Source organism: Oryza brachyantha, chromosome 1 (genome assembly GCF_000231095.2).
Source record: "Oryza brachyantha chromosome 1, ObraRS2, whole genome shotgun sequence".
NCBI classification, from domain to species: domain Eukaryota; kingdom Viridiplantae; phylum Streptophyta; class Magnoliopsida; order Poales; family Poaceae; genus Oryza; species Oryza brachyantha.
This window is the reverse complement of record NC_023163.2, coordinates 12,879,955-12,941,684: the sequence shown is the minus strand read 5'-3', so window position 1 is coordinate 12,941,684 and position 61,730 is coordinate 12,879,955. Positions and strand designations below refer to the sequence as shown.

The window sequence follows — 61,730 nt, the reverse complement described above, 5'->3', positions numbered from 1 at the left end:
AAAACTGGAGCTTTAGGGGTGGCTGGGTTTATACCTTCAGTTCCCCTAGTAATGGGGGTAACAGATTGGGCCACCCCAGGGGAGAAAGGGGAGTCCTTTTGATCCTGTCCCATGCAACTCGGACTGGAAGTGAGCAAGCACTGTATCTGTTTAATATGCTGCATCAATTCATCTTTGTGACTTTGAGCTTGCACTGCCTGATTCTGAACTTGCTCGTGAAGGTCATGTGCTTCGTTCTGCATCTGAATTTGCCACTGAATCATCTCGTTTCTTAGTGCTTCCAAATCACTGGTCCATGCTGCTTCCAACACGGGTTCTTCCCCGGTACCATCTCCAAGATGTCCCCTGCCCATTCTTTTGAACTAGGATTTTACAGAGAAAGCATGAATTTCCTCCAACCAAGCTTGATCGATGAAATATCTGTCCAAAAAATTTTTTCCCTCAGATCTGGACCCTAGCCAAGGACCGTGCTGCTCTGATACCAAAACTGTTAGGCCCCAAACGAAATAAACACGAATTGACAGCAAGAAATCCAGCAAAACTAATTGCTTGAATAGAAAAACGAAATAGCAGCGCAAATCAGTGGAATTAAACGGGATAAAGTAGCTGAAGATTACAAGCAGCAGGCGCCGCAATGCGAAAGCTAGGGCAAGTAAAGTTTAGGGTTTGATTCATCGATGCCAATTCTGTCTCAGCGGCGGCTTATATAGAGTACGCCACCGGTACAGGACAAAACTAAAACGAGCTACAGTATGGCTGAAACTAGAGGTGAACAGCGTGTTCTGAGCTCCCTGAACCGTGCGATCTTCGTAATAGCTTGAGCGAAATGGTAACTTGTAATCTGGATAGTCCGTGCTTCTTCTTCTACCTCTCACACAGCTAAGTCTAGGAGGCGCTGACAAGCTGGCGGCCGGTGGGGTGGGGCTGGGGAAAGGGGAAACACTAAATTGGTTATATATATTATATATATATATATATATATATATTAAAAGCTGGTCCACTTGTCAGTCTCCTATAAACGGGTAAACGGGTGAAACAGGTATGGGTAGGCCCGTACCCGTTTACCCGGTGGGTAATGTTTTTGACCCAATTAAAAACCGCGGGTATAAAATGGAGAACAAACCCAATCCTATTAGGGTTTTTACCCACGGGTAAACGTGTACAATTGCCATCCCTATGAGTGACCCAGATTTTACCTAAAGCCAGAGGCCTTCAATGTCGGTGTCCTGGTCCCGAATGGCCGCCTGCAGCACCGAGATAGAGTCGCCCTCCGCGACTGCCCCCTTGCACTCCCGTAGGCTTGCCGCCAACCGACGGAGGATGCTCTCCCAGTGCTGCACGACAGCTTCCACCACCACCATGGCATGACCCCACTCGGTGTTGGCCTCTCGTGGCTTCCCAGTAGATAACTTTCATTAGAGGATGCTCTTTGCGCGAGAATCACAAATTTTTCAAGGGGCTAACTAAACAATTGCACCGCCAGAGCCGGCTAACAATCTTACTGAAGCTACATATCGAAGGCCTTCGATAATGTCTCCTGGGCCTTTTTGCTTGATCTCTCCTTTTCCATCGGGGCTTCAACACAAGATGGCGACGTTGGATCACCACATTGCTATGCACCGCAAAGACGGCTGTCCTAGTGAACGGTCGGGTGGGTGCGACATTCAAACCGGCATGAGGTCTATGGCAGGGCAACCCCCTATCTCCGCTCCTGTTTGTCATTGCCATGGATGTATTCTGGGCCATGTTTGAGGCAGCGGAGACGGGGGGTTACTGCAACCGACCTCGAGGTGGAAACACATCCTAAACATCTCCCTTTATGTAGACAGCGCGGTATGCTTCTTTCGGCCAACGATAGCAGAGGCAACTGCGGTCCACACGATTCTGCTAGTGTTCGAACAAGTTTCAGGTTTGCTCAGATGCAGAGACTACCCAAATGTCTGGAATTCTAGGGTACACATTACAAAAGCTTCCAATCACCTACCTTGGGCTGCTTTTTTCCACGAGGAAGCCGACGCAGCAAGAGGTCCAACCTATGCTTGATAGGCTCTCAAAAAAGGTTGCAGGTTGGAAGCTAGCACTTCTTTGCCTAGACGAAAGACTCTGACTAGTAAAATCAATCCTTATGGCACTGTCGCCGCATTTTCGATTGGTATTGCCAGTGCGCAAGTGGGTGATCACAGAGGTAGAACAAAAATGCAGAGGATTCTTATGGAAAGGGTGGGAGGAGGTGAACGGAGGACATTGGCTGGTGGCCTGGAAAGAGGTCTGTCTACTGAAGGAACTGGGAGGGCTAGGGATCAAGGAGTTGCGTCTATGGTGGTCGGCACAAAAGACAAAGCATTAAGATCGCTAATGGATGCAAGTCAACCAGCCCAACGAGGCCGAGCTCGACAACATGGCTAGATCATTGATGTATATCCATGTCGGTGACGATGCCTTAATGGACTTCTGGGAAGACCCTTGGCTAACAGGAATTCCGCTCAAGATGAAGTGGCCAGAGCTACTCTTTCACAGCCAAGAAACACCTGACAGTGAAGCAAGATTTACACAACCGCACATGGATCAAACACTTCAGGGGACTCCCTTTCGACGCTAGCCCAACATTGGGAGGCAATTCAAGGCCTCCATTTGTCAGAAGGTGCATAGGATACTAGATGGTGTAAGCTCACAACAAATGGAGATTTTTCAGTGGCCTGAGCTTATAGCTCCTTCTATTTAGCTATAGATATCTCCCTTGGGGGAGCCCTAGTGGGACATGCCAAGGGCCCTTCGAGGATCAAAATTTTCATATAGTTGGCAGTCAAAGAGAGATGCTTGATAGTAGACAACTTGTAGAAGAGAGGGTGGCCAAATCAACGAACTTGCCTACTCAGTACCCGGGTAGAGGAAATATGCCGACACCTGCTACTACACTACACCTTCACTCAAACAGTTTGGGCAAGCCTGAGAGTTTGGATTGGCGTCGACTTCTAGAGACCATACGGGGACACAAAGGAGCTAGCTGAGTGGTGGATGCAATCTAGAGGCGTGTTTCGGACGTGCTACAAGGTGGCCTTTGACTCGCTATGCCTGATGCCCACTTGGCTAGTCTAGAAGGAGCGCAACGCGAGCATTTTCAACCACTGATCTTCCACGGCGGCCCAGATTGTCAATGACATAAGAGCTAAGGTTATCATTTGGAAGGAAGTAGGAATTTTCAAGGAGGGCGAAGGGTGACCTTTTGTTTTATTTCGCTTGTGTCTGAAGGGGTGTTGATCGGCAACATCCCATTCTCGACAGCTTCCTTTCGTTCCATAAAACTTCTATAAAATCTCTCTTTCAGTCTTAATGAATCTGGGTTGACCTTTTTGGCTACCTGGCAATAAAAGGATGACATCATATTTTTTAGGCGCAGTGTTACTAGATTGAACATAGGACATATTTGAATATAACAAACAACTACTGAGAATATATCAAGCATGCACTAAAACTGTTATTATACAAAGTGTTTATTCAAATATGTCAACAAAGGCCAAATACTCCCTTATTCAAAGCAACTAGAAAAAAAAGATGAAGTAAAATAATATTTGGAGTCGGTACATCTGTCATGAACATATGGACCAATCGTACGTGAGAAGACAGGAGTTGATATATTTTGTGGACAACGTTTTTAAACTCTAGAAGTTGGTTTATTTCATTAAACAAATTTTAGATACTAGAGATGGACAAATAACAGCTTTCGAAAACAAAAATAAATTAGAAGTACCATGGATAAAGATTCCAGAAAATATATGAAGAAAAAAATACATGCATTTGTTAATACAATGTATCCAGATTTCAACTTAATTATTATGATAGGCTACCAACATATTCAGATCTTTTTATGATCAGCTTAAAATGATAGTACTGATTTACCCTTGTAATCCCTGAAATATCATCAAGAAAATAGTATAAAAAGGTGGTGCTGGTACCTAAAGCCTGATTATGTGAAATTGAGGTTGCTGAGCACTAAATATAAAAGAAGCCCCAATACGAAATGGCATACAATACCTTATTAGATGGCGTAACACAACCATGACTAAACATATTTTAATACATTAAATTAAAGGTAGAGAATAGAAGAACTATGAGTAAACATTCTTGGTAGACAAAATACTCTGAAATGCCCTATCCTAATTAATCACAAACATTGTGAAAACAAGAGAACATTAAAGTGAGATGTTATTGAATTTCAAAATTATAATTCTATTATCATATAACATATCCAAATAAATTACATGCATAAAGGAACAGTGGTGTAGAGCTTCTAGCAACCTTAAGAGAAGAGAACCAAAGTTGATTATAAACTATTCGTGATACCTTTTTTCAAATCTTAATGTAGAGCATCTACCCTTCTCTTTGTATCATAATTCCCATGAGGTGAGTTGCTCAAAGTAATAAGTCTCATCAAACTCTCACGAAAAATAGTACATGCTGAATAACAAGAGTGATTTGACTAATTCACAAAGTCACAAACATAGTCTAAATACGTCGTTTGCTTCTTCCAACATCAACCCATCACCTATCACTACTAAATTTTCATTCATGCTTTCAAAATAATAGATCTCAACAAAACATAAATTTATAAGACTAATAGGTAGTTTGGACAGGTTAGAATTGTTACTAACTTTAGGGATTTGAGAAGGCAATCACTCCATTAGTGGGGACAACAATAAATAGAGAGGCTCATGGGCCATGTGGGATAGGAGATGTGCCTTTATACACTTAACACCCCCCTTCAAACTCAAGGTGGAAGCGGTGGATCTATAGCTCCGAGTTTGAGCAAATGAAACCGATACTGCTCTCGAGTTTGTGCTTTAGTGAAAAAAATCTACCAACTGCAGCTCTGAGGGCACATACTTAAGAGCAATAGTTTTCTGATGACAATGAGCCCGAGTAAAGAAAGCATCAACACCAATATGCTTGGTAAGCTCAAGCTTCACAGGATCAGTAGCTATTTGTATGGATCCAGTGTTATCACATGGAAGAGGTATGAAGGCATCATAGGAAACATCGGAGTCAGCCAGCAACCATCGAAGCCAGACAATCTCTGATGTGGTAGTGGCAAGTGCTCGAAGTTCAGCCTCTGTACTAGGCCGATATATAGTTGCCTGCTTCTTGGACGTCCCACGTAATAGGTGAAGAACCAAGAAGAATACAGTGACCTGTGACAGAACGATGGTCCGTTGGATCACTTGCCCAAGTGGAGTTTGAGTAAGCATGGAGCTGAAACCGACTGTTAGTAGCATAGAATAAGGACTGGGGAGATGATGTTCCCCCACAAGTACGTCAGTACACGAAGTGTTCAAAATGAATAGAAGTTGGAGCACTCAAATTGTTTCAAAATATAATCTGCATGAGCAATATCCGGTCTTGCAACAGTGAGATAAACAAGACTGCCCACAATATGGCAATACTGAGAGGGATCTTCGAGAAGTACACCATCAGTAGGACGAAGCTGCTATCCTATTGTCAGCAAGTCTAGAACAAGCAATACGATCTTGTATGTATTTAGATTGAGAAATATAGTACCCCTTTCGAGAGTGCAGGACCTCAATTTCTAAGAAATAACTGAGAGGATCCAGTTCAGACATTTGAAATTGCTCACCAAGATGCTTTTTCACATGAGAAATGTGATCTGCCATCTCCTGTAATCAACATATCATCAACATATAAAAGCAGCAAAGTACATCCACATAGAGAGATGAATAAACAAAGCAGGATCATGGTCACTAGGTGTGAAAATGCTCAAATCAGGCACGTGGGGCTTGCTTAAGACCATATAAAGCATGTCGAAGTCGACAAACATGTCCTGAAGGGACATCAACACCTTGAGGTGGCTGCATATAAACTTCCTCATGCAAATCCCCATGAAGGAAAGCATTTTTAGCATCCATTTGAGATATAGTCCAAGAAGATGTAGCAGCCACTGTAGTCAGAGAACACACGGTAGTCATATGAGCAACTAGAGCAAAAGTTTTATCATAATCGCATCCCTGAGTTTGCTAAAAAATCTCTCTAGCTACAAGACGAGCTTTATATCTCTTAATGGGTCCATCTGACTTGGTCTTAGTTTTGAATACCCAATTGCATGTATAGGTATTGAATGTGGTGGTAATGGAACATTATCCCAAGTGCATGTATGATCAAGAGCAGCAAGTTCCTCAGACATAGAAAGCTAAATATGTTATGTCAAACAATATCAACTAACGTTAATAGATTTTCCAAAACTTACATGCATGCCAAGCTACAACAGGTATAGGAATGACAAGAGTCTTGCCATCATATATGGAGCAGAGCACGAGTACGACACGAGTGATGTAGTTTTCGGAAATAAGAATTATCACTGTTCTATAATACAATAATGTCAGGTAGTTGTTTATCCATCTTGCTCCCACATTAACCATGTAAAATATGACCATTATAACCTCTTGAGTGGTCATTTCAATTGGAACTTTATTGCATTTACTCAAAAGTTTATATAGGGCAGGGTAAAAAGATTGATGGATCTCTATTGTAAGAAACTACGATTAAAATGTAGAATTTATTAAATCTGACCTAGACAAACTGAATTCACATTTGGATCAGTAAACACAACTACATACCTCAGAAAAGATGTGTTTTGACTAGCAAACATAAGACATTAGCGAAGGGAATGCACCGGCAAATAGTAATTGAAAGCTCAAAATAAGGTGACCTACACAATTTTCCTAAAGAATAAGAATTTCATCAAAAGAGAATGATTGTATGCCATACTAATTTCTAAGTTGCCAAGAGACACGACAAATCGTAAAGATATGGAATGAAAGTGTATTGAGAGGATAAAGGCTGAAAGAGTGGCTTTGCAATTCACAACCTGCAAAAATATCGGTTGATTAATAGTTCAGAGAATGGGATGAAACTGTGTATACAACATACAAAGAATCAGAACAAACATAACGGTATTCCTCATGGCAACAAAAGAGTTCTTGATTACTATAATACTTGACAAATAATTGGAAATAAGGATAATTCTACCTACCTTCCATCATATTTCTTTAGTATCATACTCCTAGTGCCAAGATAAAGGGGCCATTTTTAGAAAAGCGCAGTTGCCACTGATGATTCGGTAACAGCTCTAAATGACAGTGAGTAAAAGTTAGCTTAGCACTCGAGAAAGAAAGCATATTGTGTTGATTTTTTTTATCATACCTTGTCCACATTATTCATTGAGAAAGCCACACCAAGCCCTTCAATAATCATAAACATTTAACTCCACTGGTTAAGCTCCATCTGTGACTGATTTAGTACTATTGCTAGTTGAATGCACAGAAATATTTGCTCCCTCTATGTTTAGGGGGTACAGTAAAATTAAAGAGAGAGAGAGAGAGATGTGCTGAAAAGGGAAAAGAATCAGATAGGTGCCATTCCTTTTTGTTCAAAATGGAATGAGCATATGTGCAGTAAGGGCATCATTCATCATACAGTATGAGACCTTTGGTGGTATTTGATATTTCCTGAGACAACCAACATAATCTGTAACAACGCTTGAGCTCCGGCTTGATGCTTCCTGCAACATGAATACAAGGTTGGTAATGATATCTGAATTATTCTGCAGTCAATCATACATATAGAGCTCCTCCAACAACTGAAAGGTACCATGGGGGCCTCTCAGATTAACCCAATCGACATTTCATTTAAAAAACCTATGAACAAAATAACACATGAACCAATTAACAGAACTAATGACAGGCAGTCAATTGGTATGTCAAAAATATTACCTTGTGCTAAAATACCACATAACATATTTCAGTCACACAAATGTAACGTATTGGTTTATGGACTGGAAGGAACAAATGTTACCTTTGGAAACAAAGGAAAAACAAGGGAACTAAAGTTAGATGTTTTTTGAAATTGAAAATTAAAATTCTACTTTCATACATGAAATTAACCAAATAAATTATTTGTGCAGAAAAAAACGGTGGATTGCACCTTCTGGCAATCTCAAGAGTCCAATCAAAATAGATGATAAACTAGATAGTAATACATTTTGCATATAAAAAAGTAGAGCATCTACCATCCTCTATGTATCATAATTACCATCGGAAGACATGCTAAAAATAGCGTAGGCTGAATAAGCTAAGCATGTTACGGCTCCTGAAATAGTCATTTTTAGCAAAAACAGATTTCATAGATGTCAAGGGCGTCGGCGCCCAAGACGGCAGGCCCTCAACTATAGAGATCATAGCTCGAGGAGGTAGGGGCACCAAGGACTTTTCCTGAGCGTGCAATGGTGAAAGAGGTGAGATTCAGAACAAAAGAGAGATTAGGAATAGGCTATTATTGCTTGATCCGTAAAGTGCCTAGTACAGTTATTATATAGGCATTTAGCCTGCTACTAAAAGGAAACAAACCCCTTAATTCTAGCTTTCCTTAGTATGCTGATTTCCTAGATTGTATTCTAGCCACTAGGAAACACAGGCGGCTACTGTTGCGCATCTTTTGATGCGCCATGGGTGCGGGCTCACTGTTGGTAGTGTAGGCCCCACATGACATCTCCCCCCTCGACGAGCAGCTCGTCCTTGAATTGGAAGGTTGGATAGTGGTCGATGAAGCTATCGACGTCTTCTCATGTAGCAGATACTATGGATCCACCCTTCCATTGGACTAGGATTTGGTGGACTCCTTGGGCGAGACGCAAACGCACATCTCGCTCTGGCTCGGGATACAGCCCCATGGTGAGTGTTCGGTAAAGGAGACGGTGCAGAAGGTGGTGTGCCGACGAACTTCTTGAGGCTGACATGAAACACGTCGTGAAGACGCACGCGTGGAGGAAGCTCGAGGAGATAGGCGACATCGTTGATGATGATGAGGATGCGGTAAGTCCCGTAGAATTGTGGTTTCAACTTGCCTGCCATTATGACGTTGAGGGAGGCCAAGGCACGATGGCGAAGATGCGATACCCAGTCATCGGCCTTGAAGTTGATGTCACGGTGATTCTTGTCATAATGCTGCTTGTAGATGGCCTGAGCTTGTTGAAGACAATAGTGGACGTCTGCGAGAAACTCGTCCCATTCTGCCATACTCTTGGTGACAGCTGCCACCCGAGTGTCGCCTAGCTCATATGAGAGGACGGTGGGGGGTCGTGGCTGTAGATGACCCGGAACAATGTGTCCTTGAGTGATGATTGGAACACCGTGTTGTAGACGTATTTCGCCCTTGGCAGCCAAGGAATCCACTGATGGGCACGGTCTCCGGTGAGGCAATGGAGGAACATGACGATGACCTTGTTGGCGGCTTTGATCCTCCCGTTGAACTGTGGGTGGAAGGCCAACATCATGTGTAACTTGGCGCTGATGAGACACATGAGCTCCCTCCAAAACATGGAGGTGAACACCGGGTCCCTGTCCGAGACCATGGACTACAGCACGCCATGGAGGCGAACAATTTCGATGAAGAATTGGGCCACCGATTATGCTGAGTATGGGTGCGCCGATGGTATGAAGTGGAAATACTCGCTGAAGCAATCCACCACCGTGAGGATTACTGACTTGCCACCAATGCGGGGCAACACTTTAATGAAATCAAGGTCGATGTCCACCCAAACCACTGTGGGTACTAGGAGTGAAAGTAGGAGACCAGCCGGGTATAGATGTTCAGACTTGTAGAATTGGCAAGTGATGCACGTGTGGACATGGTCCTGGATGACGAGCAAAGGTTCGATGAGTGGAAGTCGTGCTAGAGTCGATGGAGTGCGCTGGATACCTTCATGGCCATCACCATGTATCGCGGCGATGATTTCCTAGAGAGCGGTGAAGCCGGTGGGAAGTAGAGGTAGCCGCCGTACATCACCATGTCGTCGGTCAAGGCCCACGGGGCCCTGCGCTGGTTGGCTCGCAACTCATCTCAGAGTGCCATCGGTGCTGGATCGGGATCGTGGTCTTGATGCAAACGGTCAATGAAGTCAAACCATGGCCTAGAGATGGCGAGGAGCATGAGCTCATTGGTGTCGCGCCACAAAAGGGCGTCTGCCTTGTACTCCACCGTGAAGTCAAAGCCGAGGAGCTTGCCTACCCAATGATGTTGGGGAATGGTGGCCAAGTGCTAATCAAGCAATAATTTAAGACTGAAATGATCAGTTCATAGCAGAAAACGATGAGCCCATACGTATGGTCTCCAATGGTGAATAGCGAGGACGAGGCCGATTAATTCCCGTTCATATGCTGCCAATGGACTATGGAGAGGTGCCACTGGCTGGCTAAAGAAGGCCACGGGATGGTGGTCTTGGATGAGAACTACACCGAACCCATGGGTGAATGCATCATAGCTCGGTTAAGCAACCCCATGGCGGTGTGCACTCGTCTTGCTAAACTTGGACGAACTACATCTGCGCGCTGTCTTCCAAATTGTAGGAGGCCATCGAGACCTCTGTAATCCGTTGCTAGTGAAGGTAAGATTCACAATGGTTGATGAAAGCGAGAGGATTAGACTTGTTGTATTTGGGGAAATTCATCTTTTGGAATCGCGATGGCCGATTACTTTGGTGCTCGCCTATGGGCTTCCTAGTGGAGGGCGGCACCTGCTGGAGCGTGACGACGGATACCTGGAGCCTATCGACGGTTGCCGATAGCACCTTGATGAGCGCAACGAGCTTGGCTGCAGAAGGCTCGGACATGGCCAAAGAGATGGATGGGGTTGGCGATGGTAGGGTGTCGGTTGGTGGTGACGACGTGTTGGAGTAGACAGAAGAACACCTAGAAGCTGATACCAAGTTGTCAAGGGAGTCGGCGCCCAAGACAGTAGGGCCTCAACTACAGAGTTCGTAGCTCGAGGAGGTAGGGGCGCTAGGGACTTTTCCCGAGCGCGCAATGGTGAAAGAGGTGAGATTCAAAACAACTGAAGAGATTAGGAATAGGTTGTTATTGCTTGATCTGTAAAGTGCCTGGTATAATTATTATATAGGCATTTAGGCTACTACTAAAAGCAAACAAACTATCCTGCACTGAAAGAAAACAAACCCCTTAAGTCTAGCTTTCCTTAATTCTAGCGTTCCTTAGCATGCTGATTTCCTAGATTGAATTCTAGCCACTAGGAAACACTGGCGGCTGCTATTGCGCATGAACTGTTGTGCCATGGGTGCGGGCCCGCCATTGGTAGTGTTAGCCCCACATGACAATAGAACTACCTGGTAGAGTTTGGATAGGTAATATATTGATGATAGGACACTACCCCGGGTCCCAGTCACAGAAAAAACCAATTTCTAAGGATGAGCCTAGAAACACACATGTCCAAATACATCAGAAATTGCTTCTTTTTCTTGGAGTACAATTAAGTGAAAATTGTACCAACTTGAAGAGTCCAACAACCAAAATAGATGATTGGCTAGAGATAGCATTACCTCTCACATCAGAATGTGGAGCATGTACCATCTTCTCTCCATCCTTGGCCAATATAACCATAATTCACGAACATCCATCAGCATGAAAATTTTAGCACAATGTTGATGAGACAAGGTTATCAAAATGCTTGTTTCAAATTATAATAAATCGGACTAGGAGGCACGAAAAAATGGCCACATTTATTTTGTACATTGTAAAATTGTGCTTCCGAGCACTTCATTTATTTTCTTGTAGGTATTAAAACTCTTAGAAAGCTAGCACACCTTCATTTTGCTTTGAACCTCTTCCTACCGGATTAAAAGAACAAAGAAAAGAAATGCATATGTAATTCTAACTGGAAATGGATAACCATGGTTATGCTATGCAATGTGATGACTTCTTTTAGAACTAGTGTTGCTAGCAATACTCAGTCAAGTCAACCAACAAAGCCCAGCAATAAAATGCCATAGGAAGACAACTACTATAGTTATTTATTAAAAAGGAATAAAATACATACCCACTAGTTTGTATTTAGGGGATGTTTGGTGCAGGATCTCCTAGTGCAACTTTATGTTGGCAGCTCATGTACTTGTTGTAAGCTCCAATTGAATCCACGCTGTGTTATAAGAAATATAAAAGAAAGAAAATGTTCATCACAATTAGCTTAAAAAGAAAAAAATTAGTTTGAACAATATGCAAGTAACAGGCTACTTGGTTGTGAATTTCTAAAGCAAATGGGCAAACTAACTTCAAGTTAGGATTAAACACAACTATGACAAGGCACAAATGCGAAGGCATACCTAATTCCTCTTCCTAACTTCCAAGCAAAAAATGTATCAAACATTAGAAATAAATCAATTTGCATTATCCCACTGCATAAAAACCACACTATATGTTCTTATGGTTGCAGACCTCCAAATATACGACTAATGTTGAACTCTGCAGCTAGGCTGATGAATACATCATGAGAGCTACTATGGATTCCCTTGCCTAGCAAGCTGAAACATGTGACAAAACAACACAAGAAAACGGATAAGCTTTTAAGTGTAGAGATTATCAAAGGTGGGAGGAATACATCCCCTTCCCTAGGTTCCTGTCTTGTAGCTCAAGATATATGTTTTTCATAATGATACCAGATGTCTAGGTACTCTCATAATCTACGGTATGAGATTCAATATTTATTTCTACATCTTTATATTAACAATGATTATTTTCTCCTAGGTGTTCAATGCATTTACACTGTATTGATATTTGTGTTAGTGTGCGCATTTCTAGTATGTACATACCTACTGGACAAAGGCAATGTAACACCATTCAAATTTAACTTTGTTATACATACATATATGGGGCAATTTCGTTCTTCCCCTTGTTTCAATCTCTAATATTGATTTTACCCCTTCTTTTTAGGGTTTTTATTTTTACCCTTGTTTTTTTGAACTCAACCTCTTTAGGATGGAGTATACTAACGGTGTTAAGTTAGTCATTAAAGTACCATTTTACCCTTTATCGGAAATTTCATTTTTATCATTGTATTCTTAATAGTGCTTCCGTTGATGTATATATATTGATGTAATTTAGAACGGAGGGCAAAACCGTAAATGATAAAAATACAAGAATAAAAATGAAGTTTCCAGCAAAGGATAAATTAGTACTTTAATGGTTGACTTAACACCGTTAGTACCCTTCATCCAAAAGAGCGGCAAACTTTTGATTGAGTTCAAAAAACAGGGGTAAAAATGAAAACCCTAAAAAGAAGGGGTAAAATCAATATTAGAGATCAAAATAAGGGTAAAAACAAAATTGTCCCTACATATATATATCAGATAGTCTATGCAAATATATTAATTTTTTACTCATTGCTTTTTGGGTAATTATCAGTATTAGGCTATTAGCTATGTACAATGTTGATGAATTCGTACATTTATCACATAGGCACATAGGCAAATGTGATTAATTTGTAATTCCAGAAATTTGATATAAATTTCCTCACAATCAAATAAAGAAGGATCACAATAAAAAATATTATCTTTTTAGACAAAATGTATCAATATCAAAGTAGCAGTATGCAGATAGTGTTGGGTGAAACCATGTCTGTATTCTTTGAATGAGCCGTCCAATTTACAACTAACCTTTAGCCCTTTACACAGAATATTGATGTGTAACAATTTAAAATTTTATCAGTTGCCAGTTGCCACAATACTTCAAGAAGATCATCTCTTGGCTATTATTAACTTTATTCAATAAGGGAGGTAGGGAAGACCTCCAAACCTGTGCATGGGTGTTGATATGAACGTCAGAATCATCACGGTTGGCATGTGCTTACCACTCAAACTTATAACTGTATATAATCATTGAGAATGACTATTCTTCTCCTAGTAGAAGTTTCATAATCTACAGAACGCACTGTAATATTTTGTAAGATGTGCAATTTCCATTCATGAAAAAAGAACATATTTATAACTTTTGCCTTATATTTATTTTCAACTTGAGAGTTAGTTATACAATACATATCCCTGTCTAAACATACTTTAGTTTTCTAGAACAGTCTGAACACACTCTGAACCCAAGTTCTTCAATCACCACATAACAAAAGGGAAAAAACGAATTACACCACTAACTCAATCTAGAGTAGTTTTGGGTGGCGTACCTGACAGTCCAGTCAGCTAAAACTTATTAGTTTTGGGTGGCGTACCTGACAGTCCAGTCAGCTAAAACTTATTTTTAAATTAGGGCACACATGTTAGATCTCCATCAACCTCCCAACTCAACCACCTCCATCACCCGTCCCACTCCACCGCCAACCCTCTTTGGGTGAGCTTTGGCTCCACCACCAGCAATCCAAGGTAGTGACCAAAGGGTATAGAGACCAATTTGGATGTATGTGTTTCAGTACCAGCATTTTGTGGTGCAGAAAATGTAGAGGCATGAGTATAGATGAATGGAAAATTTCAAAAAGAAGGTTAATGTCTTTCTTTGTAAAAAATGAAGAAACATTCAAAATTACCAGATTAGAAAATGGGCCTTGGTTGTACACCATACCATCCCTAAGCATAGGCTGATTAGAAGTTCATGTTGTTGTATTAGCATTTATTTGGGGCTGTCAAGTGTTTAAATAACTCAGAAACGTGACATCGCCTTAAAACTCCAATAGTTTTTGTGTATAAGTTAGATGGCAATAAATTATATCTTTCGAATCTCACTACCTTGGACATAGTAGGCTCCAGGAGCATATGAATGCATGGAAGAAAGTGATGTCTTACATTATTGTTTACTTTCAGATTAGGTGCTACAGTGCCTAAATGGAAGGGGCAAAGAAAACCAGGATAGGTGCAGTAGATATTAACAATTGGCTAACAAAAATAGATCTCACATATAATATGAAAGTGCATGTGCAAGAATAATGGGCTATTTCTTCTCAAGTATAGCTGGTGAGATACAAAGATATATAACATCAAATAATTGCACGGGTTGATATAACAACAAAATTTCCACCTTTGAGTAGCATGGACATTTCTATGCTGGAATATTTTATGTTATATAATTAAAAGGAAATACCAGCATGCCATGTGGTATATATATTTCTACTTTTAAAAGGAAACATGATGTGGAGAACACTGGAAAGGGTGCATAAAGGCATTTAGTCAGGAGAGGTCAATTCAAAGCAAACATATAGTACTGAAATAGAGCACCAGGATATAAAAGTAGCACAAAACCATTCTAAAGAAATCGAAGCAGCATCCATGCCAGTAGATATCATGGGTAGGATTCTGCTTTCCATTTCCTTCCCCGCTTAGCCCTGTGGTTTATCCCGACACCTCTTCCTTTACCAATTTGCCTCCAAAATTATAGCCCGTAATACAAAAAACAAGACAATTATTCCAGTTCTTGAATATCCTACAAATGTTAGGATTAAATTAACATGCAGTGCATTTGCATGGAACCAAGAGCATATATAGTTACTGCCCAGGACCATAAGAATTTGATCATTATCACTTCATTAATCAGAAGATTAAATCTTAGACGAAACAAACCTCCAGGAATATCTTCATTCAAGCAGATACTCTTTGATATACTGACATGACCGACCTCTTGTTAAATGGAAGAGAGCCTATGAAATACATTAGCACAACGATAGTGGAATCGAACCTTAGCATAAAGGCAGTAATTACTTTAGATGCAATCCAAAAAAGAAAACTACAGATTTTTTATCATAATTTTTTTTTGGAGGTAGCAGGTAACACACAGAACATCTCTGTGAAAGAGTACATTAAAATGGCGTGCTTAATATGTTGATAAGCAGGCAGGTGACATGACCTAGTTCATCACATGATATTTCAAATCTGAATGAGAAAATTAGATATGCTTTCTTAGTCATTTTCTTGTAGTTGATAACATTCTTTGAATAAAAATTATAGATGGTTATGCACATCCATTCAAATGTACAACAAACTTGTCAGGGCAAAATAGTAAAGATAGTTAAACATCTTCAGAGTTTCTCCAAACAGCCCTTGCCCATTTGTTACAAAACTATAATTTTGATTTTACATAAACTACGAAGAGCATACAACACATACTTGAAGAGAGGTGGGAAAATGAATAACTGAATCAGAAAACTCAATTGAGTAATGGAATTAATATATCAATAGAATGGGAAAAGTTTTAGCAACGCTCTAATCACCTTGCAGTATAGATGGGCATTGAACTCCATCTATAAGGAACTCTCAAATAAAAAATTCCATTTTACGTCTTCCATATAATTATCCTCTAACGTTATCTCAGCACCCATATAAGATTATAAGCAGCTATTACAAAGATGTTTACCTTCAAAGTAGCGGAATCTGTCCCATCTTGAATGGCCTTACTGAGAAAGAATCAAGTAATTAAAAGTTACAAAAAGAATTGAGCAACATTACAAGTTAGTTATTAGTACATAAAAAAACACAACGATGATACCTACGATCCCCTGTAAATATATATAGCTCTTGTATATCTTAGTGGACAAACATACTGAAATGCCATATCCTAATTAAAATCCGCAAATGTTTTGAAAAGAAGTGTTAGGTTATATATATTTGAATTTGAAAATTAAAATTCTACTAGCAACATTACAAGAATTGAGCAACATTACAAGTTAGAAAGTACTATGTTGATGTTATGGACGTTTTCATCAATAAATCACTTTTGGTTGAATGAACATGTACATTTTAAATTTTACAACTGCATCTTACTAGTGGAGAAAAAAACTTCCTTGCAGTCAGATAAAAAGTTTACACAATTAACTATTCTATGCATGTAAGCACATGCAAAAAGAACAGTACTCCTTAAGCCAAACAAAGCAAAGCCACGAACAACATCCACCTAGAAAATACCAAAGTACTGCAACTACCATAGTGATTAACTAAAAAGGAATAAAACACTTACCCCCTAGTTTATATTCGTGCAGGATTTCACAATGCAGTTTGTTATCTGTTTTATTAGCTTGTTGCTGGCTCCAACTAAATCCAAGGTTTCTGATCAAATAAATGAATGTAAGAAAATGTTCATCAGAATTAGTCAAAAAGAAAAATAAGGTGTGAATAACAAGCAGGTGACACACCCACTTGGTTGTGACTTTCTAAAGGTGGGAAAACTAATTCACAAGCCATGTGTAATTTGGTCGGCAAACTCAAGAATGTTCTATAAGTAGTTCACAATACGAGAAAAGCATTATTCACTCGATGATCCTCCCAGTGAGATGCTACAAACAAAGTCAAATCCATACTCTATTGCAAATAATCCTACACATAATGTTCCGTAAGTAATTTCGCAGTACATGAACAACAAACATGTGTATCACAAGTCCCAAGTAATGAGTGCTCTCAGCATCCTAATGGATTTGCTAAAAACCATATTTAATACAATAAATTTCACTCGACCTCCTCATGGACAGAGAGAAAAGTGGTTAGTTCCTCATTCTGTTACAGCCACTGATCTTCGACTGGTCTCCATTCCTTCCAAAGCTGAAAGTTGCAAGAAGAAAGTCATATCAATTTCCATATTTTATTTACGAACACAAAAGAGTGTTTGAAGACTACATAAAGATGCCACTGAAAATAGCATATTCTTTTAGCATAGCCAGGAGCACCAAAAACAACAGAATCAACAATTGCACGGCTGACTTTAGATTCAACGGCCTGTTTTTCAATAAAACAAGAAATAAGCACCCAACAGAACCGAAATTTTAGCACAAATTTGTTATGCACATGTATTGATATAAGTAGAGAAGAACTAACATGAATTTTGATATTGCTAAGAGGCTAGAGAAATCATAAACATGCATAAAAAAAGTGTACTGAAAAGGTGGTCAAGAGAGTGGCTTTGCAACAGCACACGTGTCAATACTAGTCAACTAAACAAAATATCCTTTCATCCATAGTTAAAGAATAATTAGGATGGTTTAGAAATTTAATAGGAAGTTAAACATAGCATAATAAACTTTGCACAATAGATAACATTATGTGGGAAAAATCCCAAAACATGTCTATCGAACATATCCTGTCCAAAAACTACTTATATTCTTATCGGACAGCCACAGTTCAATTCACCTGCACGACCATGTGGATCCACCAAACAAAATTGAAGGAACCATACGCTGCCCTTAATCAGCAGGTTTGTGTTTACTGATATGGAGAATCATATGAATCTACCCTAGCAATTCCATATGAACAATCCCTAGTATATGAAATGTAGGCTCCTTTTAGTTATCTAATATTGGTTTACACTATACACAATTTAGTATGTATGGAACATAAATAAAAGACCTCACTGCACTAGGAAAACATATATACACATATATGCATAGCTCTATTTAATTTTCATCGTTACCTCCACATATTATTTTGTTTTTGTGTGAAGTGGAAAATGTAGGAATAGCATAATACCTGGTCAGCGCGAACCTCACCAGAATTTCTCATTTCACATTCACCAGATGCATCCCTACAGCCATCTTTAAGCATGTCATCAACAAGATTGTCAAGTTTATAACGAGATCATTTCATGAAATTATTGAACACCCATAAATTAAAATTGTACTTAAAACAGTAAAAAGAATACCATATATTTTAAAAGTTTTGAAATTGAAATATATGAGTATCTACCAGTGAGTGTCTATATCCTTCCGAAGGTCACAGTTAGTCTACCGTACATGTATTAGTGAGCGTAAGTATGCAAACAGTGATTTCGTCCAAGTGCCGAATGGTTGCTAGTAAAGTCAAGCAATTCCATAGATGTTAAGGCGGATATCACTAAGATCAGGGTTCACGTTACCGCGGTTACCGTTGTGGCAACCGCGGAATCTGCCGAGGGACGACTTCAGTATAGCACGCTAGGGCCGTTTAAATTTTAGGAGAATTTAAAAAAAATTGACAAAATTTGGTAGAAAAAATAAATGTGTTAGAGATTAATTTGTAGTGAAGTTTGGTGCAAGAAATAGCTGAAAATAATAAATTTACGAATGATTAAAAATTCATTAGTGAAAAAAGGAGGGGAAAACGAAAATTTATAATAGTTTATTAGGTAAAAATTGTTTGTTGGTACATGTTTATGTGAAAAATTAGACATGAGGACAGTATTTTCGTTGAGATTGATTTGTAGACATGTATGGATATGTTTGTATGTTGTCCGGTTAGGTTATTACAGAAAATGCACTTGAGCTGGTTTTCCTAGTATACGAAGTCTTCACACTCTATAGCGAACAATTCTACATATAATTTTCAGTAATTAGTTATGTACATAAGAAAAGTATGCGTGCCAAAGAACAATATTCATTATGAAAATTTTTGTGAGGAAATGGTACCCATGACACTTGGTATCGTGGTAACAGCCAATTCATCATGCAGAAACATCCACAGTTCTTTGTTGGTCTTGGTTGCTTTAATAGCTGCAAATTTACAAGATGAAAAGTATAAGTACATTACCGTCTGTTATTTTAGAACATAAGGACATTTGAGGGTTGGACGTGGATGCCAAAAATAAGCCAATTTTAGCTCAAAACTGTTATGAAATTGTGGTGATATTTAGCAGCAAAGTATTAATAAAAATTGAAAGCAGAAAATAAAATGATCTTCTACGCAATTTTCGAGACCAACTCATCCATCAACCTCAATCCAAGGGTACATATGTAGTATGAGCAGGATATGGGGATGTGACGTCTCGTCATCAAGCAATAGAGTAATACGGAGTAATTGCCTCAAAATAGATTGATTGTATGTCATACAAATTTCTAAGTTGCTAAGAGACCAGAGAAATCGTAAAGATATGCAATAAAAGCATATTGAGAGCATAAAGGCATAAAGAGTGGCTTTGTAGTTAACGACCTACAAAAATATCAGTTGATTCGTAGTTCAGAGAGTGGGATCGAACTAAGTATACAACATACAAAGAACTGATATTTCTTGTGGCAACAAAATAGTTCTTGATTACTATAGTACTTTAGAAATAAATGGAAATAATGATAATTCTACCTACCTGCCATCATATTTCTTTCGTATCATATACTCCTGGTGCCAATATTAAAGGGGCCATTTTTTGGAAAGTGCAGTTGCCATTGATGGTTTGGTAACAACTCTAAATGACAGAGACTAAAAATTAGCACAGCAGTCAAGAGAAGAAAGCATATTGTGTTGGTTTTTTTTATCATACTTTGTCCACATTATTCATTGAGAAAGCCACACCAAGCCCTTCAAAAATCATAAACATTTTAACTCCATTGGTTCAGCTCCATTCTATGAATGATTTCGTACTATTGCTAGTTGAATGCACAGAAATATACTTCAACGTTCCACATCCGGGATGCGGTATAATCATAAGAAAACATTTCAACATTCCGCATCCAGGATGTAGTATAATCATAAGAAAATATTTCTGTGTGTAAAACTTCCAGTATCAAGAAGGCAAATAGAATTCTCCATTTTGATTATGATTTCTAGTGCATTAGTAGTCGTGCACGTGCAAGGAACGTTATGACCCATATGAATTGAGTGCATGCATAAAATTCTTCTGCGGTAACTGTACATTTTTCAATATATGTATGTATGTATGTATATATATATATATCTCACCAAAAATGGGAGGTCCATAACTTCTCACAGAATGCGTGCAACTCCATACCTTCTTCATAATCCCTATACTCGTTATCAAAACAAAAGAAGGATCATCCGGTGGAATCGTGACAAATTGATGCAGGTTATGACCTTCCAAAGTAGCATAGTATCATATAACGAACATATAAGAAAGAAAAAAACATTCACTCACGGGACTTATCGAGTCCTATGGTTATTTAGGATCCTGGCTTCTTCCATAAAAAGGTAAACAAAAATTCAAAAAACAGTATAATTTGCCAAGACACCTCATGAAAGATGCTATCATCTGCTACATTCAAATTTTGTATAAACTAATTGGTGAAGCCAGTTAATTTCCAGAGAATTTACCTGGGTTATGTTACAATAAGGATGATGACTTTATTCTTAAGTAGCACCTATCTTTACTATTCTTTCCCACCATCGAGCATCCATATCAAACTGTCATCAGTGCATGGACTTAACACAACAATCAAATTAGAGTTCAAGCATTCAACTACTATACTTTAGAAAAAATAAATTAAGAAACTCATTGTGAACCATCATCAAAACATGTTTGCGAAAAACATGAGGGTTTGGAGTAGCCCTTGTAGCCTAGTGGAGAGATTTGGCTGGAGATTAGGGCCGTAAGACCAAAACACGATTATTGTGATTTACTAAAATAACGGTATATCATAATAAGATGTCTAACTTGGATGTAGTGTGATAAAAACTAGCTAAGCTACCCTAGATGCATAATCAAGTTGAACCTAATTTGCTAATAGACATATTAACAATGTGATTTTTAGGTCAAATCCTACGAGCTTGAGGCTAGGGAAATCAAAAGGGTGTAGAACAAAAACCGCCTTTTAGTTGTTACTCCATGGGTTAATAGGTATACATGCATATCCCATTTTCCCCCCTTTTAAAGAAAGTTTAAGGTTTCTTTGCATTTAAGAGAGAATATAGATGTAGCTTTCTTATTTATGCATGCACCACTGATCATAAATACAAAGCATGGGTAACATGTTACCTCATTGACATGTCATCCTCTGATGCTATTATCTGACACCTCCTCTAATCCCTATTTCATCGGCATTCAATACCATCATTATCCAGAAAAAGGAAGTAATAAAGCTACTATTCCAAACTTAATCAAAATTAAATTAGACTAAATTGAGAAAGAACTATGTTTCTTTGTATATAAAGACCAGGTGAACCAAGGTATCATAGATGAAAGTGAGAAAAAAATGCTTTTGTTATTAGAGGCATGACATATCACTTAATATTCCATTGACTTCCATAGTTCAATAACCAGTCACATTTTAAGGTGGGTTGTTCATCAACTATGTTATTGATTTAAACATAACGAGTTTCAGATTTATTGATCCAAAGAATAGGATGCCTTTGTCTTTTAGTTGGTTGATTAGTAGAAATTACTTTGATTACCTGCAAAGAGCACATTACCTCCAACCTTAGCTGTGGCCCGTTAGTGTTCTGTTTGACTTCAACACAAGAGCTTAAAATAAGCAGAACCAAAAAGTTTAGAAATGATGCAAAGAAAAACAAATTGAAGGGATCAGGGAAGGGAAGTGGATAGTAACAACACATATTTTCAACCTTACTCATAAGAGGACCTACCACCAATGGCTCTATGGCTGTCTTTGGCAACAGCATCACCGCCTAATATCTGTGGCTGCATTATGTGATTTCATTCATAATAAAGTTACCATGAAGTGGCAGCTACCATGAAGTGGCAGCTAAAATATTAAGAAATCTTAACTTTCTGCAAGCTCCAAAGATATTGGACAATTTTTCCATTCATAATAAAGTTACTCATCAAAACCAATCTCTGCTTACACTGAAACTTTTAAGTTCCAATGGTTCTATCATGTGCGTTCTCCTTAAAAATTATGAATTCAAGCTTTGAGAGAGCCTCTTCTGTTGATCATGCATAATCAATAATTAAATCAAGAATAAGTGCCTAGTAGGACTTAAAAAAATACATCCAATTAATATTGAAGTCAAGCAAATTACATCCAGCAAATCAGAATTAAGTCATACACCCTGCAGCACCAGGCCATCAAGCTATGTAGCTTGGGCAAAAATTTAACCTGCATAGATTGGTTACATGTTCTTGACTATTAAAGAAATTTAAACCTGCACAGAGCACTTAAACATATATACTTCTTGGTACTTTTTATATTAGTGTAGATGAAATCATTGCGATGGCTAGGGCCAACTCTCTACTCTTTCCAAGTAAGACACATTTGTAATCATAATTTTGAACTGCTCCCATTCTATACAAAGGATGTTGTATTACATTGATCAGTTGCAACCTACATTTAAGAACAGTATGAATGAACAATAATTAGGTTGACACCGAGTCAGAGATTATCAGTTCCTTTTCAATAGATATCATAGAAAGGGGTACTTACCTGCCTACCAATTTCTTTCACCATTTGTGATGCCTTTTTAATGGATAAATGGATGGAATCCAGCTCATTAACAATTCTACTCATTTCCTCTGTCTGGTTAATAAGAAATAAGCAAAGTTAACTATGCTAAGTCCAGATTAGCAGCACAATATATATAATTGGCCGATTTGAGAAGAACAAAGAAATCATGTCTGTGTTTTGAGTTCAGCCGCAGTTTCTGTACCTACATTGATGGTCTCTTGGATAGTCTCCAGAAGTTGGACTCTATACTTGCATTTTCATCCTGCTTTAGAATCAAAATACTTGTCAGAGGTTGTGCACGAGAACAGACAAAATCATACAAGTACACCAAGTCTTACTTTATATGGTTTGCCAGATAAGTAGGCACATTTATCCAAAACTTGCCTCTTGCTTTAATTTTACCAATCTGGTGGTTATTTTATTGCACATAACTTTTATAATAATTGGATGTCGAGGCCGGTTAAAAAAACAATAGGATAAAAACTGGCAACTACAAGCTATAATTCATGAGATGAGAAAAAAGTCTCACTGAGTTTTGACATAGTTGGTGCTTACACCTTCATTTAGATCCCTCCCGGACCCAACGAAATGCTGGTAGCGGTCATGTGTACCTTCAATGCTGAAAACGTAAACATGTCAGACAAGAATTTAGTTAAAATATTCTCCCACATAGTTATATGATTTTCAACATTAAGGCTTTGGCAATAATACCAGAACTAACTGTAAACAATGGGGACAACAACAAAGCTTAGTTCATACCATCTTCTCCTGTAATTTACTAAAGATTGAAACAAACGAAAGATACACGGATAAACATGCAGGCAGTCATGGTTGATTTTAACCTTCGTATGCAAATCAATTACATATATATTTCATACACAAGCCTGATTCAAATCATGGTTGCAGCTAGATTTTTTTTATTCAATTAATATAATTTATCAGCAAGTATGCAAATCTTCACCAAAATTCAAACAATGACACCAGACCAGCAGCACCGCTATACATGTCTCCAATTAAATAATAAAAATGATTATTAGGTGGCAACAAAATGATTATTAGGCAGTGACAAGAAAGATATAAATAAGACATGCCAAATATAAATATAGAGGCTACACATATTGAAAAACCATAAGAGATATGAATGGATGAGCACAACCACAATGCTGAACAACCTAAAACGGTCATTAGTAAGCGGGTAGACAAGCTTTCCTACAAACTAATGTTGGACATTACGCTTTCCTAAAATTAAAAAATAATAACAGTACAAACAAGTAATCTTACTTTTATGATTCCCACAAGTAATAAAAGTGAAAATAAAAAAAATATACCATTAACTAGTGAATCAAATGAAGAAAACAAATTATCATGATGGCCATGTGGGTTCAATTATGCCCTTTGCACTAGATTGTAGTATTAGTTGGGTAGAGAAAAACCAAAAACATTAGATAAATTAACTTGGAAGAGGAAAAGCAGACTAGATTGAATCCCTGTGATATTTGGTCTGCACAACCCAAATTCAAAAGAATGGCACAATTTCTGTATACATCCGAAAGGCCATCCAATATTGCGTAATAACATTCGCCACTCTGAATATCCCAGATCCAATTATGACTCATTAGTGTCTTTAAGAAAGGGCGTTAGTTGGCTCCTCATTCAGAAACCTCAGCAAATAAACCCAATACAACATCTGCACTTCACTGGCCATGTGACCATCAGTTCTTCCAGAATAACATATAAGTGTCACCTCCAATTACATTCTCAACTAGGATGCAGAAGAAAGTCGAAATACATTTATGAACCACTGCCTCCATATACATTCTCATCTAGCATGGAAAAGAGAGAAGGAATACATTTATGGACCATAGTCTCCATATACATTCACAAAGTGGTATCTCTTGGCACTTGCAAGGAAAATCAAGCAACGCAGAAGGTAGTTGTTCTTGAATAAGAGAAACCATTGTTTCCATATGTTGTCTGGGAAAGATGTTACACGTTATTAACCCACAAAGCTTCACCAAAAAAATGTAGGGTGTCAAGCAAAAATATAATTCCATAAGCTTTTGGCCAGAGAAATATCACCACAATCTCTGAATAATATCACCCTATTATAACCCTCACTAGTGCTTGATAACCTTGTCGGGAATCCAATTTAACATAATTTGGATCAATGAAGAAGACATGCCAAGAAACCCATGTAACCCTCAATCACACCAAATTGTGTCGAAACCTAGTTTTCTCAATAACACGATAAGAAAGTGCCATGTGACCAAGTTAAAGCATTAGAAATATCCAATTTGAGAAGTAACCAAGGCTGATCTTATTGATGAAAATATCAGAATTTGTTGCACCAACATGATGGTATCTTGAATGGCCAACCTTTAATAAAAAGCATTTTGATTGGAAGAAACCATCCGCTCAAGGCAATCGACCAACAACTTGGTAATAAGCTTAGCACAGCTGTGCACAAGACTCATAGGCCAAAAATCCTTGACATGCCATAATTCATCCTTTTATGGTAGAAGGGCAATGCATGCCGAATTGACTAGCCAATTCCTAAAATTTTTTACTCCAATCAACTAAAACAACCATCATAATTCCCACTGGATAATCACATCAATATCAATAGAGTTGTCTTCACTCCAACCAAGGAGATTACTCTTACGATGACAAGCATCATAATTCCCACTGGATAATCACATCCTTATTCCTCTTACGGTGACAAGCATGGATATGAAATAACAACGAAAGAAGGAAAGCAGAATTATCCAAAAAACAAATAAATGTAGACATCAAAGAAAATAGGAAATAAGAAAAAGTACACATCAAAATAGAATGAGATCTATTAAAAGAACATAGAGACATTGAAATAGCTATAAGCATCATGGGATCCGACAATTGTGAACCTACACAATTTGAATTACCAAGTGTAGATCAATTTGCAAATAATAAAAGGTGAGTTATCTATACTCCATAAAAAAAAGGCAATGGTGGTGATAGTGAATCCACCACCCCACTACCCGTGTTGATTTTTTACCCCTACTACATATTACTAATATATTATTTCATCTCTAAAAATATATATTTACCGCACAAAGTTATATGTAGGGATGAAACTGTTTGAAAAATCTCACTTTCCAAACAATGCTAGTCAACTAAAAATATGAATGCTACAAAAATGACACTATAATACCCACCATTATTCCGTTATGCTGAAAGAAGATTACAATTAGGCATACCATACAAAAAGAAAAAGAAAATAAAAGAATACTAAATATAGATGAACCCGATCATGATTCATTGTGAGAATGAAAAACAATATTTGAAGAGAATAACACATGCACCTCATAACGACAATGATGATAGTCAATCAATTGGCAAGTAAAATATTACCTTATGCTAAAGCCTACGGAGCACATTGTAGTGGCACAAACGTAAATGTATTGGTTAATGGACTGAAAGGAACAATGTTACATTTGGGGAAAAAAAGGACAAATTAACTTTGTCAAAACATTGTATTAAAGTCTGTTGTTTTTAAAATTGCAAATTAATTCTACTGTTATACAAATTATATGCAGAGAGGAACAATGCAGTACAACTTCTAGCAATCTCAAGACTCAACCCAATCAAACTAGATGATAAATAATTAGTCATACATGTTTCATACATGAATGTACATCATTCATCTAGTGTCCACTTTTTACCATAATCCCTAATAGACTGGACTGATTAGGAGTTCATGTTGTTGTATTAGCATTTATTTGGGGCTGTCAAGTGTTTAAATAACTCAGAAACGTCACATCGCCTTAAAACTCCAATAGTTTTTGTGTATAAGTTAGATGGCAATAAATTATATCTTTTGAATCTCACTACCTTGGACAGAGTAGGCTCCAGGAGCATATGAATGCAGTGAAGAAAGTGATGTCTTACATTATTGTTTACTTTCAGAATATGTGCTACAGTGCCTAAATGGAAGGGGCAAAGAAAACCAGGATAGGTGGTGCAGTAGATATTAACAATTGGCTAACAAAAATGGATCTCATATAATATGAAAGTGCATGTGCAAGAATAATGGGCTATTTCTTCTCAAGTATAGCTGGTGAGATACAAAGATATATAACATCAAAGAATTGCACAGGTTGATATAACAACAAAATTTCCACCTTTGAGTAGCATGGACATTTCTATGCTGGAATATTTTATGTTATATAATTAAAAGGAAATACCAGCATGCCATGTGGTATATATATTTCTACTTTTAAAAGGAAACATGATGTGGAGAACACTGGAAAGGGTGCATAAAGGCATTTAGTCAGGAGAGGTCAATTCAAAGCAAACATATAGTACTGAAATAGAGCACCAGGATAACAAAGTAGCACAAAACCATTCTAAAGAAATCTAAGCAGCATCCATGCCGGTAGATATCATGGGTAGGATTCTGCTCTCCATTTCCTTCCCCCCTTAGCCCTGGTTTATCCCGACACCTCTTGCTTTACCAATTTGCCTCCAAAATTATAGCCCGTAATACAAAAAAACAAGACAATTATTCCAGTTCCTAAATATCCTACAAATGTTGGGATTAAATTAACATGCAGTGCATTTGCATGGAACCAAGAGCATATATAGTTACTGCCCAAGACCATAAGAATTTGATCATTATCACATCATTCATCAGAAGATTAATTTTAGATGAAACAAACCTACAGGAATATCTTCATTCCAAGTGGATACTCTTTGAAGCCTTACTGACATGACCAACCTCTTGTTAAATGGAAGAGCCTATCAAATACATCAACACAACCATAGTGGAATCAAACCCTAGCATAAAGGCAGTAATTACTTTAGATGCAATCCAAAAAAGAAAACTAAAGATTTTTTATTATAATTTTATTGGAAGTACAAAGCAAATAACACAAAGAACATTTATGTGAAAGAGTACATTAAAATAACGTGTTTAATATGTTGATAAGCAAGCAGGTGACATGACCTAGTTCATCACATGATATTTCAAATCTGGATGAGAAAATTAGATATGCTTGCTTAGTATTTTTCTTATGGTTGATAACATTCTTTGAATAAAAATGTATAACAAATATGTGAGAGCGAAGTAGTGAAGATAGTTAAACATCTTACTTCAGAGTTTCTCCAAGCAACCCTTGCCTATTAGTTACAAAACTATAATTTTGATTAGACATAAACCATGAAGAGCATACAACGCATACTTGAAGAGAGGGGGGGGGATGAATAACTGAATTAGAAAACTCAATTGAGTAATGGAATTAATATATCAATAGAATGGGAAAAGTTTTAGCAACGCTCTAATCACCATGCAGTAAAAATGTGCTTTCCAGCTCCAAGTATAGATGGGCATTGAACTCTATCTATGAGGAACTCTCAAATAAAAATTCTCATTTTAAGTCTTCCACATAATTATCCTCCAACATTATCTCAACACCCATATATGCAGTTATTACAAAGATGTTTACCTTGAAGGTAGCGGAATTTGTCCCATCTTGAATGGCCTAGCTGAGAAAGAATCAAGTAAATAAAAGTTACAAAAAGAATTCAGCAACATTACAAGTTACAAATTAAGAGTACACAGAAAAATGTAACGATGACACCTACGATCCCATATACTTTGGTATGTAGACAATGTTGGGAACTTTACTAGATTGAATTATAGATAGCTCTTGGATATCTTAGTTGACAAACATACTGAAATGCCATATCCTAATTAAATCCACAAATGTTTTGAAAACAAGTTCTACTGGCACACAAGTAATCCCAATAAATTATATGCACAAATGAACTATGGAGTGCAGATTTTAACAACATAAGTGATAGCCTTGGACCACTTGAATTATTTTGGGGTTGGTACTGAAATTCTCATCCGGCTAGCTCACCCTGTTTTGCAGATGGCTCTTGCATGCTGCCTATAGAATCTGTGGTAACCTTCTCAATTTCTGGTGAGACAAGAGAAAGCAGGGTTTAGAATATGTATATTTACACTGTCTATATTAAATCACACGTAATAGATCATGTGTGCGTGAAACAATTAGAGAAAAAAACTATGTGGATGTTATGGACATTTGCATCAATAAAATCACTTTTGGTTAAATGAATATCTACATTTTAAATTTTACAACTGCATTGCAATGCATGGGCATATTACTAGTGGAGACAAAAACTACTGTATGCATGTAAGCACATGCAAAAAGAATGTACTCCTTGAACCAAACAAAGCAAAGCCAACGAACATCCACCTAGAAAAATACCAAAGTACTGCAACTACCATAGTGATTAACTATAAAGGAATAAAACACTTACCCCTAGTTTATATTCGTGCAGGATTTCACAATGCAGTCTGTTATCAGTTTTATTTACTCGTTGCAAGCTCCAATTAAATCCAAGAATTCTGATCAAATAAATGAATGTAAGAAAAGGTTCATCAGAATTAGTCAAAAACAAAAAAAAGGTGCGAATAACAAGCATGGGAATACTAATTCATATTTGGATCAGTAAACACAGATAAATAATTCAGAAGGAATGTGTAGTTTTGTTAGCAAACTCAAGAATTTTCTATAAGTAGTCCACAGTACAAGAAAAGCATTATTTACTAGATGATCCTCCTAGTAATTTGCAGTACTAGATGCTACAAACAAAGCCAATAAATACATACTGTATTGCAAATGATCGTACACATAATGTTCCGTAAGTAATTGGCAGTGCATGAGTGCTGCCAGCATCCTACTGGATTTGCTATAAACAATAATTAATACAATAAATTTCATGGGCTAGTATCACCGGACATCCTCACAGACAGAGAAAAACGGTTAGTTCCTCATGCTGTTACTGCCACTGATCTTCGACTGGTCTTCATTCCTTCCAAAGCTGAAAACTTGCAAGAAGAAAGTCATATCATTTTCCATCTTTCATTTAAGAACATAAAGGAGTGTTTGAAGACTACATAAAGATGCCACTGAAAATAACATATTCTTTCAGCATAGCCGGGAGCACCAAAAACAACAGAATCAACAATTGCACAGCTGGCTTTAGATTCAATGGTCTATTTTTCAACAAAACAAGAAATAAGCACCCCAACAGAACCAAAATTTTAGCACAAATTTGTTATGCACATGTGTTGATATTAGTAGCAAAGAACTAACATGAATTTTGATATTGCTAATAGAGCAGAGAAATCATAAACATGCATCAAAAAAGTGTACTGAAAAGATGGTTAAGATAATGGCTTTGCAACATCATACCTTCTACTATTAGTCTGGTAAACAAAATATTGGTTCATCCATAGTTAAGAAGAACTAGGATGGTTTAGAAATTGAATAGGAAGTTAAACAATGGAAGTGTTATGTTGTGAGCATAATAAAATTTGCACGATAGATAACATTAAGTGGGAACAATCCCCAAACATGTCTCTCGAACATATCCTGTCCAAAAACTACTTATATTCATATAGGACCGCTACAGTTCTGCCGGAGTGTGAATCTCCTTTAGCGGGAAGCCGCAAGGCCCCCCTTTGTTAGTTCGGTTGGAGGAGCGAGAGAGAGCGAGGGTGCCGTCTAGATGAGACGGGTCGGGCCCCTTGGGGTGTGCGCTGACACAACAATGTATACAGGTTCGGTATCACAAGAAAGGAATAGGAACACAGCTATATTCACATGCAATAACCATGTCCTCTCATTTGATGAGAAGGCGTGTACCAGCAACCTCTTTCTCCACATAAATTACATGACAGTTTCCATCTAACTGAAGAATTTACAGTTACTTACAGATCAAATACTTTTTCATCTAAAAAACAGCACTGGTATATCTTACTTATATAAAAAAAATTAAAGAGAGATATTACTTGCATCGAGAGTTCCTCCATCTCTCAATGAGTGTATATCAGCTTCAATCTCTGACCCATTAATTCTAAATGTGTAGCTACGGGGTCAACGTCTTACTGTCTCAATCTACAGCAAAAGTTAGCCATTAATTTGAAACATAAACACATATATATGCAAAACTACTGCAGGATAAGATTTAAAGAGAATTACCATGGATTTGCTCCCCTCTACTTTAGGGTAACAGTCAAATTAACAAGAGAGACATGCTCAAAAGGGCAAAGAATCATATAGGTGCCATGCTTTTTTGTTCAAAATGAAATGAGCATATGTGCAGCAAGGGGATCCAAGAAGCTTTTCAGTTGCATGTGCAATAGCCTGTGTTGATACATAGAAATAGACATCATTAGAATTTTTTTTATAACAAATTATCATTATAGAAAATGAAGAACAACATTAGAAGACTCCAGGCCGCATTCTGGGATAGTGTAAAAAATTCGGAGCCAGCATAATGAATACCATTCCTGATTAGAAATTCAGATAGACAATGACCTTCAATAACTAAAAGTATAAAATTATTCCACTGAGTTAGCCCGTAATGTATGGTTGTTGGTCGCAAAGAGGGTGATCAAGCGGTGCATTGTGGCTCAAGCCATCTATAACAGACAGCTAGAGATTGGGGCATGCTATTGTGCGCTGCCTGTGGACAAGCAACAGCCAATAAATCAATGCAGCTATTATGAGAAATGAGGGGTCAGAACAAAATAAAAATATGGAAAATAACAAACAGATGGAAATCAGGGTATACTAAAATATCATAAATCTTTAGAGGGTGCAGCGGAGAAGCTATACAGTAGTATGATATAGTAGAAGGGACAGAAGCTACCACACTCCTCCCACACGAAGCTACATAGAGCCGCCCGGTGTCAGGTTATCCACCCAGGGCCCAGGGCTACCCAAGGTCAAGTCCTTCCTCCGGGGATCGGGATCATCCCATGTCAGGTCCTCCGTCCGGGGCCCGGGGCCACCCAAGCTCCGCCCAAGGCTGGCTCCTTCGCCTGGGCTGGGAGCCAAGGGTCGGGTCCCCTCTTGGCTCCCCTCAGCCAGGACTCCCTCCCAGGGCCAGGTCCCATCACCCGACGCAAGCAGCCGAGCACACGAGGAAGCAGCTGTGGGCCGACCAGCTGGAGGCCAGGAAAGAAGTCTGGCTTAGGTCCCTCGAGGCTGAAGAGAAGCAAAGAAGTCTGTTTTTTAGTCTTCAAATTTATTTGTTTCATAAGCATTTACAATTTTAGCATCTATTCGTAAACAAATTTAACCAGCGTGAAAATTGTTAAGAGAGTTTATAATTATGCTTAATTGAAGTATCGATTTGTAAGCAATTTTAACGAGCGTGAAAATTATTTAGAGAGTAGATAAATGTAAGAAATGTCTCTCACTAAGTATGTAAATTAAATTCGGCTGCAACAATTTGTTATTTAGAATAAAAGCAATGTTGCTATTAAGACCAATAACAAGTGGATGTAAAGAACCTTTTAACCAAGCTGGCCTAAGCGCAGGTGCTCTATGTGCATTCGAATTCTATGCCACCTGACCAATGGTGACACACGGTGCCCATTCAGGAATCAGGATGACCAAGAATGCATCAATCAACTGCGCGACAATAAGTCAACTCTCTTCTGTCAGTCCAAATTGCTCAACCATTTCCACAGCGACACAAAGACTGGTATCTTCAGTCACATCAAATGGAAACTCAACACTCTTGAAAAAACCTGGAATAACTTGATGTCTTAGTACAAAATATGTTGGTTGAATTTTGGAAAAGAAAGATTTCAACAGATATGATTACCGCTGGGATCAGGAAATCTTAGCCATAAATCAACATGGCTGGGTACACCAACATTTCCTTTGAGCAGAAACTGGCCCTTCCAAAGCATGAAACTGATAGATTCATGTCCATCTTCAGACATATTCTTGACCAGAGATATTGAGATAGGGACGTCATTCTTTCTGGAGGAAAGAGCCATTCGGCAGCTCTGTTGCAGACATTCTTTTTTCTCTACTGGAGCTAAACAACTCTCTATGAAAGATCTTACTTCTGCATCTTTAATTTTGTGGAAAGCATCTGAATTCTTACCCTACATCAAATGGGCCATACAGAAAATAAATCAGGGATTGTTTGCTACAATCACCCTGTATCTCTAGATCATTCAGACCTTACCTCAACAATGTACTGGAATAAATTAAATTGGTAACACGTGCTTCATGGAAATGCATATTAAATAGAATAGTTCTGTTCAGAAAAAATGTAATCGTATGAAAAGACACAAGATGCCACACATATAACAATGTGAATATGAGATATCTACCTTTAATACTTTTTTTTGTGTTGCTGCATGTATGTCTCCAAGCCAAAATTACCAATCTTCACTTTTCAATGATTTCCATTCATGAATATGTTGTCACACTAGAAATCCCTGTGTATAATTGTTGGCTTCTGACTGTGCAGATGTTCTAGCCCTGTTAATATCGGTATTGCCCATCGTTTCATAGCCTTGATGTTCACTTTCTTGTGGTTCGTATGGCACCTGATTAAACAGTGACATCAAAATGACAATTTCACAATTTGCATGGTAGAAGGAAAACAATGCTATCCCTTTTGAAGTTTGAGAGAGTGAATAAATTTAAGCAGCATGTCATGTACACTGAATTAAAGGGTGACTAGGTACAAACTATAATGAGAAGAAAAATTACCATATGCTTTCAAGAATTGAGAAGTAATCAATTGACACATTGGGAAACTCTAAAACAGTTCAGGTAGCACTACTTCGATAAAAAAAATCTATTTATAAAGCATGCATAAGTGCACTCCTAAAAAACGAGCAGTCTAGATAATATCTAACAACCAACATAATTGTTTTGAGAATGAGGGCCATACTGTGTCAACCTACCAGATGTAAACAACTCTGTGATGATGTTCACATCAACCCATGAAGCAAACATTTTGTGAATGTTTTTTGCCCATCGTTTCATAGCCCTGATGTTCACTTTCTTGTGCTTCGTACTGTACCTGGTTAAATAGTGACATCAAAATGGCAATTTCACAATTTGCATGGTACAAGGAAAACAATGCTATCCCTTTGGAAGTTTCAGAGTGAATAATTTTAAGCAACATGTCATCTACACTGAATTAAAGGGTGACTGGGAACAAACTATAATGAGAAGACAGATTACCATATGCTTTCAAGAATTGAGAAGTAATCAATTGACACATTGGTAAACTCTAAAACAGTTCAGGTAGAGTTTTACGAATGACTGAAAGCATGCATCAATGACTGAAAAAAATAAGTAGAGTTTTACGAACGCACTCCTAAAAAACGAACAGTCTAGATAATATCTAGCAATAGGCATAGTTGTTTTGAGAATGAGGGGCATACTGTGTCAAGCTACCAGATGTAAACAACTCTGTGATGATGTTCACATTCTTCTTCTCCTCACCAACCAATGAAGCGAACATTTTCTGTATGTTTTTGTGCCTGAGTGTCTTCAATAGTCGAGTCTGTCGGTTTAGTTGCTCCATCTTCTTAGAGGACCCCATAACAGAGTCATCAATCCGGGCTTGGCTACATGGTACGTCAATACCCTCAAGCTTATCAAAGGCTTTATAACTATTTCCAAATCAAAATTAAGGAACATGGTACGAACACCTACTTTCCCAAATTTCCCCATCAGCTTCAGATATTCAGGGCTAGAATCTGAAACTAAAGAAAATCCAAAGCATTTTCGCTAAGAACAAAAGGATTTGCCCCACTAGCTGCAAACTGTCACATGATAGCAGAAATAAATATGTCTAGCTAAACCAAAATATTTATTGATTAACATGCCTGCAATCAATCTATGGAGGTTAATAAGTTAATCCTGATCAATATTTAGGCCAAGACACCAAACACACATTAGAGGAACATGAAAACTGTTGGTCGAAGGCTTTCCTGGATGTATCAGGTAGATTCTACATGGCAAACGGAGAGCTTACCATAACATGTAATTCATGAAAAGATGTTTTGGTATGGTTCAATTGCCTCAGATCATGAGCCGCTGATTAACAAATCGAATTCTATAGAGTATATTGCACGAATTAATAAATAAGTAAGAAATTGTGATAATCAATCAATCAAGAAACGAGCTGGAAGCAAGAGCATGAGATGGATGGAAGGATACACTGTTTTGACGGCCCCTGGCCCCAAGATCTCATCATACCGCACACGCAGCAAACAGGGAGGAAATATAGTCATGGGCTTTGGAACCAACCACATCATACAGATTCTGAAGTATTGAATAGGACCTCTGCAAATGGTTCGATATTGCCAATGCATAATTGCTCTAACAGATGCAGCTCCGCCATCATCCATGCCTCCTTGTAATTGAACATGTAATTAACAGGCTGTCATGAAGGCATCAAAACTACCAATAAGTTGAATTTCAGTTTTTCAACCCATTATTTTTCAAGGTCATACTTCTAATGGTGAAGAATTCTGAGTTGAACCAACAGTGCAAGGGTGGCAACATCTTTTCAAGGAGGAGCTAGGCCTACATTTATTTAGGGTTAGTTGGCAAGATCTACATTGATGCAATCATGGTTTAGTTCTTTATGATCCTCTTAATTTGTAAATAACTGTGTTAATAGTTTTAATATTTTATATATTAAACACAATGGATTCCACTACTGTTTCCAAACAATAATAATAATTCTGAGTTGCATCTGGCAAAACACAAAAAGTAATATACACACCAAGAATGGCCCTGTTTGTTTCTCTCGAGGATTCAAGAACCTGATTTTTAATTTCTAAATCTGATTTTAGATTAATTTTAGTGTCTTTTTCACCACTTCCATTGCCCTGCTCCATTTTCAAAAATCCTAGCAAGATAAGTAAATAATATGCAAAAATCATTCTTAAAAATCAAACTTTAAAATTAAAATGGTTTTGGATTACAAACAGGGCCAAATCACCAGTGCAAATGGTGCAAACTGACCTGACAACAACAAGTTGCTCAGGGACCAACTTCTCCGATATCAAGCACTGAAGCGACCTGGTCTCCTCTCTCCTGTGTCTCCCACCATTCCATATATATGTGACGCATATTTGGTTTTGAGGTGTCATAACGTCCAGTCACTCAAACATCAGGGGAACCAAGATTGTCCCCAAACCTTTCATCTGTAAATCCTGAAGAGAAGTATCTTGCTTGGCCTTCCTGTTGGGAATTGGTGGTTTCCAGTGGCATTTATTTTGGTGATCTAAATGATCATGATTATTATCTAAACAATTCAGACCTAAATCCCCATTATGTGATGCCTGGTGATCAGGCACTTGAGGCAAAAGCAGTGGAATGTCCTGGCACGATGCTGGTGTTTTCAAGGAGCTTAACCTCTGAACTTTACTATCCTCATTAGGAGTCTGTTTACTCTTTTCCTCGTGTTTCTTTTATTTCACCCATGTAATGGGGAATCACCATGTGATGTTGAGGCATCAATATACTTTGAATAAGTTTGTACTGATGTGAATTATGATATTACCATTTTCTGCAAATCTCTTTATGTTTTTTCAGTTTTGATCAAACAGTTTTTTCAGTCAACGTTGCAAATGCAGAAATTGAAAAATGGGACAAATATTAAAAAAAAGGGCAACAGTTTGATAACAGAATGTGTTTAAGCATAGTTTCATTTATCAAAAAATTACTGTAGACTAATTTTGCATAACTATGATTCTACATGACCATAAAAATTAAGCATAATGCAACACATAACAATAATTGCAAGAGCATTTTTCCTATCCTTGAGGAGGTACCAGTGTTCTCTATGTAAAATTTGGTACCAAACACTGGTACCTCCTCAAGGTGGAAAAAATGCTCTAATTGCAAAGTGCAAACTGACTCTCCACCCCCTTTAAAGTTACTTGTACACTTCCGAATGGTTTGCTTTTATGATGTATGACCAAAATACCCTTAAATTAATCAAATCAAGCTTGATCATCCCAATGTTTAGTAAGATAGATTAGTGAAGGCTCAGTAGCAGGAGGATATTTTATAATGCAGGGAACGAATTTTATGAAATCTGACCAAGTCATCAAAGATTGGAAGGGAGTAATTAACACAAGATCAAATTAATTAAGAACCATTTGAATGATAGCTAATGGATTTCATGGAGTGTGATATCATTTTTCCTACTACTCTCAATGTCACAGTGTTGAGAAGTAACAGGAGGCAGGCACATATTCTATAGCTATTAAGCATATAAGCATGAGAATCTTTTCCTGAATTTCGTTCTGAATATTTCTGATGACACGAGCTGCTGGAGCAGAGGCGGGGGCGCGTTGGTCGGGGCAGCAGAGTGTCAGTTATAATCAACACTATTTTCAGAAGAGAAAAAGCATCATGCAATGGCATATCATTAATATTCTAATCACATTAGTTGTATACATATCTAAATTCTAATCACACTATTTTCCATAACAGCTATTAGGCTAGACAAATTTATGAACCACAATAGAATAAAAAACATAGATGCTTAAGAAAACATACATGCTTACTTTGTATGTGGAAGGCTTCCACCCTTGACTTCAATACTGCAGCTGAGTCATCTTTCCTTTGAATTAATGGTTCTCCAGTAACCTTGGTGATAAGACAAAGCAATCAGGGAGAAGCAGTGGACAGAATTACCAATTAAACAAATTATATCAAACAAAATTTACATAAGAGAAGCACAGATATGTTTGATATGAGCCCTTTGCTAAAGAAGAATATGCTTGGAAGCAATGGAAATAATATACAATCTCCTGCTACAAAAACATGTCAATAGATGTATTTACGAACACTTGAGCAGGCACAACTGTCATGCAAACACTGCCTAGCATATCTTGACAAAAAAGTGCATTTTCAATTTAAGGCACAACTGTCATGCAAACACTATTAGTAAATGAAGCATGCACAACTGTCAGTAAATGAAGCAGAAGTAATTAGAGTAAACAGAAAAAACAAACCATCTATTCCTTCTCTAATCAATTTCATCATGTGCTGATGTCCTGATGACACCATGATGGTTCCTTAAAAGTAGAGGGTGCCATCTCTGATTCTGGTGTCATTCTTGGCATTTTGAAGCGGCGGTGAAGATATAAGAACGAGAAATTGTTTAACCGCAGAAAATCGGTCGTGGCACGGTGCAGGGGCGGCGTCGGTCGCGGGAGGCGTGGTGGAGGGGTAGCAGTAGTGGACATCCGAGGAGCGGGAGGCGTGGTGGAGGGGCAGCAGCATCGGTGAGGGCGACGCTGGAGGGACGGCGGCGGTGGAGATCCCAGAAGCGCGCGGTGTGGTGGAGGAGCGGCAACGTCGGAAAGGCCGCGTTTGGTTGTGGCTTATATATCCGGCAGAGAAAACGTAGTAATAGATTAGTACATAATTAGTTAATTATTAGTCATAAAAATTAATACATAGATTAATATGATTTTTTAAAGAAACTTTTATGTAGAAAATTTTTGCAAAAAACACACCGTTTAGCAGTTCGAGATAGCATGTGCGTCAAAAATGAGGGAATCTGGGTTAGTAAAAGAGGAAGAATAACAGGGTCTGAGTAGCACCAGAAGATGGACAGACACTGAAAAAACTGAGCTGGACCAGACAAACTACCTAGGAGGAAAATATGAAAAGAGTTTACTAATCAAGACAAACATTAGTTTACCTCTTTTTCTCTAGATCATGCAAACTGACTGTGTTATCCTATAAGAAGTAACTCAAACGTGTTACACTAAGTATAGATAGGTAAGTGATATAGCAAAACAAAATTGGGCAACAATTTCAGTTACTGATTATTAGATCCATGACTATTAGCTTTCATGGTGAAGTCAAGGATAGAAGATAGAATTATAAATTGGATGAGAAAAAAACATAGCTACATGAATGGCCACTATTATTTTATAAAAGTAAAGCATTGCTAACCAACCTGAGTGTCCAAACTTGTAAGAATAGCAGAAATCGTTACAGACATTAACCTGATCAGACGACATAGATGTCGGTTCATTCACAGTGGCACGAAAATTGACCATATCACTGATGTAACAGAAAATGATGGAGACATAAGATGTCAGTAAATAATATTTAATAGTCATATAGACATATTCTTACTCGCTGGAAGTCGAAGATGGGCGTGTGTTCATTTCTTTAGAAGTGCCATGTTCAAAAGTTATACTCTTTGATGCTCTGAGAGGCTGCAAACAAAATAAGTTTCTTATTATTAGAATTACATGATAATAGCTGGATTTTTTATGTAGAGAGAAAACATACATGGCGTGTAATAGAGCGACGCTTCTTGCCATCATTTGGTGTCTCATCTACAGGAGGTGCAGGTGTGGTAGAGGAACCAGCCAGTGTATACCTGTGGAATAGAACCTTGCCTACCAAAGAAGGTTTCGAAAGCATTTACTTGGAATGATATATTCCTTTGCATGAAGCTTTTCTAAGTAACAGAAACAGAAAACGTAAACTTTTGGGACATAACAGCAGCAATCTCTCGTGCAAGGTTCTCTGATCGTCCTTCAAACTTCACAAGGCTCATAACAGTATGACCAATGACCTGTTGAGCAGCACGGCCAAAATTAGACAAATTCTGCTGAATCAGTGCCATCAGTCCCTATCAAACAAAGATGATACCTACCATGCATGTAAACAAAGAAGTTAGGGACAAAAGAAAGGGAATGTAAACAATGTAGAAATAAGAAATATGTTAATTATGATTTTGGAAGGGCAGTAACTGATGAACAACCTCCAGAAAACATTTATAAGTAGATCCGTATATGGTTGTTGTTTTATGACAATGAGAGCATGATACAAACCACCATGGCTATGATGGTGTTAGACTCGCAATAGTAACTGTGCATAGAAAGCAAGAAGCCTTGACAATGGACATACCATTAAAATATCATCATTTCTTTTTTTGGACGAGATTATCGCATCATCATGTACACTATGATATTTGTGTATAATCACCTGAACCTCCCATGGATCAATCTTTTCAAGCTCCGCAACTGTTTTCTGTTCGAGCTATGCTGAGTGCCGTGATGAACCAAAAGATTCGACATCTGCTGGTATCCACTGAATTTTTGCTGCATCACTGTGATTGTTATTTCTGGTATATCTTCATTGAGATACCACTTGCAAGCTGATCCACCACTAAGAGTTTCTTGATCTAAATAACAGAGCAAGAAATATTATATACATAAAGAAAATGGATGGAAGATAAATATAACCACAGATGAATTGACAATTGTATGGCTGAGAGTTCCAGAAAGCATATTTTAGTATGGGTTAGCTGTAAATGCGAGCAAATAATTAAATGAAGGATGTTGATAGTTAGATCCAGAGCTTAATCGAGCTTTTCTCTCCATGTTGCTTGGAACAGCTGGTTAAAAGTTCAAATAAGGTAACGCAGAGCTAAAAACATATATAAAATACTGAACAATATTTGGCAGCAGTAAATAATTATAACTCGTAAAATACCCTTTCGAAACACATAATAGCCAACCGAATGAAAAACTTGCACCGGAGGGGAGCCCAACACTTCCAGATTCCTTTTGGGACAGAAGGGCCGTAAGCATGTGCGGTGATTCAAATTTAGATGTGGTATGAAGAACCAAAAGTCTAGCAAGTGAAGTCACCAGAACTGAAACGAAATTGCTGGTAAAACCATCAGCTTAGGATTGTTGGGATATGAACGTGTGTTTGTTGTTACTGTTACGTGGAGGAACCAGTGAGCTACCTAGAATTGCTTGTCCCCACAAAGAATGTGTTTGGCATTTGGCAAACCCCTAAACAACAAGGGCATATTAGCAGCATCTCACATGCAAATAACGTGCAAGGAGAATTGATGATTTGTGTATCGTGAAGACTGACCTAAGATTGAATATCAGGTATGGCCATACTTGCACATAAGGTATGTATTTGTGAGGTTCTCTGTTGACAAGAGAATGAATCTTTGATGTCACATAAGCCAAAATCACATAGAAACATGCTGCTGCTGGATGATGTTTGTAACATGCAGATATCTATCAGACCTGACCACCGCCTGTAACCTGCAAACCAGTACCGCAAATAGTGAAGTTAGATAATGTTTAATATCTTTCACGCTGATAGCAAATCAAATGAGGGCTCTGCTCTTCTTTTTTTTCAGTTTATGATAGGCTGAGTGTATTTGCTTGATAGAGCGGGACGCCATGGAGCCTCCACATCCAGCAAGGAAGGCAGCAACTCCATCCCACATCGCCCTATTCCCCGCCACCAAGCTCGCTGGAGAATTAAGCGGAGGGGCCACTCTTGCGGGGAGCAACCATAGCCAGCCCGGCCAAGAGAGACAGAAACCCCTGCCCGCCGAGCTTGCCAGAGAAGCGGAGGGGCAGCTCTCGCGGGCCACCATGGCCGGCCAAGGGGGGCAGCATCAACATGGAGGCGTGCGTGTAGCCAATCGCCGCCATCAATCACCGCATCCAGCACCGCTACTACTTCCACATCATCGTGTACTCTCGGTTGAGGTATGGGGCGCACGTGAAGGCGAGGCGCCACACAAGGAGAGTTTACGGCAAAGGTGGCTGACATAAGGGGCCTACGACGTACCAAAATCTTGGCAGAATCATTGTTCCTTTTTATAGTATAGAGAAAGAAATCAAAAGGGTGCATAAAGGCATTTAATCAGGAGAGGTCAAAGCAAAGCAAACATATAGTACTGAAATAGAGAACCACGACAACAGAGTAGCACAAAACCATTCTAAAGAAATCAAAGTAGTGTCCATCCCGGTAGATATCATGGGTAGGATTCTGCTCTCCATTTCCTTTCCCACCTTAGCCCTGGTTTATACCGATACCTCTTCCTTTACCAAGTTGCCTAAAAAATTATAGCCCATAATACAAAAAACAAGAGTAGCATTATTCCAGTTCTTGAATATCATGCAAATGTTGGGATTATCATAATTTTTTTTTGTGGTGGTACAAAGCAGGTAACACACAGAACATTTCTGTGAAAGAGTACATTATAATGGCATGCTTAATATGTTGATAAGCAGGCAGGTGACATGACCTAGGTCAGCACATGATATTTCAAATCTGGATGAGAAAGTTAGATATGCTTTCTTAGTCATTTTCTTATGGTTGATAACATTCTTTCAATAAAAACAATAGATGGTTATGCATATCCATTCAAACGTATAACAAACATGTGAGAGCAAAATAGTAAAGATAGTTAAACATCTTCAGACTTTCTCCAAGCAGCCCTTGCCTATTAGTTACAGAACTATAATTTTGATTTGACATAAACCACGAAGAGCATAGTTGGCATACTTGAAGAGAGGTGGGAAAATGAATAACTGAATCATAAAACTCAATTGGGTAATGGAATTAATATATCAATAGAATGGGAAAAGTTATAGCAATGCTATAATCACCTTGGAGTAAAAATGCACTCTCTAGCTCCAAGGAAATCTCAAATAAAAAAAATTCCCGTTTTATGTGTTCCATATAATTATCCTCCAACGTTATCTTAGCACCCATATAAGCAATTATTACAAAGATGTTTACCTTGAAAGTAGTGGAATTAGTCCCATCTTGAATGGCCTTGCTGAGAAAGAATCAAGTAATTAAAAGTTACAAAAAGAATTGAGCAACATTACAAGTTAGAAAGTACTATGTTGATGTTATGGACGTTTGCATCAATAAATCACTTTTGGTTGAATGAATATGTACATTTTAAGTTTTACAACTGCATATTTCTAGTGGAGAAAAAAACTTCCTTGCAGTCAGATAAAAGTTTACACAAAATTAACTATTCTATGCATGTAAGCACATGCAAAAAGAACAGTACTCCTTAAACCAAACAAAGCAGAGCCAATGAACAACATCCACCTAGAAATTACCAAAGTACTGCAACTACCATAGTGATTAACTAAAAAGGAATAAAACACTTACTACCCTAGTTTATATTCGTGCAGGGTTTCACAATGCAGTCTGTTATTAGTTAATTTGCTTGTTGCAGGCTCCAACTAAATCCAAGCTTTCTGATCAAATAAAGGAATGTAAGAAAAAGTTCGTCAGAATTAGTCAAAAACAAAAATAAGGTGTGAATAACAAGCAGATGACATACCCACTTGGTTGTGACTTTCTGAAGGTGGGAAAACTAATTCACAAGACATGTGTAATTTGGTCGGCAAACTCAAGAATGTTCTATAAGTAGTTCACAATACGAGAAAAGCACTATTCACTAGATGATCCTCCCAGTGAGATGCTACAAACAAAGTCAACAAATCCATACTCTATTGCAAATAATCCTAGACATAATGTCCGTAAGTAATTTCGCAGTACATGAACAACAAACATGTGTATCACAAGTCCCAAGTAATGAGTGCTCTCAGCATCCTAATGGATTTGCTAAAAACCATATTTAATACAATAAATTTCACTCGACCTCCTCATGGACAGAGAGAAAAGCGGTTAGTTCCTCATTCTGTTACAGCCACTGATCTTCGACTGGTCTCCATTCCTTCCAAAGCTGAAAGTTGCAAGAAGAAAGCCATGTCATTTTCCATCTTTTATTTACGAACACAAAAGAGTGTTTGAAGACTACATAAAGATGCCACTGAAAATAACATATTCTCTCAGCATAGCCGGGAGCACCAAAAACAACAGAATCAACAACTGCACGGCTGGCTTTAGATTCAATGGCCCGTTTTTCAACAAAATAAGAAATAAGCACCCAGCAGAACCAAAATTTTAGCACAAATTTGTTATGCACATGTATTGATATTAGTAGCCAAGTACTAACATGAATTTTGATATTGCTAAGAGACCAGAGAAATATGCATAAAAAAAGTGTACTGAAAAGATGGTTAAGAGTATGGCTTTGCAACAGCATACCTGCCACTACTAGTCACCTAAACAAAATATCAGTTCATCCATAGTTAAGAAGAATTAGGATGGTTTAGAAACTTAATAGGAAGTTAAACATAGCAAGGGTTATGTTGTGAGCATAATAAACTTTGCACAATAGATAACATTAAGTAGGAAAAATACCAAAACATGTCTGCCGAACATATCCTGTCCAAAAACTACTTATATTCTTATCGGACAGCTACAGTTCAATTCACCCGTACGACCATATGGATCCACCAAACAAATTGAAGGAACCATACGGTACCCTTAATCAGCAGGTTTGTGTTTACTGATATGGAGAATCATATGAATCTACCCTAGAAATTCCATATGAACAATACCTAGTATATGAAATGTAGACTCCTTGTGGTTGGTTATGTAATATTGGTTTACACTATACAAAATTCAGTATGTATGGAACATAAATAAAAGACTTCACTGCACTAGGAAAACATATATACAGAATTCTTTATGCATAGCTCCATATAATTTTCATCGTTACCTCCATATATTATTTTGTTTTTCTTGTGTGAAGTGGAAAATGTAGGAATAGCATAATACCTGGTCAACGCGAACATCAGCCAAATTTCCCATTTTACATTCACCATATGCATCCCTACAGCCCTCTTTAAGCATGCAATTATTGAACAGCCATAAATTAAAATTGTACTTAAAACAGTAGAAAGAATACCATATATTTTAAAAGTTTTCAAATTGAAATATATGGCTATCTACCACAGTTGCAGTGAGTGTCTATATCCTTCCGAAGGTCACAGTTAGTATGCCGTACATGTATTAGTTGAGCAAAGGTAGAACATGGAGTATGCATCTAGTTATTGACCAATCTAAAAAGAACACTGAGCTAAAACATATACAAACCTGGAGTAGAATTTAGCTACCAAATTAACTGGTATGCTTAAAATCCATGGTTGGACACCTCCACAACTAGAAGAGTCACACTTTTGTTAAAGCTACAAATAACTACACATCCACAATTATTCAAAAAAAAGCTAACCGATTCTTGCAGTTGTTAACAGAATAATTACTGCTGGCAGCAGCACTAATCACAACCAGGCCTCAGGTTCAAGCTATATTTGTAATTGATTCAGAACCAGAACAGCTATACACAGCTAACCGGTTCTTCTTATTGTCACGTCATTAGCAAACATCTAAGCATGATTTGATTCAAGAGAAATAGCATGTTTATGTAAAAATCTCTAGAAAACCAGTCAATACCAAAGGTGATGTTTCTACAATAAGAAACGGAAGAACAAAGCAATAATCGAATCACATCTTCACTGGTGTATATTAAGCAGCCACATACCCCCCCCCCCCCAAAAAAAAATCAAGTACGCTCTTGTTTTCCTTCAAACAAATTGCCAAGCAGTACCTCAACTTGCTCAGGAGTGTGCTTCACGTATTTTCCAGGTGCTTTACTGTTCTCGATGAGAGACCTATAGATTCACAAGGAAAGTTTAATAAGCTTCACGGACATCAGTCATACTGCAAAGCCATATCAATAGAAATATGGAAAGAAAAGAAAAGGAAGCACACTTAAACAGAGGAAATTATCGGATGGAAATGCTCAATCATCAAAATTCTGCGGACCAGGGCTCGACTGTTTTAGAACAAGAAAATTTGTTTTCTTGGTAAAAAAAACAAAAAGAACAAGCAAATTTCTTAAACAGCAAATCAGAGGAAATACAACGAACATTTATTTTTCCATACGACAGCCAGCCAGATCCAATTCCATGTGGCATGCACCAAACCTAGGTATGGTGAAACCACCATGAAAGCTTTATTCAAACTCACTAATACAGGGTCGCCTGCTATATCTAGTTTTCTAATACCAAACTGATAGCAACTTCTAGCCAAAACATTCAAAACCAGGGTTCACCATTTTGAATGTCGAATCCCGATCCCCAGCGGCATGACATTTTTCACAAAATTTCAATCAAATTTCAGTTGAATTCTACTGTTTAGAATTTGAATTCATAAAAAATATTTGAATTTCACCTGGAATCTACTTTTGTCCCTCGCCAAAACCTCAAAATTTCACATTTTTCGTCAAAAATGTAAGAGCATCCCCAACAGCTTATCTAAATTTGGTCCTCTATATCTTAGTTTAGATGACCATCTAAAACAGTTTCATCCTCTATATATTTGTGAGCTCCAGCAGATCATCCATATTAGAGCATCTATATTCTAGTCTATTATATTTTATTGGTACATGTAACTACCATGGATTTGTTTTATGTTTTATAGTGGCCAAAGTGGGGACAATTGAGTTTTAGATGATGGAGTAGATGTTCTTTCTCTTGATATAGAGGACATCTAAAAATAGAGGATGGAATAGATGTTTTGTTGGAGCACTATTTTTACCCTCCATCCTCTATTTTTAGAATAGATGATGGGATAAAAGAGCTATTGGGGATACTAAAGCCTGGTCAGGATTCAAGTCTAAATGTCTAAAAATAGTATCAGATTCTAGGGATCTATTTGCAAAAAGTTAGAATATGCAAAGCATCAAATAGTATCAGGTTTTCTTTTACCAAATTTAATAGCACAACTATGGCACAAACAAGAAATGCACCAACTCACACACAACAAACTGCTAGAAACAAATGCAGGATGACATGAATGTTTGAATGAATAAAAAAAAGGATAGATACGGTTCTTGTCCATGCACCAATTCACTATTTACATGTAATGAGGTCAAACCTTGACCAGAGAAGCATTGCAAGACCTGCAAAATCAGAATAAAGGCATAAATATTTATTAATCTCACTCCTATTAAACATCAAAATTAGCAACAAAATGCAAGAGAAATAAACAGTAGATTATATTCAAATATGTCAATGGACCTTTGACCAAGCAATCCTTCTATATTGATTTGCATTTTGCTGCACAATTCTTCGATGCCTTTGAATCCAGTCACCCCCCAATAAATCTTTGGCTTCTGATCTGAAAGAAAGAAAAGAAAGACATTAGACTGTACCCATCCATGCACTTACTGATCTATTAGTTATTGTGATTTTGCTTTCTTTCTTACGTCACAGGAAAATACCTGCGGACAGATTTCACGATATAATGAATGTACATAAAAAATATGTGCATCGAAGCAGGATGCTTGTATTATTTTGCTTTTGCATCCAGATTGTTCTGTAAAGCCTGCATGATACTCATGGTTACAGTGACCAGCTCTGAACCTGTTCCATCTTCCCTTTTGAACTCCTCGAAGAGCTGTTTTAGATTAGAGTTGACTGATAGCTGCACAGAGGTTAATTGCAGCTTGGCAAAACAAAACATTTTGAACAGGTATTAAATAGGTAAAAAAAAAATCAGATATCATGTCAAGACAATGTTTGCAAGAATGGTACAAAAGAAGTTCAGCTACAAATGAGTGTTTTGTGTTTTGTGGTTTTGGTGGATAGGTTTGAAGAAGAAACACATGATAACATAGCCAGGCACCTATCTAATTACATGAAAGGTTAAGTGCATATGATATGAATGTATACTTACTCAAATAAAATTTAACATAGTTAATCACGTAGCTCGTCAAAGGATGCACTGTCCCATCAATATGAATATTTTTTGTTGCGTCCTGTTCGACAGCTTCTTCAAAATCACTGAAAGTCTTCTGCGCAGGTTGTGCTAAGCATTTTGTCAAACTCAATGCAGACTCACGCATTTGAGAGCATGATTCTCCAACAAAGATGGTGTCAATCTACACCGTAAATTAAAAATATATTAGATAATACTTATTTTCACATCTAAAATAATTTGCATTCGGTTGGTAATCTAAAGTCTCCACAATCACAATAAGATTTGTCCAGTGAAGTGCATTTTCAATTAAAGAATATGCAAACATGAAATCCAAGTTGAAAAGACAATGGAGAAAATTGATTTTTGACAGAAGGTGAACTAAGTACAGATGGACCAACAGTGTAACTTTGGAAAATGTGGTATCAAACTGTGTCATATCAGTATAATAATGCCCCATATACTACTCATTTTAAATCTGCAGTGAGAAGTTTGGCATTTTTGCAACATTCATAGAAACTTACAGGCAGATCATTATCGTTAAGCAATTGTTGTGGTTGGCCAATGAAACAATAAATAGATAGTTATTGTATGAATCAGAAACTTACATGTTCTTGAAGTTCACACATTATTTCATACATGTCAAGTAGCACAAACAACTTCTTGAGGGCAGCACCGGGCGATGGACGTCCGCAGGCCCACGGCGGCATCCGGCAAGGGAGGGGCGCGGTGGCCGCAGGCGAGGGCCACGGAGGGGTCCGGCCATCCGAGTGGCTTCCGGCAAGGGAGGGCAATTGCATCGGCAGCGGGCTGAGGGGCGCGGGGGCGAGGGAGCAGCGGCGGCGGCGGGCTGAGGAAGAGGCAAGCTTGGTGGCGGCATGGCAAGGGAGCGGAGGCCAAGGGGGAGGTGAGGCAGCGGCGCGGCGTGTCGATGGCGGAGTGAGGGGCGTGGCGTAGGTGCGTTGCGATGGTTAACGCCAGATATGTGGGGACAGACATGGTTGCAAAGTGGCATGTTAATTGCAACATTAATTGAAAGGTTAATCCAACCTACAACATGGATCGTTGGATGGATGTATATAATGGTTAGGAAACTTTTGTGTACATTTTTCTAGGTGGACATAAGAAAGAATCAACTGGTACTTTTTATATTAGTTTAGATAAGCATGTGTTCTCATTGATGAGAAGGCGCGTACCAGCAGGCTCTGTCTCCGCATAAATACATGAATGTTTCCATCCAACTGAAGAATTTACAGTTACATGCATATCAGATACTTTTTCATCTAAAAAATAGCACTGGTATATGATATTTATATAAAAAATTTAAGAGTGAGATATATTACTTGCATCAAGAGTCCTCCATATCTCAATGAGTGTATCTCAGCTTCAATCTCTGACCCATTCATGCTAAATGTGTAGCTACCGAGTCCACGTCCTACCATATCCATCTACAGCAAAAATTAGGCATGCATTTGAAACGTAAACATGGATATATACAGAACTACTGCAGGATAACATTTAATGAGAATTACCATGTATTTGCTCCCCTCTACGTTTAGGGCAACAGTCAAATTAACGAGAGATGTGTTGAAAAGGGAAATTAATCAGACAGGTGCCATGCTTTTTGTTCAAAAATGGAATGAGCATATGTGAAGTAAGGGCATCGTTCATCATACAGTATGATACCTTTGGTGGTATTTGACCTTTACTTAGATAACCAACATAATCGGTAAAAACACTTGAGCTCCTGCTTGATGCTTCCTGCAACATAAATACAAGCTTGGTAACGATATCTGATTTAGAAGTTCATAACATACTACTGAATTATTTTGCAAACATACATATAGAGCTCCTCCAACAACGAAAGATACCATGGGGGCCTCTCAGCTCTAACATGCATAGATATTCTGCTGTATAACCAACCAGTGTGGGTCTTATTTTCCCGATAGTCTGCAGCCTGTGAATATGAAAATGACATATGATAGGTGGAGGATATTAACTCTATCATGTAAACAAAGACCATTTGCTTTAATGGAGTTATCTTACATTCAACAGATCCACTGTGTAATCAATATTTGTATGTTTTTCTCATTGGGATCCTCTACTTGCTGCTTTAGAGCCATCATATCTTGTTCAATTCTTTGATTAATATTCTCTTCAGAGAACTCCCATAAAGCAATTAGACCATGTCTGCGCCACTGCCTCCGAATACTTCTGTTGACAAGATAAGGCTGAAAAGATGATTGTGAATTGGCGGACATAAATTTCAAGATTGCAGTTGTACCAAAGACCATAGTTGTGTAGTTCAAAAACTCTGTGATACCTGATAAAATCTATGTATATATGTCTCGACCATTCTATGCTAAAGTGTAGGATCCCTATGATGAAACAAAGCACCTATGATGAAACAAAGCAAACTAAATCTTACATCGTCTCATTGATGGCCATCTTTCTCCTGGCTGTTGACAACCGCTCTCCTTCTTCAGTAAACATCTCCAGCTCTGAAAGGCTTCTTGCTATGCTCATGCGGAGTTCACTCAATTTAGTGGGCTCGAGAAGTTGGCTTGCTTTAAGTTCCAACTGCAACATAAAATAATCTATCATTCTCTAGATCATGAGATGTACTGAATACTTAGATCATTATAACCAAAATGTCAGAGTATACTGTATGGTTCAGCCGAGAGAAACAAATCAACTGGTCTCTATAAGCAGAAGGATTGGGATACACCAATGCTTCTAGAAGCCGTAGACGTTCTATTACATCAGACTAGAGACATAAAAACAAAAATGCTCAGCTACACAGGGTTCCAGGCATGCTCATATTTTGTTCAGCTCACAACATGCAACATCCAGAATTTGTTCTAAATGACTCCCCTGACCTTGTTCGCCTTCTCAAAAAATATGAGCTAATCCTTGAAACATACAGCTAAGCACATGAGCTCCAAATATACCTTATATATTTCACATATGCTAGAAACAACAGATGAAAGGTTAAGTTGGTGTGAGCAGTCTAGCCATTTCCATAAAATGCAATACTAATAAGGTTCTACTTGTGTCTCAATTCCACTAACTTATAGCCAGATGACGGGAATCTTCTTCCAGCTGCTATGAATGCCTTTATAGTGTTCTAAGGGCTGCTAATCCTTGAAATACGATCGCGATGTATACAGCATCAAGCCGTCATGACACACATATATTTAGAACCATAGTCGGCAATGGTCAAATATAAGTACTGAAGTAATATATAACTCCCTTTGTTCTCTTCGATGGATCAAAAAGAAGTCAGTCCAGCCACATACTCAATAACAGCTATCAGAATTTGACCTTCTGGGCCCTAATTACTGAAGGTATAACGAATTTTTTAAAGACAGGAAAAAGTAACTTGAAGTTACACTTACCGCATAGAGTTAGGATAATTTATGGTTAGAGGGTGCAATGCCAAAAACAAGTGTACTTGAATATTGGGTTGAAGGAAATAAAGATGGCAAGGTTCCATTGCAGACCTGGAGTGCTTCTAGGGTGGGGAAGGACAGCAATATTTCCTCGTGCAGGAGGGCCGTCGCGACCACAACGTCAACGGAGCTCGTGCGGGCGAAGAGCCATCCGAACAGTACGAGCCTTGCGGGCGGCTTGGGCTGCAGCCTCCCCCGTGGCCACCATACCCTGCACCACGCCGTGGCCATGGCGGATGCACCTCGGCTCGCCTCCTGGATGGGATTAAAGTAACCAAACAAATCATCGGGGACAAATCCAACATAGCCGTGGAGCCACACAAGAAACAGGAAGGGGATCTCCCGAAGAGAGGGAACCACTCTTGACGACGGCGAGAGCCGGACTACGGCTTACCATGAAACAAACCCTAGGCGAGGTGCGACCCCATTTCTCCAAAAGGAAGGTAGAGAACCGAGTGGCGGAGGAGCTCCCTTGTCTGGTTTAGTTCATCAAGATAAGCCAGCCTCCAGATGGAGTTCGTCGGGTGGGGCGGGGCTTGACGACGGTCTACGGGTGCCGACCACCGGTAGTCGGGCGGCGCTCCAGTGAGAGGTACCAAGTACCGAGCGAGGAGGTCGAGAGGCCGGCAACACCGACGAGAACGGCGGGCGCTTGGCGAAGATCAGGGGAGGAGGTCGACCTCGGCGCCGGCGGGGTAGGCGTACGACATCTTCGATTCCAAGGGGCCGGCGGGCGGCATGGCTCGGGGCGAAATGATGGCGAATCGTCGAGGAGGGCGAGACGAGGAGAGGAGGGGAATTTTTTTACCGTTGCAGTGCGGACTGGGAAGGAAGCTACTCGAAAATTGCATCTCCACCGCCTTGAAAGAAACCTAGCCTAGCTGCCTACGGCGATAGGGTTGGGGAGGCTGATCGGCCAACGGGCGCGTTCAAAGAGCTCGTTCGGTGTAATCTATACCTCTTTTTCCACGCAGAAGGTTCCCAAACTACTAAATGATATGTCCTTGCTAAAAAAAATTTATGTGAAAGTTGCTCTAAAACATTAGATTAATCTACTTTTGAAGTTTAAATTTGTTAATACTTAGATAATCATATATTAATGACAATTTTCGTTTTGCATAAGCCATTAATTCCAATCCCAAACCATTCTTGCGAACGCACCCAACGTGGTGTCGGGCGAGAGTGGGGAAGGACCGAATGAGGAGTGGATGTGGTGCAGGTCGTCGTGAGAGGCGGCGGCTGTGTAGATAGTAGTCCTGTTTGGAATAAGTCCATTCTAGTCCCTTATCTTCACACCGAGTTTCAAAATCATCTCTAAACCCTAATATCAGAAATGTTAGACCCTGAACTCGTGAATCATGTCTAATAGAGGTCCCTGGGCAGTATGAGGGGTGGTTTTACATGCGTGGCATTCTAGTAAGCTTGTGGGGACCCACTTGTCAGTCAAATAGAGAAAAAATATAAACTCTCTCTCTTCTACCTCTATTCTCTCACCGGTTGAGGTGCGGGTGGCAGCAAGCAGCAAGGCTAGAGGGCAGAGCGCGGCGACGACTAGGGCGCAGGCTTGCGACGGAGCCGAGCAAGGGCGGTGGTGGTCGAGCTGCCGACGGCGGCGGGGCACAAGCTTGCAGCGGTCAAGGCACGCTGGAGGGCGGAGCTCGGCCAGTTAGGGGGTGGTGGTAGCAGCCGGGCTAGCAGCGATGGCGTGCGGTGGTCGGTGCGGGTGTGCGGCAAAACCACACGGCAGTGGCGTGCGACGGCCAGCGTGACAGTGGGCACGGAAGTGGAGGGCGAAGCATGGGTGGCGACCGACACTGACAGGGGCAATGGCAGCTGGGTCGGGACGGCACGGCTGGCGATGAAGTGCGGCGGCCGGTGCGGGCTGGCAAACGCCTACCTCCGCAAGCTCAGGACGCAGTACACAGCGTCCACCGGCGGCAAGATGTGCTCCACCTTCGATGTCGTCATTGCCAAGCTCTAGCAGTGTCGGACGCCACCGCGGGGGTTCTTGTTGCCGTCGCCATTAATGGATAGGTCGACCATGGTTCTTGTTGTCACCGCCGTGGAGCACCTAGACTTGTTCTCTAAAGTTGTTGCCATGGCCCTCGCCATGGCAACGCTCCCTAGCATGCATGTCTCGGCTCCATGTCTGCCAAGAGGAGGGGAAAAGATACAGGAGAGTTTTTATTTTTTTCTCTATTTGACTGACAAGTGGGTCCCCACAAGCTTACTAAGATGCCACTTAAGCAATACCACCCCTCCATACTGCCAGGGACCTCTATTAGACGATATTCACGAGTTCGGGGTCCAACATTTCTGGTATTAGGGTTTAGGGATGATCTTGAAACTCGGTGTCAAGATAAGGGACATAGAGTGGACTTATTCTGTCCTTTTTTCACTTAATTCATCCAAGCGCGGATGCGCACTGATGGCAATGGTGGGCTGAATTTGTAAGTGGGTGTTGACGTCAAAAATGTGATTCGACGTGTCACACACGAAGGCCTGGGAGTCGTTTCTTGGAATGCTCTAGTGCAGGACCTAAATTCTTAGAGTGCACGAGCATACTTGTCAGTTTGATCCTACAACTGACAAGATGAAGAATAAAATAAGCCGATCGGTTATCGAGCCGATAGGTGACTAAATATCTAACCGATCGAATATTGGTGTAGTAGCGTTTAGTTGATAGGATAATCGATCGGTTAGAAACTTGATAGATAATTAGACTTGAGTTAAATATTAGACCAACGTAATCCGCCAAGTTACTTATTAGGACGAGCCCCTATAACCAGATCGAACCAAACATACCAAGACAGTATGTAGTCGAGCACGATATAATTATAGAAAACATGAAGATCGGTAGGGCTAATAAATAAACTAACGAATTATTTGGAATAATTAACTCAACAATGAATGCTTTGCTGCAATCGGCTAAAACCAACTTGCGTGTAATCCTCATAAGCCGATGCAACATAAAATAATTACCGATCTAAGTGAATCAAGCCGATTGTTGTAAAAATAGTGCAGTAAGGCAATCGACTACTCTATTGATGTAAATTGAATGAACATATAGATCGGCAAGGATCATCGGCTATAGACGGTGGACAATCAATCAAGATCTATAAAATATCTAGCCTAGATTGCTAAGAATAACCATAGAAGATCGGACACAACTGAGACAATTCAAGATTACGCCTACCAATATCAGGATAGATAGTAAACAAATCTAGATTGCTATCAAGCCGATGACTGATAATTTATCGGCTGGTACTCCGATAAAACGATGAGCAAAATACATTGACCTGATATAAACCATCTGATAAACGTAATCTACTAGATCAGACTGAATCGAGACAATACTAGATTAAATATGTCAAATAGCAAATATCAAACCAACATAGATCGCCCAAAGTGGTCGACCAGATCAACTCAAAATATGAAAGTGATCTAAGCTGAAACTGATACGATAACTAGTAATCGCACAACCAGATTAGAAGATCGGACTGAACCAAGACAGTTCTAATCCCGCCGATACGATTACCTTGCCCGGTGGAACATAGGACTTACCCCTTCGCCGGAGATCGAGACGTTGCAGCCCCGCGTCAGGTGCCAAGTTCCGCCGGTGTTGAAACCTCGATTAGGAGGCTGACGATGCACCGAAAGTAGTTGATCTAATTGATAGGTAGATGATTTACAATGACCCTGGACACATATATTTATACCCTCGGGTGGATGCTAGTCCGTGTGGGACACGGCATACGACTCCTAATAGATAAAAAGAAATAACAAACTCCTATGTAGATTATATCTGTGACACACAAGTCCCGATCGGACTCTAGCTCTCTTAGAGATAAAGGAAAAATGTAAACTAACTCTAATTAATAGATTAAATTATGCCACCATGCCTTGGTCCTCACGATTCCCTGTTGAATTCGAACTCTTCCGGATAAAATTTCTATCTGCGATTGCACCTTTCCTTATCCGAACCCAATATGGAAATTTACTTGCACCTTTCCTTACCCGAACCCAATATGGAAATTTACCAAATTTTGGTGCTAACAATGGGCCGATGTATCAAGGCAATGGTGGGCTAAATTTACAAGTGGGCCAACGTACCAAGATAGAAATATCCATATTTTTTAAATAGTAGAGATATACGCATAGGTGGATCCATTAGGTGGTCCCGTTAGTCCACGAACCACCCAAAAAATGTTGGCCCAAGGACTAGGTAGGTAGGTTTTGTAAGAACAAACTTTCCACGCATACCCTAAATCCGCTCTATATATGTATACCCAAGATATGTCAGTAGACACGCGACAGTCGCAGTAGCCAGACCAGGAGCTACATGAGAGAGAGGGAGAGCGAGTTGACAACAAATTGTGGTATAGGTTTGGCAGCAAAAATACTCTTTCCGATAAAAAATAAATATTTCGCTCCTTGTTTGCATGTATATATGTACATGGAAGTGTATTTTGCTCCTTGTTGCATGCGCATGCAGTATACGCATAGAAACATTGGAGAGGCCGGGCAACTGGATACGTATCTAGCTTGATCGTCGATCAGTTTACTTAGTAACTTCAGCGTGCGCCCAGAAAAAAGGTTTGTTCGGTAGTAGTCCTTTTTCACTTATTTCAACCAAGCGAGGATGTGTGCTGACAGGCAACAATGGACTAAATTTGTAAGTGGGCCGACGTACCAAGATATAAATATCTATATTTTTTAAGTAGTAGAGATAGAGATATACGCATAGGTGATCCAGGTAGTCCGCGAACTACCAAAAAATTGTTGGCCCAAGGACCATGTAGGCTGGTTGAGTAGGTGTGATCATCAGCGCGATGATTTACTCGAGATCAGGATCAGCTGGTGGAGTGGGAAAATCAGTAGAAGGCTGGCAAGAGTTAAAGTGAGTACCAGTGAGTGTGCAGAACTAAGAGGCAACATTAAAACTTACCTTGTGTTTCTGAAGACTAGGCCGATGGGTTATCACCTTGTGTTTGTTGCTCGTTTTTGGAGATGAGCTAGTTGTGGTGTTGGCAAGAGGAGGCTGAGAGATAGCTGTTTGTTGATCGGTGCTATCATCCAACTGCTCATTAGCCGCGGCGTCAATAGCCGCATCAATATTGGCCGATGTGGCCTCTACAGGTATGGCCTCTACAGCTATTTTTTGGCCTTCTTTTTGGTTGCTTTGCTAGTCATTTTCTTCCTCTTCAACCGCCTTGGAGGACATGGTGGTTCAGCAAAATTCTTGATATACTCCGAGGGAGAGGGGGCGCCATGACCTAGGGCTAGAACGGCTGAAGTCCAAAACTCAATCGGCTTCCCACTGCGACTAATAGTTGGGGCAGCCAAAGAAGCCTGCAAAGGAAGACAGAACATTAGACAGATAAAAGGAGAAATGTTAGAGTTAAAACAGCTGAAGGTTGGAATTGGTACCTCGTAGTCTAAGAAGTCATAATTGGAGTCAATCCGATTGGAGTAGAAGCCGACGGGAATAGCAAAGAGGTGTTTATGTATCTCATCCCACCAATCATCAAAGCTCTGGAGGGTTGAGGCACCGTACTTGAAGTACGTTGGTGCGCCAAACGGGATGGTGTTGGCTAGTTTATTGATCATGTCATACTCTAAAGCTGAGATAGTTGATCTCCTTATTTCTATCTTTCCAATGAAGAACAAGTTAGCTACTACCTGCCCACATCCAAATTGCCTTGCTGCCAAAGTTGGGTGATAGAACTCATATGAGGGTTTAGCCAGTCTGCCCATATGAAAGCTCACTGGGAGCAAGCATGGGGTAGCAGCAGTCATGAAGGTCTCCCAGGAACACTTATCAGTGAAAACTTCCCCAAGAACCAGAGTGCTTGGTATTTCAATCTCTTCTGAGCCATTATAAGCAAACCATGTATAGGGATTCCTTTCAGGGCCAGAATAGCAGATGGCGAAGATTTTGGCCAATTGGACAGCGGACATCCGATGCCCTGGAAAAGAGGATAAAGCCTCGTCGAAGGACATGCATCGGCGCCTGGTGGGTGTCTCTGACTCTTTGTAATCTGATGGGAAGCTACAGTTTGTTAGGGTTGATAATTCTAGCACCTTGGAGAAGTACAGCCTCAACCATAGCTGTAAAAACCACCACAGGCCGGCGATGTGTCCGACAGGCCGATCGGTTGATAGCTTCAGAGAGACTTGGTTCATCAGCTGGTCTGGTATACTGCACCTAGCAGGAATAGACCTAAGGGGAGGACGTTGTCGTCGGCTAGGTATTCTACTAGGCATTCCATGTTAGTGTTCGGTCCTAGAGTTTGACCATGGAAGACGAATCGCTCGAGCCATAGATTGAGGAAAACGTTGTGTTCTCAGTGATCAACTGGATTGGATGGTTTCTAGTGGCTGCTGATGTACTTGCTCCATCCAGCAACCCCTTTTGTCTAAAGCTGATGCTGAAAATTGTTCCTTAGTTTATATGGGTTGATGGTGGTTGTGATGTTGAGGCCGGTGAGCATGACTACGTTCATCAGGGTTAGAGTCATCAGCCCATGTGCGAAAAGGAATGCGTTAAGCGCATCAGACAAAAAGTAAGACGCACCGGCCAGGAGTGTTTCATCTTTCTCCATTTCTCATAGGGAAAGGCTAATGCAGTGTCTTATATCCATCTCTTCCCATTGGGTTCCATTGGCCTTGTATACCCTGGAATGCCAATCCTCCATCCTGGCAGGGAAGTGAGGAACGACCTAAAGGATTCGCTCCAGTCTGATGTGTTCAGTTGAACATTTTTAAAAGGAATGTGGATGGCTTCTGGCATATTATCTCGGCGGGGTCTGGGTTCCCTACAGGTCCAAGGAAGTAAAAGGGTGCATTGGGACAAGGGATGAAGATTCGGGCTTTTTGATTCTGAAAGCAAAGAGAAGGAAGAGGCTATAATTTGGGGCATCACAGTAAGATGGTAAACATGCTGATATGGACATTAAAATGATCGACTAGTGGATTGCAAGTAATCAGAAAGCAGGAAAGGAACAGTAAACCCTAGGTAATCAAAGGTGAGAAAGCAGAGTATGCGTAAGCGGAAATCAAAATGCAGCGCAAGGAGGAGAAGATAAAGAAGGATTACGTCAGGGATCTCTAGGGGGTACCGGTGGCTGATGAGGGAACACTTGAAGAAGCCATGGAGAGCCAAGATCTCTGTTCGCGGAGTTCCTTGTACGGGGGCGGAAGCAGGCTTCGGTGGCATTGGCGGACTTGAATGAAGGGGAATGTGCGCGATGAGAGGGGAGCAGTGTGCGCGGGGAGCTGGCGAGAGTGAGCTTGAAAGGAAGGGCAAGCGTGAAATGGTTAAGTCCGAGGGAAGATGAAGCCTTATAGAGGAAGCCAACGGAAAAGTGGCCGTTAGCGCAGTGCGATGAAATGAGCCGATGGCGGAAATGAAACAGGGGAGCCGTTAAGACTATACTGTTGCAACGGAAATGAGCCGATGGCGGAAATCGGTTAAAACAGAGGAAATTTCAGAACGATGAATTATTTTGAAATTGAGGGGCATGGGTTAACGCTAGATTTTGGAAATTGCCGTTATGGATTGAATGCACGATTAAAGACTGAATCGGAAGGGAGAAACAAGTTCGGCTAGAATAACAGATTGAAGACAATACGAGTTGAGCCGATAGAGTCTGAATCAAACAAAGATTGGAGTCCAATTGGGCCCAAGGGGTTAAAGATAAATTCGGTATTAATTAGAGTCCGTGTAATTTAGCTTAGTTTATCTTATACTATGTTTAGGATTTTATATCCAATTAGAGTCCGAATGTAATAAATTACTTGTTAATACAGATCCTTATCCGGTTAGGTTATTTAGATCGTGGGATATAAATAGGTGATCCCGCAACTTGGTAAAATCATCAATAAGATCAATTACTCAATTTCGGCGCATTGCCAACCTTCTCGACTGCTTGAGCTTTCAGCACGAGGTTTGTCAGCTTCGCAATGTAAGTTGTGTTTGTCAAACCCATCAGTTGGCTAGAACATGACTGTCTCGATTAAGTTCGATCTCCTGCATAGCTGATCGGTGGTTTGAGTTCTATTATTGCTTTAATCTATTTATAGTTTGGAGTAGTAGTAGATCTCGATCAAGTCCTCACGAGTTCCTTTATTTGATTTGTTAATATAAGCTTGTTCAACTAGATTTTGTCTCGGTTTGGTCCGATCAATCTAGTTGGCCGAGTTTGTGTTATCGGATTGGATCGAGTGCTCGTGAGGTTTTATCATTGGAGTTCTAGCTAGCATTATCTTATGTAATTCATCGGTTTCTTTATTAAGTTTATCGATCTTCGTGTTTCCTATAAGTATATCATGCTCGACTACATATTGTCTTGGTTAAGTCCGATCTATGCATGTTTAGCCCGATCTGGTTGTAGGAACTCATCCGATCGGCTAAGATTAATATGTAAATTGATGGATTACGTTGGTCTGATATTTACTTACTCGTACACTACAATGCTTTACTGATTTTATGCATGATCATGCTTAAACTTAAACTGTCTTAGTTAGGTCCGATCTTCTAGGTCTAGCGTGAGTATGTATACGTTTGATTATTATTGTTTTGTACTAGTGATTGCTATATCAGTCCAATCTACGTTAAATTCCATGTTTAGCTCCCTATCGGATGCTGACAGCACGCGCCATAAGCATTAGGTCGGTCCGATCGGCCTATTGATCTTAAAACTGTCTCGGATAGGTCCGATCTTTTAAGATTAATTAGTTGATTGAGCTACTGTCTGGTGATTATCTCACCCCCGATTCAACCGATTGGGCATATTTCTGTTAACCATCATGAAATTCCTGTAAAGCCAATTGTCTAACTCATCGGCTAGGGCCCTAAAATGGTATCGACTGTCCGGCCGACAGTGATTTCGGGTTTAACTGTTTTCCATGTTATATCTTGTTAGTTACAAGATCAAACTGACTGGCATGCACAACAAATCTAAGAATTAGGTCTTGCACTGGAGTGGTCTTAGAGTAACTCCCAGGCCTTCGTGTGTGACACGTTGTTGTTATTTTCAACGTCAACAGCTGAATACTCGCTTGAAGAAAGAGGAAAAGACGACGATCTCGTTAGAGTAGGGAGTGGGAACGACTCACCTGTGGCTAGACGCGACCCAACTAAGGCCTGTGCCGACAGTAACTGGGTTGATGTTAGCAATGCCACCTCTCGATTCCCGGCGGTGGATTTCTGCCATGCTACAAGCGGCAGCTCTTGACCAGCGTCTTGAGGAGAAGCCATTCGAAGACCCACACCCAAATAAAGGAAGTCCTGATCTAACTGATAAAATCTCTAGATAATTAACTGGAAGGATCAAAGATGGAAAAGTTCCTTAAGCCAAAACTCATACGATAACTAGCAACCGTAGACCCAGATAAGAATATTGGATCGGACTGAGGAAGTTCTGATCTAGCCGATACAGTTCCCGGGGCCGACAGAACGTAGGATTTACCCCCTTTGCCAGATATTGAAGCGATGCAACCCCGTGTTAGGTGCCAAGTTCCACCGGTGATGAAACCTCGGTGAAGAGGGTGATGATGTACCGAGAGTGATTGTATTAATCTTATAGATGATTTTATAGGGACATTGGGTGTACATATTTATACCCATTAGTGAATACTAGTCCATATTGGAGACAACACGTGTTCCCTAAAGATAAATGGAAACCAAGTCCTAATCAAACACTAGACTTAGTCCTTATCGGACACGAGAAAAAACCTACTAAAGATAAATGAAAGTTACTAAATAGAAATAATCTGCCATCTCATGAACTTCATGGTCTCTTCTTGAACTCAGACTTTTTTGGATGATGATGTGACCATGGCTTCTACGGATACAATCATTGCTCACATCAAGATCAAGATGCTCACGTGCTAGAATCCGATTCGGTCACCTACTACATTGCTGACTTCAAACGACTACCAAATCTTCATACAAGCTCCATTTTCAGCCCATGAGTACTTGATGGAAAGGTTTTGAAGTAAAATTACATAAATAAAGTAAAGTTACATAAAATAATGCATGTTTGAATGTAAAACGGGGAATTTTTTAAATGACAGGTCAATATGATCAAAGACGGGTGCCACTTGCCTTGCTCTGAGCTACGAGGAACTTTGGCGAAGACTTTGAGAAAGATCGACGCTTCAACGGGCGAAAAACCTACGACAAACATAGCAAAACAAGCATGAACATGCTATAAAACTACTGAAACAAAGAAAGAAACTATCTTTAATGGATTCTTGGAGTTTTTCTAGATTTAATGAAATTCGAATGAACTAAAATAGAGACTAGATGAATTAGTTATGAAATTTAGAAGTTTAATTGTGTTTTTAAACTAAATAGAAACCTTAAATGCATTAATTAGAATTTTTTGAGAATTAACATTATTTTAATGGAAAATCACAAAATTAGAGGGCACCCATGAAAAATTGCAAATTTAGGGTCCTGTCGAACTATCGTGGTTGATAGGACCCCTATCGAACGACCAACCGTCGACTGGGGAAGAGATCGGACTAGATTGCCAGTGTTGCAGTTCGACAGCCTCGGCTAGCTCAGTAGTCAAACAGGTGGTGGGCCCTGTCAAACTGTCTCCGTTTGATAGGCCCCTGTCGAACGCCCACCGTTTGATAGACCCCTAAATTTACGATTTTTTCATGAATGGCCTCTACTTAATTTTGTGATTTTCCATTAAAATAATATTAATTCTAAAAAATTTCGCATTAATTGCGCAATTAACCGAGGCTGACGTCAGCGGTGGAGAGAGAAGACGGGCTAACTGTCGGGGCCCTCTTGTTGGTGACAGAGAGGAGAGTGGAGTGATTGTCAACTAGGGCCCACAGGGAGAGAGAAAACAAAGGAAAGAGGGAGAGCTGATAGGTGGGCCAGTCATAGCAGCAGCCATAGGTTAGGATCAAGCGACCAAGATCAAGAGCAACCAGAGGGTTGCTCTTACCAACCAACCACCAGGCCAAGCTGACATGTTGACAA

The 61,730-nt window shown here is 39.3% G+C and overlaps 4 long non-coding RNA genes across 40 annotated transcripts; all 4 read right to left on the bottom strand.

Annotated features, from left to right (window-relative positions):
* Positions 1–4,285: 4,285 nt before the first annotated feature.
* Positions 4,286–13,059, bottom strand: LOC102708381. 5 transcript variants are annotated; one of them, XR_001551806.2, is made up of 5 exons: positions 11,896–13,059; positions 11,399–11,441; positions 7,213–7,570; positions 5,554–7,138; positions 4,286–5,186 (listed from the first exon to the last, which is right to left on the bottom strand). It is a non-coding gene; the product is annotated as an uncharacterized LOC102708381 (long non-coding RNA). The 5 variants fall into 5 exon arrangements; XR_001551805.2 differs by lacking the exon at positions 4,286–5,186 and having other exon boundaries at positions 5,193–7,138; positions 11,896–11,994; positions 12,291–13,056; XR_001551804.2 differs by lacking the exon at positions 4,286–5,186 and having other exon boundaries at positions 5,193–6,877; positions 7,043–7,138; positions 11,896–13,053.
* A 129-nt stretch (positions 13,060–13,188) lies between these two features.
* On the bottom strand, positions 13,189–20,781 carry LOC107305593. The gene is made up of 8 exons (XR_001551809.2): positions 20,477–20,781; positions 19,213–19,296; positions 18,299–18,363; positions 17,294–17,377; positions 16,800–16,888; positions 16,200–16,239; positions 15,410–15,486; positions 13,189–15,272 (listed from the first exon to the last, which is right to left on the bottom strand). It is a non-coding gene; the product is annotated as an uncharacterized LOC107305593 (long non-coding RNA).
* Positions 20,782–21,073: 292 nt separating this feature from the next.
* On the bottom strand, positions 21,074–24,244 carry LOC102707622. 5 transcript variants are annotated; one of them, XR_001551347.2, is made up of 6 exons: positions 23,644–24,244; positions 23,462–23,551; positions 23,139–23,197; positions 22,912–23,004; positions 21,923–22,812; positions 21,075–21,557 (listed from the first exon to the last, which is right to left on the bottom strand). It is a non-coding gene; the product is annotated as an uncharacterized LOC102707622 (long non-coding RNA). The 5 variants fall into 5 exon arrangements; XR_423015.3 differs by having other exon boundaries at positions 21,074–21,557; positions 23,135–23,197; positions 23,462–24,244; XR_001551341.2 differs by having other exon boundaries at positions 21,074–21,557; positions 23,135–23,194; positions 23,462–24,244.
* Positions 24,245–25,729: 1,485 nt separating this feature from the next.
* Positions 25,730–51,633, bottom strand: LOC102706886. 29 transcript variants are annotated; one of them, XR_005812198.1, is made up of 40 exons: positions 51,117–51,633; positions 50,774–50,977; positions 49,699–49,850; positions 49,317–49,501; positions 49,112–49,227; positions 48,957–49,031; positions 48,803–48,819; positions 48,614–48,718; positions 48,467–48,511; positions 47,879–48,320; positions 46,795–47,454; positions 46,592–46,691; positions 46,449–46,473; positions 45,118–45,181; positions 44,289–44,353; positions 43,264–43,347; positions 42,768–42,856; positions 40,707–42,420; positions 39,726–40,621; positions 39,102–39,390; positions 38,943–39,025; positions 38,761–38,867; positions 37,805–38,175; positions 37,355–37,436; positions 35,802–36,020; positions 34,482–35,211; positions 34,208–34,393; positions 33,722–33,840; positions 33,140–33,358; positions 32,620–32,908; positions 32,303–32,542; positions 31,623–31,994; positions 31,323–31,470; positions 30,984–31,148; positions 30,794–30,899; positions 29,629–29,820; positions 29,257–29,344; positions 28,833–28,892; positions 28,416–28,455; positions 25,730–27,708 (listed from the first exon to the last, which is right to left on the bottom strand). It is a non-coding gene; the product is annotated as an uncharacterized LOC102706886 (long non-coding RNA). The 29 variants fall into 29 exon arrangements; XR_005812210.1 differs by lacking the exon at positions 48,803–48,819 and adding an exon at positions 38,500–38,537; XR_005812214.1 differs by lacking the exon at positions 48,803–48,819 and having other exon boundaries at positions 34,482–34,591; positions 35,079–35,211.
* Positions 51,634–61,730: the final 10,097 nt, after the last annotated feature.